The following is a 72,089-nucleotide window of genomic DNA, read 5'->3' as shown; positions in this document are numbered from 1 at the left end:
AACTGATTCATTAGATCATCTATCCGCGACAAAGGATATTTATTCTTGATGGTCAACTTATTTAATTTCTTGTAATCCACACATAACCGTGAATTACCATCCCTTTTCTTTACCAACAAAACCAGACACTTCATCAGAAATACATATGCAAAATCCATCACAACAAGGACCTCTACATTCTTATTACCTTCCTCCACCACCAAATAAGTTAAGATTACAAAGCATAAAGACCTTTCTTTAACCTCCTTAACTATCTTATGCGAAGACACCAATTCAACTCCTTTCGGGGTCGAAAACAACAAGTTCTTCTAGTTGAAATCAATAAGAATATGATTGACATATAATCAATCCATTCCTAAGATTACATCTAACCCTTCCAAGGGTAGACATATCAGGCTAACTTTGAAGATACAACCCTCTACCATCACAGAACATCTAGCACATACATTAGATGTCTTCATTAAACCCGAAGCTGAGATAGATACCAACAAATCCTACCTCAACTCTACCACATGTAAACCCAAATCTTTAACACAAAATTCTGACACAAACGAATGTGTTACTCCAGAATCAAACAACACACATAAACTTCTACCAAATATAACACAACTTCCAATAATCAAATTACCAAAATCAATAGCCTATGTACCTATCATACCATAAACTCGTCCTTTGATGCTAGACAACCTGTTGAGACTGAACCCCGACTACTTGTTAACACTTCGGCAAGTGTACCGAATCGTATCAAATAATAATAAATGGTAAGACAAAGTATCGTTTCCCAAGAGACTCAAGGCCTAAACAGTTATGTGATTTCTTGATTAAATAAGACTTGTAAACGAAATTGTTGTGTTTATATTATGGAAAAGTAAACATGAATGCAAGTGTTGATCAATTGGATTGAGAGATGCAAAAGTGATTGATGTAAAATATGGAATGATTATGTTGTTGGGATTTTCGACCTATCCTATCCACTCTCATGTATTTATGAATTCATCTTTCTTCATTAATGTTAATGTCACTTTCTAATTTACCTTAAACCCGATGTCTCGGTGAAGAAAGCCTAATCCTAATTACTAGTTTACAATGTCTTGTCTCCATAGCAATTAATCATGCATTACATTCACACAGAAGCTTAAAGGCAACCGATCCTCCTATTCCTATGTCTAGGTAATATTGCTTCCGTGAGAATTTCCCCAGTTCTAGATTTCCTCATATGTGTCCATGGTGACAAAATCAATAATCATGCAATTGAATGAGTTAAACAAAGCATGCATAAAGTATAGAGGAAAAACTCTAACAATTAATTAAGTAAAACATATATAATCAAGAATCAATTCAATACATGAGAGTTTCAAAGGATTACATCGTTTCCCCAACAACAATGGAGGTTTAGTTCACCATAGACATGATGAAACTAGATGAAAATAATGAAAGATAGAACCCTAAAATTTGAAGATCGGAGCTTCCGCATCCAAAATCCGCCTCCAAGGGGTGAAAGGAGTGTAATTTCGCCTCTTTCTGTCCAAAGATACCAACCCTAGGTTGACTAAACCCTTATATAGTTTATTAACAAATACAGAAAATTGGCCCAAGCCCAAGTTAACGGCGCTCAGCGGTAAAATGGCGCTGAGCGGTGAGTGCGACACTCAGAATTAGCCCTCAACGATGACGATTAAGTGCGAGATAGTGTACTCAACAAGCAAGCTTGGCACTTAGCGGTGAAATAGCGCTGAGCGGTGACTGCGATACTTCAATTGTGCACTTTTCCTTCCTTTCCTGAGTCCAACTCCTTGCTACTTCAACTTCTTTCATCCAATTCTTCTAAATTCCTGCCAAAACAAGGAAAACCAAGCATAAAACCCATCCAACTCTCTTATTTCCACAACTTAAGCAAAAACATGATTTCAAGCTAGATTCTAAGTCATAAAGGGTGTTTTAGATGTCAACATTAGGTATAAAAATAAAAGTTTTTCAACTGTTATCACAACCCCAAACTTAGAACTTTGCTTGTCCTCAAGCAAACAAGATGTAACTCAGTCTTCACCAATCAATACAATTGTTCAACACATTCAAAAACTCTTTCTTTCAAGACAAGTAATTACTCAAATTAGCTCATCAAATAGAATTCAGTCAAGATGCACACATGCCTTGATTCACAACTACTCATCATGGTGTTCACATAATTACATACTCTCCAACAGATGCTATTCTCATGAATAATCAATTAACTAAGCATAGATGTAATCAAGTGCTCATGGAATCATTCCTCACCAGATAAAGTGTTTCACTCAATCACACAAATGTATATAGAGGTCACTCATTCACTCTACTATCACAATGTCACATGGATCAACTTTGCCTTTCATTTAACCACAAGGATTGACCTTGCTCCTACGTATTCTCATTCAAAATGAGAAATCAGGGTTACGTAGTTCTTTTGAAGCTGTTTGAGAAAGTTTGTTTGGAAATTGTTTGAAAATTTATTTTGAAATGATTTTGGATTTTTGGGAAGTGAACCTGACAAGGGCTAACCTTGCTCCTACGTATCTCCACTTTTGATGGAGAATCAAGGATCACGTAGTTCTCGCAAAAGACTGTTTGCTTACTTGAAAGTGTTGATGTTTTTAGCTTTTGAAGATTTTATATATCTATTTTTGATATTTTCGAAAAAAGGAAGGTAATGAATACTAGGCCGACGCGGACGGTCACACAAGTACTCATACCTTAGAATGGTATTTAAATATTTTTAATTATTATTTTTTTTAAAGAGAAATAACGATATTAAGCACTAGGAAGTTGCGAACGATCACACGAGCACTCATACCGTTATCTACTTATTTAGGAAGGCTTGAGAGTATTGAGTGCTAGGCTGATGCGGACGATCGCACGAGCACTCATACCATTATTTAATTTTTTAGATTTAAGATATTAAGTATTAGGCTGATGCAGACGATCGCACGAGTACTTATATCATTATTTAATTATTTAAATAAGAGAGAAAGGTATTGAACACTAGGACGATGCAGACGATCACACGAGTGTTCAACCTTTAAAACATATTTTGTTACTTATTAAAAGAAAGAGAAAAATGTTTTTAGCACAAGGACGACGCGAGCGGTCACACGTGTGCTTAACCTTTAAAACATATTTTTGTTATTTTTATTTAAGAAAGAAGGGAAGGTTTCTAACACAAGGACGACGGGAGCGGTCACACGTGTGCTTAACCTTTAAAATATATTTTTGTAATTTTTATTTAAAGAAAAAGAAAAGGTTTTTTAGCCCAAGGACGACGCGAGCGGTCACACGTGTGCTTAACCTTTAAAATATATTTTTGTATTGTGCTTAACCTTTAAAACATATTTTTGTAATTTTTTTATTTATATATCTATATTTATTTTATGTATTATTATATATATTTTAAAATAGGTAGATATTTAAAATAAAGTAAAATAACAAATGAAATAAGATAAATAGGAAACAAAAACAAATGAAATAAAATAAAATAAGAAATGGGGGTGCCTAAATGAGAAAATGGGGTTGTCCAAACCATTTTTCCTTTTATAAAGAGATTAGGCCTAAACCCAAGCTAAAAGGGGTGTGGAAGTGAGAACAGGGGCTGCGCGAAGTAGAAAGGAGTTTTTGTTTACTTGGGCTAGGCCCAGCACTGGCCCGAGGATGTATGGGGGGTGCGCGGGTGAGAAGCGGGGGGCTGCGGGAGAAAAGGTTTTTTTGCTTCTTGGGCTTGACCCAGTACTGGCCCGGGGTGGCTTTTCTGACCTAGAATCCCCTAGGGGTTCAACACTTCCCTTCCATTCCTCACCCACTGAGATCCAACACTCTCCCGAGACCCAAGGTCTCTTACTCTCTTCGCAGGCTCACCGCCACCTCTTCCAGAGCCGGCCACCGTCGCCTCAGCCAGAGCACGCCTTGGCCTCGCCGGCGACAACTCACGCCACCACCTTCCACCAGCTTTGAAATCGCCGGCGACAGCAGGTACGTCCTAAACCAACGGCGACCACGGCGTCTCTACTTCCAGCCACCGCGCCACTGAACCAGCCACCGCGTCCCAGCCTCTGATTCCGTCTACTCTTTCCGACGTCTCTACGCCGCGTCTGCTTAACTGGCCGCCGTTCACCACCGCGACCCAATCACCACGCCACCACCTCTTCCGATCTTGGCATCGACGGCAACCCCAATCGCCACCGGAACCGTTTCCAACCGCGACGACATCAGCCTGGGATGCCGCCACCGATGGGCTCTCCTAGTCTCCTTTATCTATTTTCTGTTTCCGTGTTTGATTGCTTTAATTGGGTTTGGCTCTTGGGATGGTTGAAGTGAATATGGTTGGACCCAATATTGAGGTTTGGCCGTGTGGTATCAGGTGTTGGAGATGAAAATGAAGAAGAAAGGGATGAAAATGATGGTGTTGGCCGTGAGGTGGTATAAGGATGAAGATGGGGGTGATGAGCAGAGAGGGGTCAGTGCCGTGAAGGGATAAAGATGATGGGCTCGTCGTGAGGTGTAAGGATTAACTGTTTCAGGTGAAGGTCTCTCTTGGAGATGGTTGCGGAGATGGTTACGGATGAGTAGTAACGAGGGAGCTAGTGCCCCTAGGCTGTGGTCATGAGGTGTTTGATGAATGAAGAGTAAGATGATGGGTGTTCCTAGTAACCCTGGGCATGGTTTGGGTTGTTGGAAATGGATGGAGGAGGGAAACAAGCCAGAAGTAACAGAAATATGTATCCCTCTATAATTACATATTTAGTCCAGATATGAACAAGCAAACCATGCCAGGCATTATCAAATCAAATGGAAGCAGATATCAACCCAATACAAGCACACAACAGCCATCAATATCCCAAACATTCATAGCATATGAGCAGTTTAAGAGTGAAGACTTACCTTTCGTGTTCTAGCTTTTCCTTGCTTCGTAAGTGCCTACGAACTACGACCAGGAAGATGCTAACGAGAGTGGATAGATGAAGATGCTAACGAGAGTGGATAGTGAGGGTCCTCCCTCTCCTTTGGCTGGCGTCTGTCTTTTTCTGCAGGCGAAAATGGTGAATGCCCTCAGGGAGACTCGATGATGATCGAAGATGAAGGTCCTAGAAGCTGTGTGAAATCCTCCTTTTCTTTTTTTTCTCCAAAAATCTTGGAAATATTCCTCCTAAGCACCTGGTCTCCCTCACCCCAGACACGCCTCACATACACCACCTCCCCCACGTTTTTTATTTTCTTATTATATATTTTTTTATTTCAATTTTATTTTATTTTTTATTTTATTTTTTATTTTATTTTTTATTTTATTTTTAATTTTATTTTTCAATTTTTTCAATTATTTTGATTAATTAACTCTATTAAAACAAAATGAATATAAGAAATAAAATAGAAATTGAATTAAAAGCAAATGATCTAAATACATTAAAATATAATAAAACAAAAAGGTAAAATAAAATAAAAGGAAAATAATAAAAAAACCAACAAAAACACATTTTTACTACCCGGACAAAATTGAGTGTTGACAAACCCAAAACTTGAACCTTTATCAATACCACAAATATTCTTAACTTAACTTAAGGTAAAGATTTTCAAAAAGGGTTTTCATATCATGTCCAAGGCTAGAGGTTCAAAGGATAGAACACCTTGTGCTCTCTTTTAGTGGGTTAAAATCATGCATTGGCTAAAAAGGGATAACAACAAATGACCTTGATCATATGACACATGCAAGCAATTGATTCAATCACAGAAACCTGGGCAAAGTCATTCAAGCTTTCAAAGTAATAGTCATCATTCACAAAAACTCTGGAGTTCAAAACCTCACATATAGGCTCATTTAACATTCCATATATTCCATATACAAATCCTGCTTAGCATCATAATCATAATCACAACATCATGCATCTGTTCACATAGCTTGTGAACAACCACCTGTATATCAGCATATGGTGTACAATCTCAACATCAATCAATATCCAAGCATCATCAAGCAATACTCACCATGCACAAGTCAATCAAACCATCACATTAGATAAAGTTTAAAACTGAGTACATCACAACCTATTCTAAAAACAGAAGCAAAAAAGTCCAATAATACAAAACAAAAGATAAGAAAACTGGGTTGCCTCCCAGCAAGCGCTTCTTTAACGTCACTAGCTTGACCCAAAATCTTCCAACACCCATCAGTAGGTGCATCTTCTGAGTATCCTTCAGTAAATACTCAATAACCTAGCATTCATCAGTAGATGCTAAACCTAAATAAAGCAAAGTTCCAAAGTTTCAAATTACATCACCAAAATAAATAAATTCAAAGAAATTAATGTTCTCAAATCACTGGGGTGCCTCCCAGCAAGTGCTCTTTTAAAGTCATTAGCTTGACCCAATAAAGCTCAAGTTCCCTCTTTAATGTTGGTGTTCTTCTTGCTTTCATCACACCAACTCATCAATTGTTTTCGGTCCACCTTCTTGACTCTCCTTGAATATGGAGCTTCAATCTCTATTACTCCATTCTCTTTGAAATCTTTCACAATCTACAACTTGTTCTTGAATCTTACCGGTGTGCCAAGTTTGAATTGTGCATCCATCAAGTCATCATGAACCATCATTCCTTTGCCATCTTTTTCTTCTTCCCTAACCTGTGATAAGAAACAATGTTTACCTTTGGTGACTGGCTTTGCAGCTTTAGGGCTAGTCACTGTTGCATCCTTACATGCAGCTTTAGGATTAGTCTCCGTCTCTTGAATCTGCTGCTTAGCTTTGAAGACATTAAAGAACACCTTTTCTTCTCAGTCTTGAAGCACTATCAACCCATCATCCACATTGATGATTACTTTTGTCGTTTTCATAAACGACCTTCCAAGAATAATTGGGATCTTCTCATCTTCCTCCATCTCTATCACCACAAAATCCACCAGGAATTTAAGTTTCTCTATACAAACCACAACATCTTCCACAACACCATAGGGTTTCTTGGAAGATCCATTCGCCATGAGAAAAGTCACCTTGGTTGGCTTGACTTCAAGATCACCAATCCTTTCGAGCAAAGATAAGGGCATCAAATTAATGCTTGACCTTAAATCAATTAAGGCCTTCCTTATATTCTCCTTACCAATGACGCAAGGAATAGTAAAACTTCCTGGATCTTTCACTTTTGGAGGAAGTGGTTTCTCCAACATAGCTCTACAATCTCCCTGTTCATCCATAGTTGTCTCCTCTAGATATCTCTTCTTTGCAAGGATTTGCTTCATGTGCTTTGCATAGACAAGAATTTGTTGCAACGTTTCAGTCAACGGTATTTTAATCTCAATTTGTTTGAAGATCTCTTTAAAACGCTCATATTGTCTCTCTTTATCAATTTTCTCACTCCCCTTAGGATAAGGAAGAACTTTTCACTTTTCTCAAAAATTTTCTCTCCCCTCTTCTTTTCTTTTTCTCTAGTCTCACCCTCAACTTTTCTTTTTTCTTTTTCCTCTCTCTTATCTAACTCAACTCTTTCTTTTTTCTCGTCCACCCTCTCATCGTGTATACTCACAATAGCTTTACACTCTTCCTTATGGTTAACCTTAGTATTAGCCCAAAAACTCCTGTCAGGCATATCCTCCAACTTCTTAGCCATTTGGCCAACCTGTATCTCCAAATTTCTAATTGCAGCTTCAATGCTTTTATGGTTGCAGATAGTCACCTAAATAAATTGTTGAAGAGTTTCTTCTAGTTTTGTTGATCTCTCATTTAATGCAGATACTTGTTGCCATAATGATGGTTGTTGTTGTGGTCTATTAACTTATCCTGCTTGTCCAGCTTGTCCATTCTGATCTTGCCCCATGCTTAGGTGAGGTTTCCACCCTTGGTTGAAGTTCCCTTGGCGGTATTGGAATTGATTTTGGAATTGATTCCCCATAAAATTGACATCTTCAAGGGCCTCCACTAGAAAAGCACATTGACCATTGATATGGTCACCACCACACAATTCACAGAGTTGTTTTTGAACCTGTGAAACGTTCTTCAGCTCCTTTGGCAACTGAGCGAGTGTCTTTGTCAAATTCTCCAACTGTTGAGTTATGATTTTATTTTGTGCAAGCAAGGCATCTTGAGATTGCAATTGTAGGACTCCCTTCTGTTGAGGTGGAGCTCCTCTTTCACTATGCATCTCGTTTTCATTAGCATCCATGTTGTCTATCAATTCAAAAGCTTCCTCTAGAGTCTTGCATTCGATATTACCTCCAATTGAGGCATCTAGCATCAATTTGGTTTGTGAACCAAGACCTCCAAGGAAAACAATGACTACTGTTGCTTCGTCAAAGCCATGAGTGGGCGTCTTTCTCAACAAGCTCTTGTATCTATCCCATGCTTGACCTAGCGTTTCCTCCACACCTTGCCTGAAACAAGAAATTTCTTGCTTCCCTTTGTTGATTTTGGATTGTGGGAAACACTTGTTTAGAAAATTTGAAACCACGGCTTCCCATTCAGTAAAGCTATTCTTTGGGAAAGAATTCAACCATAGCTTAGCATTGCCTCCCAATGAGAAATGAAACAAACTAAGCTTTATAGCGTCATCCGGCACACCATTGATCTTTACAGTGTTGCAAATGTAGTTGAATGTGGTTAAATGCTCATATGAACTTTCATGTGACAGTCCATTAAATTGGTTGCTTGTTGATGGATTGGCAAGTGTACCAAATCGGACAAGTAATATAAAATGGTAAGACCAAGTATCGTATCCCAGAGGACATTCGACACTAAACAGTTGTGTGATAACTTGATTAATTAAGACTTAAATAAAACAAGATCATTGGTTTAAGATGCAAAGACAGAAAACTAAATATGAATGCAAATTGATCAATAGTAGAGTAACACAAAGATGAACGAATGTTGTTTAATATGAGATGAATATGTTGTTAGGATTTAATTTCACCAAGTTTACTCTCAGGTATATAAGAATTCTTCTTTTTACATTAATGTTAACGTCACTCACTAAATTACTTAGAACCCGATCCCTCGGCGTAATAAGCCTGCCTTAATTCCTACTTCGTGCAATTCCTAGCGTTCCTAGAAAATTAAGTCTGAAGATCAAGAGCTTAAGACGACCAAGTACTCATACCCTCATCCCTGAGAAATATTACCCTTGGGAGAATTCAACAATAACCTGAATTGTAAGGAACCTCCCAGCACTCATACAATTCATAAATCATGCTACTAAATGAGTTAAATAGAGCAAGCATTGAAACAGATGAATTCCCTAACAATTAATGAAAAAACATATAAATTAAGAATAAATTCAAATACATGAGAGTTCACAAGGTTACATCATGCCCCGACAACAAATAGAGTTTATTTCCCCATAGACATGGAGAAACTATATGAATAATGGAAGAGCATGAGATAGTGAAACCCTAAGAGTAGAAGAGGAAACTATATGAACAAATAGAGTTTAGTTCCCCCAGCCTCTAGTGTTGACCTCCCTTCCAAACTAGGGAGCCAAAGTAGGGATCAGTCCCACCCTACGTTCCATGAGCAGCTTCGTGGTGTCCACTGAGGGGAAGTATCTCTCGTGGGCAGGCGTCCTAAACTGGTGGGAGTAGTACTGCTCCTTTTCCTTTCTCTTGTTTCCTGCAGTCTTCACTATCCTGCCAGATAAGGATGTCATTCCTGCACACAGAGATTAAAAAACAAAGCCAGAAACATCAAACATTAGTTCTAAAAATCTAGTAACTCAATACCCTTGTTCCAAAGACAAGTAGGGAACCATTAGTGTTATCTGCATTGGACCACACAGCCAAAAAACAGAAAAATCAGTGTGTTGTCACAGACGTCCGCCGCCCGGGCAGCCTTAGGAGCCCGGGCGGCGAGCATTGCTGCCAAGCGTGGGTTTGTTTCCCTTTTCACTTTCCAAAGCAGTTTCTACTCGATCCCAGCCAAAATTAGCACAATTTAATTGGCCCAAACAGTGGCAAAACAAGTTTACACAACACCAATCAACAAAATCAATCAATTTCATCAATCTTCATCAAACCCTCTTCAAGAACATGCATCTTCACCAAAATTCATCAATTAAAAGATTAGAACTCATGACTTACTTGAATGGAAGCAAAGAATCACAAAAAATGCTCAAAAAATTGGAGAAAAATGTGCTCCTAGCTGCTACCCCTTCAAAACCCCAAACTTGGATCCTTGGATGGTGAAAAAATGGTGGAACCTTAGGGTTTTAGTGAAATGGGAAAGGGGGAAGTGAAGAGAGCACTTGGGAGAAGTGATTAGAGAAGCTAGTTTGAGGGAAATCAGAGAATGAAGGCTTGGGCAAGACCCTTAGGGTTAAAAAGAATGAAAATGGGCCAAGCCCGCTTAAGCTTCGTGCTTAAAAAATCCATCTGCAAAGTCGCCGCCCGGGCGCCCCCACAAGGCGCCTAGGCGGCGGGCGATACTGTATACCCCTTAATTTTTGAACTATTTTGGGTTTCCCAGCCCTGAGTTGTCAGATTCATCCTAGAATGTTCAAGTTTCTTTTCCCTAGCTCTCACAACAACACTCAAATCAAACAATTGAACTCTCTCCAGCCCTCAAACATTCAGTTCCTTAAAAAAATTAAACACAGGAAAAAAAATATTCACACAATAACCGAATTAAAAACAAAACCCAAAAATAAAAATACAAATACAAATAAAAATAAACTCAAACCAAATAAACAAAAACAAATTAAAAGTTTTCAAGACACTAGGCTGCCTCCCAATAAGCGCTTCTTTAACGTCACTAGCTTGACCCAATAGGCTCATGTCTGGATCAACCAATTCCAACTTTAATCTTGGTGTTCTCCTTTCTGTCTCCACACCAACTTATCTTCAACAGCTTCCTCTTTCTAGGCTTGACTTCAAGACCACCATTCTTTTCAAGTACAGATAAGGGCATCAAGTTGATACTAGACCCTAAATCAATTAGGGCTTTCCTTATTTCATGACTCCCTATAGTACAGGGAATAGTGAAACTTCCCGGATCTTTAACTTTTGGAGGAAGTGCCTTCTGCAAGATCACACTGCAATTGTTCTGTACCTCAATTGTTTCCTCCTCTGGACTTTTTCTCTTTTTGTTGAATTTCTTAAGTAGTTAACATAACCGGGTACCTGTTGCAATGTCTTAGTTACAGGAATTTTAATCTCCGATTCCTTGAAGATTTTCATGGATTGCTCAAACTGTCTTTCCTTCTCCTCCTTAGAATAATTCTTTGGGTAAGGAAGAGGTTTTTCATATAATTCTTTCTTTTTTTTCCTTATCCTCTTCCTCTCTTTTTTTTCTTTTCTTTTCTCTCACTCTCTTCTTTTTCTTTCTCTATGTCTTTCTCTTTTCACTCAAACTTTCTTCTTATTTTCTCTCATCTAAAACCTTACCATTTTCAGTAACAACAGCTGTGCACTCCTCTCTGGAGTTAGCTTTCATGTTACTCCCAAGATCGTCCAGCTTTTGAATTATGTGATCAAGTTGGCTTCCTATCCTTCTAAATGTCGCCTGATTGCTTTTATGATGAGAATCAGGCACCTGCATGAACTGTTGAAGCGTGTCATCCATCTTAGCCCATCTTTCTGAGAGAGAGGGTTGTTGTTGCCATTGTTGTTGTAGTTCTTTATAAAATTGTCCGGTAGCATGCCCAAATTGACTTTGATCCATGCTAGAGTGAGGTTCCCACCAGTGGTTGAAAATACCTTGGTGGAATTGAGTTCCCATATAATTAATTTCTTGTCCAAATTGCATCCTGCAAGCATTAAAAACAAAACTCTAGAAAACATTGTTAGCACAAAAACAAAAATAAAATAAAATAAAATTAAAATAAAATAAAATAAGGCCAAAATTAATTAAGAATCACACAAATAGAGTAGTTTAAACCGTGAGTCCCCGACAATGGCGCCAAAAACTTGTTGATGGATTGGCAAATGTACCAAATCGCACAAGTAATATAAAATGGAAAGACCAAGTATCGTATCCTAGAAGAATCTCGGCACTAAACAGTTGTGTGATAACTCGATTAATTAAGACTTAAATAAAAAGAGATCATTGGTTTCAAATGCAAAGACATAAAATTAAATATGAATGCAAATTGATCAATAGTAGAGTAACACAAAGATGAACAGATGTTGTTTAATATGAGATGAATATGTTGTTAAGGTTTGATTTCACCAAGCTTACTCTCATGTATATAAGAATTCTTCTTTTTACATTAATGTTAACGTCACTCACTAAATTACTTAGAACCCGATCCCTCGGCGCAATAAGCCTGCCTTAATTCCTAGTTCATGCAATTCCTAGCGTTCCTAGAAAATTAAGTCTGAAGATCAAGAGCTTAAGACGACCAAGTACTCATACCCTCATCCTTGAGAAATATTACCCTTGGAAGAATTCAACAAGAACCTGAATTGTAAGGAACCTCCCGACACTCATACAATTCATAAATCATGCTATTAAATGAGTTAAATAAAGCAAGCATTGAAACGGATGAATTCCCTAACAATTAATGAAAAAACATATAAATTAAGAATCAATTCAAATACATGAGAGTTCACAAGGTTACATCATGCCTCGACAACAAATAGAGTTTAGTTCCCCATAGACATGGATAAACTATATGAATAATGGAAAAGCATGAGAGAGTGAAACCCTAAGAGTAGAAGTTCGGATCCTCCTTCTCCTTCTATTTTCTTCCAATCCTTCAAGAAGAGCTTCTGAATTTTTCTTGCTCATAGTCCGAAATGTATCCTGCTACACAAGAACACAAAACCCTAGAAACAATTGTTAGCACAAAAAGATAGAAAAGATAAACTAAAAAGATAACAAGATAAAAAGACAAAAACAAAAAGATAGAAAGATAAAAAGATAAAAAGATAAACAAAAAGATTAAAAATAAAAAGATTAAACAAAAAGATAAAAAGATAAAAAAATCAAGTCAAAGCTAATCAATAATCACATAAATAGAATAATTAAACCACGAGTCCCCGACAATGGCGCCAAAAACTTGTTAACACTCGGCAAGTGTACCGAATCATATCAAGTAATAATAAAATGGTAAGACCAAGTATCGTTTCTCAAAGGACTCACGGTCTAGACAGTTATGTGATTTGTTGATTAAATTAGACTTGTAAACGAAATCTTTGAGGTTTAGATGCAAATACTGAAAAGTAAATATGAATGCATGTTTTGATCAATTAGATTGAAAGATGCAAAAGTGATTGATGTAAAATATGAATGATTATGTTGTTGGGGTTTCCGACTCATCCTATCCACTCTCATCTATTCAACAATTCATCTTTCTTCATTAATGTTAATGTCACTTTCTAATTTACCTTAAACTCGATGTCTCGGTGAAGAAAGCCTACTCCTAATCACTAGTTTACAATGTCTTGTCTCCCTAGCAATTATTCATGCATTACATTCGCACATAATCTTAAAGGCAACCAATCCTCCTATCCTTATGTCTAGGTAATATTGCTCTTGGAAGAATTTCCTCAGTTCTAGTTGTATCTATATGTGTCCATATAAATAACATCAATGATCATGCAATTGAATGAGTTAAACAAAACATGCATAGAGTATAGAAGAAAAACCCTAATAATTAATGAAGCAAAGCATATAAAATATAGATCCAATTCAATACATGAGAGTTTCAAAGGATTACATCGGTTCCCCAACAACAATGGAGGTTTAGTTCAACATAGACATCGTGAAACTAGATGAAAAACAATGAAAAAAATGAAAGATAGAACCCTAGAATTTGAAGAAAGGAGCTTCCACATCCAAAATCCTCCTCCAAGGGGTGAAGAAAGTGTGAGTTCGCCTCTTTCTGTTCAAAGATACTAACCCTAGGTCGACTAAACCCTTATATAGTTTATTAAGAATTACAGAAAATAGGCCCAAGCCCAATTAAATGACGCTCAGCGGCACTTTTTCCGCTCAGCGCTAAGTGCGACTTGTCAGAATCGGCTGCAGCGGAATGGTTAGCGTGGAATAACAAACCAAGAGGGTTTTTAATACGAACTTGTGCATTTTAATTTCTACTCAATTAAACTTACTTAGCAATTAATGATAACAATTAAATAGAGTAAGGTTGAGAGAAATTTGCACAGATGATTTTATCCTGGTTCGGATCTTACCAATCCTACGTCCAGTTGCTTATCTCAAACAAGATAAACAGTTTACTACTCACAAAACAATTACAAATTACAATCACAAAGAAACAATTTGTAAGAGTTTAGAAACCACCTCTCTTGATACCATAAGAGATGAAACTACACCTCCTTTGAGTCTTCACAAAGGATGAACACCTCCTCCGAATACTTCACGAAGGATGATTCTCTTCCGAACACCTCCTTAGACACACCAAGGATGAACCAGCTATTTCCTCTGTCACCGTAGCAGCACTTCACCAGCTCTACAGACACGAGTTTCACAAGCCGAACAAGAACACACAAGTCTCAAGAATTTCTGAGTATTTGAGCACAAGGGAAGAGTTTCTGTGTTGTTACTTGAGAGGAAATGAGAGTCTATTTATAGACTCATCCAAAGGCTCTTCCATTCTTCGAAAATGGGCCATCTAACGCATTTAATCGATTAATACAAAGATTAATCGATTATAATGAGTACAACGGCTAGTTCTTCAAATCTGAAACCCCCAACGGCTAGTGTTAATCGATTATTCTCAAGCATAATCGATTAACTAATCGATTATTATAGGCTTTAATCGATTATTACAGTGCAACGGCTAGTTTTCAAAAGCTTGGAAACTCCAACGGTCAGCTTTAATCGATTAAAATGTATTTTAATCGATTAGCTAATAGATTAAAAAAAGTGTTAATCGATTAGCTAATAGATTAAAAAAAGTTTTAATCTATTAAAACAGCAAGAAGTTGAGTTTTCAGCTTTTACTCGTTTTAATCGATTAAAACAGTGCGATTTTGACTCTGGACATTAATTATATAATGTAAAATTACATGGAATCAAAACCACTAAAAATCTAAGTCCTAAACACTAAACTACAATTATTACAAAAGCTTTCCATAGCAATACAAGTCTTCATAACATCTTGAATCTTGATTTCTTCTTGACTTGATTTGGACATCATCAAAACTTCATCTTCATCATTTTGCTAACATTCTCCCCCTTTTTGATGATGATCAAAAACTCCTTTGATTTAAAGCTTTTAGTAATAATCTTGATAAATCACAACTTATGGAAGAAAAAGTGCATTAGTGAATAAACACAAATAAGCAAATAAGCTTTAAACATTTTCTCCCCCTTTTTGATCATAATTAAAAAGTTGTGTTGATGTTCTCTCCCTAAGATAATACTCCCCCTTAATAAAGGCATGAATGCATATGAGCTAAAAATATTTTAAATTTAAAGATTCATTCAAACATGCACAAAAGGATATATAAAGCAAATATTTTTAGGATAAAGAACTTATAAAACATTGTTTAACCATATATTGAACTATATAAAAAAAAAATGCAATCCTAAGATATTTCTAAAAAATTCCTAGATCTCTTCTAATGTTTACCCCTTTAGATATGCCTCCAACTTCGTAATGGTAATCCTCTAGGTTTTTTCCACATTTTGTTTAGATCTTCATCTTGAGGATTGTCATCATTCTTCGCTTCATTTGTTGTCTTCTACAAATCTTCATCATTGCCTGCATGTAATTCAACTAACTCAAGAGGTTTTGCCTCAAGGTCTACAATTTCATCAAAGACAACATGCACACATAAAAATTTTTCCGATTGAAAACTATATATGCTTTGTATATTAGAAGATATCCAAAAAAAATAGTTTCATCGGCCTTGGAATAAAATTTTCTCAAATTTTGTTTTATAGAAATTTTTAAATATTAAACAATAGGTACCCAACTACTTGTATGGGTCCTTTGGGTTAGATTTAGAAAAAAGAAATTATTTTATAACCCAAACATATCTACCACTTGGAACATCATAATGCTTAATTTTACATTTGTTAGATGTATGACCCTTTTTCATACAATAAAAGCATGATACAACATTTGTGTTCCTATAAGTTGTTCCTTTTTCTACCCATGTTCTACGGGTTCTATTATTATGTTTATTTTTAGGAACATACTTATTTTTAACAACCTTATTTTCATTATTTTTACTACATTCTCCTAAGGTTGTGTGTTCTAGTAGTTTCTTAAAATTTTCACAAGAAGCACATTCATCACTACTAGTAAATTTACCCTTTTCAAAAAATAAAACTTTATTTTTCAAATCTTTATTTTCTTCAAAAATATTTTCAAAATTTAATTTTAAATTTTTATTTTCTTCAGAAATATTTTCAAAATTTAATTTTAAATTTTTGAAATCCTTTTTCAATTTCTTATGAGCTTTATCTAATTTTTCAGATTCTACTATTAAAGCAGCATAAGTTTCATGCAATTCATCTTCACTAATTTGACTATAATTATCAGAATCGCTAGATGTACTTACTTGGCTTCCAGCGTCGTCGTTCACCACTAAACAGATATATGCTTGCTCATCAGAATCACCCATACTTGATGTTGTGCTTGATGAAGAGCTTGAATTATTCTCTTCCATGATCAAAGTATTCGTTTTAGCACACCCAATTTCATCTCCGCCTTCATGAGTTATTCTTAAGGTTTCCCACATTTCTTTAGCGCTTTTACAGACAGAAATCCTGTAAAACTCATTAATAGTTAAAGCAGATGAAATAATGTTACGAGCTCTTACATCATTACCAAATTTTTTCTTATCTTCAGCAGTCCATTGGTCACGGGGCTTTGGTTCCTGCATATTGTTAGTTGGAACAAAAGGACCAAATGCAACAGCATCCCAAATATCTATATCAATAGATTCCATAAAAATTTGCATTCTGACCTTCCAAAATGCATAATTTCACCTGTGAATAGTGGGGGTCTATTGATTGATGCACCCTCTGCAAAGGTTTGATGTGATCCTGCCATTTGAATGACTATCAAAGCAAGCTCTGATACCAATTGTCAGAATCAGCTGCAGCAGAATGGTTAGCGTGGAATAACAAACCAAGAGGGTTTTTAATACGAACTTGTGCCTTTTAATTTCTACTCAATTAAACTTACTTAGCAATTAATGATAACAATTAAATAGAGTAAGGTTGAGAGAAATTTGCACAGATGATTTTATCCTGGTTCAGATCTTACCAATCCTACGTCCAGTCGCTTATCTCAAACAAGATAAACAGTTTACTACTCACAAAACAATTACAAATTACAATCACAAAGAAACAATTTGTAAGAGTTTAGAAACCACCTCTCTTGATACCACAAGAGATGAAACTACACCTCCTTTGAGTCTTCACAAAGGATGAACACCTCCTCCGAATACTTCACGAAGGATGAACACCTCCTCCGAATACTTCACGAAGGATGATTCTCTTCCGAACACCTCCTTAGACACACCAAGGATGAACCAGCTATTTCCTCTGTCACCGTAGCAGCACTTCACCAGCTCTACAGACACGAGTTTCACAAGCCGAACAAGAACACACAAGTCTCAAGAATTTCTGAGTATTTGAGCACAAGGGAAGAGTTTCTGTGTTGTTACTTGAGAGGAAATGAGAGTCTATTTATAGACTCATCCAAAGGCTCTTCCATTCTTCGAAAATGGGCCATCTAACGCATTTAATCGATTAATACAAAGATTAATCGATTATAATGAGTACAACGGCTAGTTCTTCAAATTTGAAACCCCCAACGGCTAGTGTTAATCGATTATTCTCAGGCAAAATCGATTAACTAATCGATTATTATAGGCTTTAATCGATTATTACAGTGCAACGGCTAGTTTTCAAAAGCTTGGAAACTCCAACGGTCAGCTTTAATCGATTAAAATGAATTTTAATCGATTAGCTAATAGATTAAAAAAAGTGTTAATCGATTAGCTAATAGATTAAAAAAAGTTTTAATCTATTAAAACAGCAAGAAGTTGAGTTTTCAGCTTTTACTCGTTTTAATCGATTAATACTTGTTTTAATCGATTAAAACAGTGCGATTTTGACTCTGGACATTAATTATATAATGTAAAATTACATGGAATCAAAACCACTAAAAATCTAAGTCCTAGACACTAAACTACAATTATTACAAAAGCTTTCCATAGCAATACAAGTCTTCATAACATCTTGAATCTTGATATCTTCTTGACTTGATTTGGACATCATCAAAACTTCATCTTCATCATTTTGCTAACACGACTCTTCAAGATGACACTTAGTTGCAGTTTTAGCCCTCAACGGTGACTGTGGTGTTTCAGAACGCCGCTGAGCGGTAAAAGTTGCGCTGAGCGGTGAATGCGTCTCTTCTTTTGTGCACTTTTACTTCCTTTCCTGAGTCTAGCTCCTTACTACTTCAAATTCTTTCATCTAATTCATCTTAATTCCTGCCAAAACAAGGAGAAGCAAGCATAAAACCTATCCAACTCTCTTATTTCCAAAACTTAAGTAAAAACATGATTCCAAGCTAGTTTCTAAGTCATAAAGGTTGTTTTTAATATGAAAATTAAGTATAAAAATAACGATTTTTCAACCGTTATCATGGGCCGCCGCTCGGGCGGCCTAGGAGGGCGCCCAAGCGGTGGACATCGATTTTCCGAGGCTCAAGCCTCTAGATAGGGCGCCCAAGCTTCGTGCGGTTCCTCATTTTAGTGCTTTTCTAGGTCTTTCTAAGCTCTAACTCCTTAGCACTTCATCTTTGTTTTCCGCATTCTCTCAATACCTATGAAAACAAGGGAAATTAGTCATAAAATCATCAAATTCAACCTCAACTCTCTTATTCACACAACTTAATGAAAAAGCATGAGTCCAAGCAAGTTTCTAAGTGAAAAAGGATGTATTTAATATCAAAATTAATCCATAAATAACGGTATTTTCAACCGTTAACATTGCTCTTCACCAATTGTATCAACGTCGATTTCACCTCCATGTTTGCAACATTGACCTTCGGCCTAGCAATGCTATTAAAGTGATGAGAGCCAACAACAGTGGTGTAATCCGCCAGAGTACATCTATCATTATTTTCTCCAGCCATCTCTTTAGTACTCTGGTTAGATCTTTGTGGTGAGGGTTGTAGAAGTGTCTCCGGAGAAGGAAATAATTCTCTAGATGTTCGGATTCTCCTTCTCCGTCTACTCTCGTCCAATTCTTCAAGAAGAGGTTCCGTTATTTTCTTGCTCCTAGTACGAATTGTATCCTACATACACGAGAAAACAAAACCCTAGAAACAATTGTTAGCACAAAAAGATAAAAAAGATAAAAAAATAAAACGATAAAAAGATAAAATAAAAAGATAGGAATCAAGTCAAAGCTAATCAATAATCACACAAATAGAATAGTTAAACCTCGAGTCCCCAACAACGGCGCCAAAAACTAGTTAACACTTCAGCAAGTGTATTGGATCGTATCAAGTAATAATAAATGGTAAGACCAAGTATCGTTTCCCAAGAGACTCAAGGCTTAAACAGTTATGTGATTTCTTGATTAAATAAGACTTGTAAACGAAATTGTTGTGTTTATATTACGGAAAAGTAAACATGAATGCAAGTGTTGATCAATTGGATTGAAAGATGCAAAAGTGATTGATGTAAAATATGGAATGATTATGTTGTTGGGGTTTCTGACTTATCCTATCCACTCTCATGTATTTATGGATTCATCTTTCTTCATTAATGTTAATGTTACTTTCTAATTTACCTTAAACCCGATGTCTCGGTGAAGAAAGCCTAATCCTAATTACTAGTTTACAATGTTCTGTCTCCCTAGCAATTAATCATGCATTACATTCGCACAAAAGCTTAAAGGCAATCGAACCCCCTATTCCTATGTCTAGGTAATATTGTTTTCGGGAGAATTTCCCTAGTTCTAGATTTCTTCATATCTGTCCATAGTGACAAAATCAATAATCATGCAATTGAATGAGTTAAACAAAGCATGCATAAAGTATAGAGGAAAATCCCTAACAATTAATGAAGTAAAGCATATATAATCAAGAATCAACTCAATACATGAGAGTTTCAAAAGATTACATCGTTTCCCCAACAACAATGGAGGTTTAGTTCACCATAGACATAGTGAAACTAGATGAAAATAATGAAAAGAATGAAAGATAGAACCCTAAAAGTTGAAGATCGGAGCTTCCGCATCCAAAATCCGCCTCCAAGGGGTGAAAGGAGTGTAATTTCGCCTCTTTCTATCCAAAGATACCAACCCTAGGTCGACTAAACCCTTTTATAGTTTATTTAAAAATACAGAAAATTGGTCCAAGCCCAAGTTAACGACGCTCAGCGGTAAAATGGCACTGAGCGGTGAGTGCGGCACTCAGAATTAGCCCTCAGCAATGACTCTTAAGCGCAAGACAATGTACTTAACGAAACAGTTCTGAACCAAAGTATGGAAATGGAATGGTATTAGTAGACGACAATAAGACGTCAATATAGGTATTATTCATTATCAAACCATCCTTTGGTAACTGTGTTGCTATTAAGGCTTCCAACTACCCTCTTTCCCTGACCAATTGGACGTCGAACCCCACACCAATTTGACGTCAAACCCTTTGTTGGTAACTACACTATAATGAAAACTCTCAACTGCCCCCTTTCCCTAACCAATTGGACGTCGAACCCCACACCAATTCGAAGTCAAACCCTTTGTTGGTAAATGCACTATTAAAACTCCCAACTACACCCTTTCATTGATAAATGGACGTCAAACTACAGCCTAGTCCAACGTTAAACTAGTATTGTGATTCATTTTTTAAATTTCTTGAAGATGATTTTCACATAACGAAATCATTTGATTTGAAATCTCATGGTAAAAAAACATCTTCAAGAAAATATAAAGAATGAATCATACAAATATGATCAAGATGGACACTCTATTAGATCAAATTTTAATTGTTAAAATGTTTTACCATTAAACATATTATGAACCATAGTTTGAGTTTCCTGAAAACTTCCCTTTTAGTAAGATTTCATCCCATTTCTATCCTCCAAAACACATTTAGCTCTCTTCGGATTTCAAAGTGAACCTTCATATAGATGAGTGCTAAAGATGAATGAGCACTTTGAAATCCAAGAGAGAAAATCGCAATTTGAAGAAGAGAAATGCTTTAAAATCTGAAGGAAAGAGAAACTTACAGGAAAAAATAAAAATGGATCCTAATATATTTAATAGGGAAACAATTTTGAACTAAAGTAAGTTATGTTTATGGTATTTGTAGACGAGTAATAGATGTCGAACCCTTCGCTAGTAACAACAATGTAATAAATGTTGCCAACTACCCCCTTCCACTTAGGCATTAGATGTCGAACCCCAACCAAATTCGACATCAAACCCTTCGTTAGTAACAAGAATGTAATAAAATTTCCCAACTACCCCCTTCCACTAAGCCATTTGACGTTGAACCCCAGCTTAGTTCGACGTTGAACCCTAGCTTAGTTCGACGTCAAACTCTTGTTGGTAACAACACTGTAATAAATGTTCCCATTTGTTACTCTTTCCTAGAGAAACATTGACGTCAAAGCCTAGACGTCAAACTATACGTTGGTAACAACATTGTAATTAATTCTCCCAACTGCCCTTTTCCATTGACCTGTTTGACGTCAAACCCTAGTCTAGTTTGACGTCAAATTTATATTGGAGATTGAAGTGGAGTATAAACACTCATAACGTTCAGTACAATCTTCGAGGTATACATGACCTCTCTCTTTTTCTTACTTCGACGCTATATCTCTTCTGATGTAAGAATGACCTTTTAGCTTTTGTCTGCCCACTTAGACGTCGAATTCTTAGGTAGGCCAACGTCTAATTGGTCATTTAAAAGCAAAAGAAATTAAAAATTTGACAGGCATGTTTAAATATTTACTACCATATGACGTTGAAGTGCCCTAAGTTTGATGTCATATTCATATAAGACATCGTATTTACTAAGGTGCCGACTTCTTCTATGTTGTAAAAATTTGTAAAAACTTAACCAAGTGTCACTGTTTCTCCACGTTTTCATTTGGCTTGAAGTTTCTTTTTCGAAGATGAGTGCGAACAACAACGAAGGTTAGTTTTTACTCAATTATGTCTTGCGAAAGTGTTTTCATGATCATTTGTGTTGTTTTTCGTATGTTTTCACCTATTGGTTTTCAGTTTTCTTAAGGCTTTTACATGGTTAGCGAGTTTAACCTTTATGCATTCAATTTTGCATTATTTGTTTCGTTCACAAACTTTAAGAACACTCGAGGTCAGTTTTATGTTATTTACCTTCAATATATTTGTTTTTATGTCGTGTTTAGAGTTTTGTTTGTGCTTGTGTATTCATTTATGGATTCGTGAGTTAGATTTATTTTTTGATGTGGTTTCTTGCTTTTTATTGTTTATAAACTTATTAAAAGTAGTATGGATTGAAGCTAGATGATTGAACATCGTATTAGTGAAGACTATGAAAGGAGAGTTTTTGAGTTCTTAGAATATGTTAAAGAACACGTAAAACTATTGAACGAAACATATTTTTTTCCTTGTATTCGTTGTCTTAATCAAATATTACAAGAGTTGGACAATATCTGTGATCATTTGTTCATATATGGAATAATGAGATTTTATACAATTTGGACTTGGCATGGAGAAGTATTATACCACCCAACAACGTCAAGAGGTACAAATTATATGGACGAATGAATGAGTGATCATTTAGAAAAAATGGTACGTGATGTTGGAGAAGAAAATTTTGGAAGAGTGCATTTATAACAAAGTCTTAATAACGATTCAAAACAATAGTTGTATCCAGTATGCATCAACTTTACACGATTGTCGACAACTTTGAAATTGTTTTGTTTAAAAACAAGGAATGAATGGCTACAAAAGTTTCACAGAATTATTGTTGGAGTTGATGAAAGAGATGCTTCTAGAAAATAACATATAACATATCCGTAATTACGACACGAAGAAAATTCTATATTCAATGAGTTTGGAATACCAAAAAATACATGCATGTTCCAATGATTGTGTATTGTATAGATATTAGTATGCTTCAGTGAAGGTGTATCCAACGTGTGGTTCATCATGGTTTAAGAAGAAAGTTGATAAAAAAAAACAATCAAAGACAATTATGCAATTATGGTGTTCAAATTATTCTTCTTGTTATTAGAAATAAACAATGACTACAAAGATAAAATAAAGCATTTTAAAATCACAAAATATAGATTATAGATCATACAATTTTAAACTATTAAGAAAATAGAGAAAAAATTATTGAAAATAAATCCCTGAAAACAAGAATAAAAGAAATAGATTGAGACGTAAACCTATACAAATAGAAAAGAAATACAACAATATACATGAATAAATATGTGGGAAAAAAATGAAGCGGCAAATTCATTAGAAAACACAACAAGAAGAGAAAAAAAAATAGAGCTTACAAAAGCTTTTACTCTTCCAGCGTTTGTTACAATAAATATATTATTATTGTCTTATGAAGCTGCTTTTAATTATTTTTAGGACATTAAGAAACAATAAATATGGATTAATTATTGCTATAAAAGTCCTTAATGATTATAGACATATATAAAGGAATTTTGCTTTGTCTAAGTTTATTTCCCAAATATATCTTTTAAATGATTTTTTTAAATTAAAGTAATTATTTTATCAATTTTACTATTGATTTAAATTTAATTGTTTTCTTTAATTTGACTATTTTTTTAAACTTAACATTTTCTAAATTATAAAATTATCTATAAAATAAATAAAAACCATTTATAATAAAATTATAAAGTTTATTTATATTTAATTTCATAATTATAATAATAAAAATAATAATATTTTATTATTTTTATTATCATGAAAATAATAACACACATATGCCTAATTTTTTAAACTTAACCATTTATTTAATTATAAAACTATATATAAAATAAATAAAAAATAATTATAATAAAATTGTAAAAATTATTTATATTTAATTACATAATAATAATAATAATTTTATAATTTTTTATTATTATATTAAAAATAAAAAAGGGCACACACCTGCATTTAAGACATATGTTTTCACTAATCTATATCTATATATTAAAGAAATTCTCTTCTTTAATGTTCATGTTTCCCAATTTTATTGGATAAATATATATCTTTTAAATTTAAATAATTATTCTTTTATTTTACTTTTTAAGTAACTGTTTTTTTTAATTAAACTATTTTTTTAATTAAACTATTTTTTATTTGACCGTTTTTTAACCATTTTTTAATTATAACAATACCTACAAAATAAATAAAAATTATTCATAATAAAATTACAAAAATTATTTATATTTACAATAAAATTATAAAAATTATTTATATTTACAATAAAATTTTAAATATTAATTATATTTTCAATAAAATTTTTAAAAATTATTCATATTTACAATAAAATTATAAAATTTATTTTTATTATCATAAAAATAAGACACATAACATGTGTTTTCACTGGTATTCTATAAAAGCTTTACTTTGCGTACATATGATTATTTGCTTCTTTAGTTAGGTAATTATTTTGAGAATTTTAAAACATGTAATTTTGTTATATTTGTTATTTGAACAATGTTATCATCGAAATCATATATTTAACATCAAATATATAAAAAATAATATTTTATTTAAATAAATTTATAAATTAAAGTTAATATAAATGTCAGAAGATAAAAAAGATTATAGAAATCAAAATAAAAACAATTTATTTTACAATAACTAAAAACATTGATGGAAAAAAACACACCTTTTTAATCTAATGTATCCAAGTCAAAATTCTAAACTTTAACATATATATTTATTATATAATACATGAAGTTAATAAAAAGTCATAAATCCTATTAATTTCATTTCTGTTTCTTTCTCCTTTCTTTTTTTCTCTCTCTCATATTTCTTTGGATACTTGCTCTAAATAACATACAAATTCATGGAAAATAACACACAAATACATCGAAAACAAACAGCAATCCATCTTTTAAATTTAAAAACATAAAAAAAAAAAAAAAAAGAATGGTTCCAAACCCAAACCCATATTATATTTTCCTATCACTGCTTGTTCAGCGTGTTCTCTCTAGAAAAACCAACTGAAAAAAAGACCAAACTCAACTAGAGTGAATTGTGAGGTCCAAAATGTCGAATTTGCCCCAATCGTTGTCTATGGGTGCGGCCTTTGGTGGCGGCGGTCCGCCATCTTCGTCCGGTGGGACTGGAGCACAGGGCTCCGGTGGGGGCAAAGATCGGAAGATGGCATCTGCTGAGCAACTGGTATTGGAACTCAGCAACCCTGAACTCCGAGAAAATGCGCTTCTGGAACTGTCCAAGGTTAACCCTTATAAACAATCCTTTTTATTTGCGCTTTCAAGTTTCTGCTTCAATTTTTTGTAGTTTGGATTGCTGTACCGAGGAATTAAAGTTTGGAGTTTTTGTTTTCGATTTTCTGAGTATGTACTTAGGGTTTTTTTTTATTTAATTATTTTTTATTTGTCAGTTTGTTAATATGAATTGAAACTTGTTTCTCTCTCTTTATTTTTGTGTATTAATTAACCATTTATACATTGTGCTGCTGATGAGTTAGGGTAACTGTCCTGTGTTTATTAAAGCTTTGTTTCCCTTGTTTTTTTCTCTCTCTTATCACTTTGATTTTTGTTTGAAGAAGAAAAGGTGGAAAGAAATGAGGTCAGTTTGTATGTGTTTAAATAGTGGGATGAACCATGTAGTGGTAATCTGTCTTGGATCACTTGTCATATGAAAAAATATAGCTAGGAGTTAGCAGCATCACATTAATACAAGCGGGTTAATATATGACCTAATAGACAAAAGAACCATGACAGGACCAAAAAAATTGGTGGTGGTGATTACTTGTTTCATGGCTTTGGTATGGGTATTATTAATTCCCTTTGTTAGATTTAGTGACATGAATGAATTGGGGGTAGTTGAATGTTAGTAGAGATGTTTGAAATTTTACATTGACTAGAGCCATACCAGCAAATTACACTGGTAGACAAATCTCTATATTAAAGTCAGTTTTGTGAGTATGACTTAGCTTAAAATCAAATTCTAAAATGGCATCAGAATCTAGCTATTGTTTGGACTTATCCATGGTTATCAATAGTCACCACTATGATTATCAAAGGTTATTGGACTTATGGATAGTTATAAACTGCCACTGCTTGTTAGATGTTGTTTGGAAGCAGTGAGGTGAGGCAAGACTCTCACTTAACATTTTCAAGTTGTGGTTAAACCCGCCACAATAGCCATGTATAGAGGCAATCGCCATCACACTTCTGTAGTGTTTTGAAGCTCAAGGGAAATTTTCATCACCAAACACTTTAGAACTTCCTTCATACTTTTGTCTAAACCTACACTCTTTTTGTGTTTTGTCAGGTATTTTTCACTTCCACATGGACAGGACTGGCTAATAGAGAACCTATTGGGTCAGGTCCTTTGGGTTTATGTGTGTCCATTTCTCATTTGTTATTTATTGGGCCTCAACCTCAAGTTGTTTCCAATTCAAGTTAAACACTCCTGTGTCATATTTACATGGTTGGATTTAAAGTTGTTAATGGTGAATTGTTATTTATATTTTAATATAATAAAGTAAATAAACCATAATCTATGATTTAAGAAATTAAAAAAATATTAAAAAAATGTTAACTAGATGATAATAAAAACTAAATGAAACATGACGTGTGATGCAATCAGGTAGATAAGAGTTGAATATGTTTTTTATCCCTTATAAATTATTGAATTTTCTTTGTGGTCCCTGGTAAATTAGTTTAACACTTTCATTCCCAATAATCATTTTGTTTTACATTTTTGTCTCTGAAGTGTTATATAAAGTATTTTATTTTCAAAACATTATCTAACAAGCTTTTGGGACCCAAAAGAAAGTAAAAGACTGATTAGGGACAAAAAATTAAAGAAAATATTTTAAATATCAGAAACAAAATCCAATAATTTATTCTGTTAAAAAATGATAAATTTTTAAGTAATATATATATATAAAAAGTGATATAAATGTAATTAAACAATACATATGTGGCCTACTATACAAACTACATATATGTTAAAAAATATTAATTATTAATATTAATATATAGAAAATATTAGAATAATGGTTATCCTGATATCCCACTTTGGCGGTCTGCTGCTCCACTCTATCATCCCTAGTGAAGCATTTGTTAGATTTGTTGGAAATTCCACATCAACTGGAGATAGATATAGTTAAATTATAGTATATAAGTGGTAGTATAGGTAAATCGTAGAGGTGTTGGATATTGTATGCTTAAATATTTTGAGCCTTTTTCCGAAAGGAATTACATGTTTTGAATGATTGGAGAATGCTCAAAATATTGGGCTCTACTTATTGCTAAAGTAGAGCAGAAAGCTGAAAAACAGTTTTCTTCCACTGTTGAATTGATTTGGTGGAAATGAACTCTCACCTTCTAAATGGTCATGGAAACCTTGGCTAAGGAACCAAAGTTCAACTGAAGCAGACTAAGATAGGTAGTTTTTTCCATTAAATTTTTCAAAAGTTATGGAAGGAGATTCAGAGCAAGAGGAAATAGTCCCTGAAGACATGTTAAACAAGGTAGAGATAAGGACGCTGTCCAATAGTGCATCATAGAAGAACAAAAGAAAACCTAGGATAAGTAAGAGAAACTTCGTTAGACACTAGGAGACTCGCCAAATGCTTCCGGAATGAAGAACAGAGGGCGGAAACGGGCTTAGAGAGCTTTGGCGAGTCAAACTGTGTTGGTCTGGGAAGATTCTGACCACTGGAAGGTGGCGCATGAGACACATGCACGACCTAGGGCAGCATAGCAATTGGATGGTATGTGGTGGTGCTTCGATCGAAATTTGGTTGCACACCTATTGAGGTTGGGTCATGCTCTTCAAGACACACAGGGTGCAAGTTTCAGAGGACCAAACTCCGGTAGCTGATGGTGGCGGACGGCTCAAACAATGATTGATGGACAATTCATTTGTTGGACAGAGACAAGTAAAGAGGGATCCACCCACGCTTATACCAACATAAGAATAATACAAAGGCATTATAATGAATTTTAAAGAGTGAATTTCACTAAGGATCTCATATTTTTAACAACTATTGATACATCACATACAATTTATGAGAGGGATGAAAAAGGAATCTGAAAAGCTATATCTAGGAACTAAGTGCAGCGCAAAGCACACAAACACCTTTACAATAAATTCTATTTAAGACTATTTATTCTAACAATGTTCTATTTCAGTCCCATATGATTTTCAATTTTGAATCCATGTCTACTCTTTAGAACAAGTAAACCATTGTGTTCAATTTTTTTCTTCAAGATTTTAACTAGCAATCCTCTATGCTTTACTCATATATGTAAGTTCTGATAAAGAATATAAGAAGTTTTATATATTATGTGTGTGTAACTAATCTAAGACGTGATTTATAGCATAATATTATGATATCATTTGATTAGCAAACCCTGCCTAGTAGGAAAGGCTTGGTGGTTGTTCTTATTGTGTGTAATTAGATCAGTAAAATGATTTAGTGGCATACCATTTATATTGAGAAATTTTGGGTATTTGTGATACACTCATATAGAGGTATCTGATCAAGGTTTTTCTGTCTTGGTTTTGCATTTCAGAAGAGGGAGCTATTTCAAGATCTGGCTCCTTTGTTATGGAATTCTTTTGGTACTATTGCTGCACTTTTGCAGGTATGCTATCCCAAGTAACATTTCTTTCCTGTATAGTTAACCATACTTTGCTCCAATTTTTCTTGTGAATTTTTACTTAGTTTGTAAAAGTTTGAGTTTTTTTACATTGCTCTTTCTCCTTGTGCTTTTATTTCCTTTCTATCCATTCTGATCTGTTATATCTTTGGATAAGTTGATGTTGCTTACAACTTCCTTAGCAAAAACCAAATTTTTTATTATAAAACACTGATTGGGTGGTGATCGGTGATAAAAGTAAACGGTGATGGTGTAAGATAACTCAACTTGTTTACGACCATTAACTTATAAATTGGTCTTAATAGCTAGGTTGATCGTTCTTTTGGTAATTAGTAAGTTTTTATTCTTAGCATACTCTGCAAACTGATCTTTTTCAGCCTTAAGAAGGGAGAAGTTTCCTTGTTTGGTTTGGTTCTCCTCCAACTTTATGATAGAAAAGAGGCTAAATCTAAAATATTTCTCCCCTTTCTTCATTTCCGTTTAACCAAACTAAACATACTATTAGTTATTGCTCATTTAATTCGGATGTTGTATTTTATAGTCTCTGCAGCTATGAGCATCGTAGGTTTAATTTTTCTCCAGATTTAATTTGATTTCATATTTTGTATGCATTTGTCTTTGAAAAAAATTATTTCTCATTTTATCCCTTAGACTTGGATTTTTATTCATTGTTTTTTAGTAGCAAGTTTCTTCACAATTTTCCTCTACTTACAAGGATTTGATATTTTTGTTTCAGGAAATAGTTTCAATTTACCCAGTTCTTTCACCACCAAATCTTACTCCTGCACAATCAAATCGAGTGTGTAATGCTCTTGCTCTTCTTCAGGTCAGATGACTTTGTCCTATCAAGATGTTTTCTGTGCTTTATTGTGACATTCATTTTGTTTTAGTCTTCATTATTTGACTATCATATTCTAGAACACCAAAGTGTGCATGATTAACAATACAACAATATGGAATCCTTTCATCCATATGGCTGGAAAAAGCTTGGTTATTGTTGGAATATGTAAAGGAGGTGTAACCTATATATAAAGCATAGACCCTTTTAACCACATTTGGTTCTAAACACTGAATTCGGTTACTTCAATGAAGTGTGAACCATTGCCCTAACAGTGGAATTATATTTGCATGCTACATGATTCTGACCGATTAATCAGCCTTGGTCACTTGAGAATTAAACTGTAAAATAATTCTAGAGGGCTTGATTGATCCCTCTCACAATCTTCTATTTATAAGAATAAATTGATACAAAAGTACATGATAAATAGGGTAACCCTAGACACAATATAATCATGATAAATAGGGTAATCCTAGACACAATATAATCATGATAAATAGGGTAACCCTTAACACAATATAATGATGATAAAATAGGATAAATATTCTAACACTCCTCCTCAAGCTGGAGCATACAAATTGTATGTACCAAGCTTGGAACAAATAAACTCAATCCGAGGACCCCTTAATGACTTGGTCAATACATCTGCGAGTTGATCGTTTGATCCAATAAACTCAGTACATATTTCTTTAGTCAACAACTTTTCACGAACAAAATGACAATCAATTTCTATATGTTTAGTCTTCTCGTGAAACACTGGATTTGATGCAATGTGGAGAGCAGCTTGATTGTCGCAATACATCTTCATAGTATGGATGTCACAAAATTTAACCTCTTGAAGGAATTGTTTCACCCATATAAGTTCACATGTTAGTGATGTCATTGCCCTATACTCGGCTTCCGCGGTTGATATAGCTACTACATTCTGTTTCTTACTTTTCCATGAAATAATGTCTCTTCCCAGAAAAACACAATATCCTGTAGTAGACCGTCTATCAATAGGTGAACCTGCCCAATCTGCATCACAATACACAGAGACCTGAATGCTTCCTTTATCTTCATATAACAATCCTTGCCCGGGAGCCTTGTTTACATACCTTAGAATGCGAATGAGAGCATTCCAATGGTCAACACATGGAGCCTGCATGAACTGACTAACCACTCCAACTGCAAAGTATAGATCTGGTCTTGTAATAGTGAGATAAATCAGTTTTCCAACCAGCCTCCTATACCTCTCTGGATCGGAGAATAATTCACCTTCTTCTGTCCTTAATTTCTGGTTTGGGTTCATGGGACTGTCTACCAGTCTACAATCAATCATGCCTGTTTCTTGTAATATATCAAGAGCATACTTCCTCTGGGAGATTACAACTCCATCTCTTGATTGCGCTACTTCAATGCCTAAGAAGTATTTGAGACTTCCAAGATCCTTGGTTTGAAAATGTCTACACAAGTACTCTTTTAGTTGAGATATTCCAACAACATCATTTCCTGTAATGACAATATCATCAACATATACTATTAAGTAAACACATTTCCCGAGAGAAGAATGACAGTAAAAAACTGAATGGTCTGCTTCACTGCGTTTTAGCCCAAATTTTTGAACAATGGAGCTAAACTTTCCAAACCAAGCACGTGGGGATTGCTTGAGGCCATATAGAGATCGATGCAATTTGCATACCATACCAGACTCCCCCTGAGCAACAAACCCAGGAGGTTGCTCCATATAAACTTCTTCCTCAAGATCACCATGTAGGAAGACATTCTTGATATTCAATTGATGAAGTGGCCAATGACGAATGGCTGCCATGGCAAAGAAGAGGCGAATAGTAGTTATCTTGGCTACAGGAGAGAAAGTGTCACAATAATCAAGACCATAAACCTGAGTGTAACCTTTTGCAACAAGCCGAGCTTTGAGCAGATCAATTTCATCATCAGGGCCGACTTTAACTGCATACACCCATCGACAACCAACCGCCTTTTTGCCTGGGGGAAGAGGCACCAGCTCCCAAGTATTACTGTGGTCAAGAGCCTGCATTTATGCAATCATAGCTTGTCGCCATTCAGGATGATCAAGTGCTTCTTTCACATTCTTGGGTATAACAACAGAGGACACTGAGGATAAAAGAGAAAAATAGGAGGGAGACAATCGATGATAGCTTAGAAAATTATAAATGGGATGAGGGTTTCGAGTGGAACGAGTACCTTTTCTGAGGGCAATAGGCCATGCTGAATCATTTTCACCAGGAGGCGTGGGAGGTGGTGACGAGGGAGAAGAATCTAAAGTAGGAGATTCACCATTGTCTTAGGGAGGTGGACTATCCATTAGGGCCCTGTGTGGGATGATCTCAGTATGTGTAGAAACGGGTGTAGAAGGATTGTGATCAAGACTTGGAATGACAGAGACAATGGAGCTATTTGACTCAACCATTGGAATAGGAAGGACCTGCTGGAGGATAGAAACATCCTGAACAGATGGAGAGAAGTAAGGAGTCTGTTCAAAGAATGTGACATTGGCCGACATGTAATACTTCTGAGTTTCAGGAGAGTAACACCGATATCCTTTTTGAAGTCGAGAATAGCCTAAGAAGATACATTTGAGAGCGCGAGCGAAAAGTTTGTCTAGACCTGGAGACATGTCATGAACAAAACATACACAACCAAACACTCGGGGAGATGTATGAAAGAGAGGAACATTAGGAAACAAAATGGAGAAAGGGACTTTATTATCAAGAGAGGAGGAGGGCATCCTATTAATAAGATAACATGCAGTTAAGATGGCATCCTCCAGTGATGGACAGGAATATGGGCACCAAGCAAAAGGGTACGAGCAGTTTCAACCAAGTGTCTATTTTTGCGTTCTGCTATACCATTTTGCTGCGGTGTATGAGGACAAGTAGACTGATGTAAGATACCATGGGAACTTAAGATGGCAGAAAAGGAGGATGAGAAATACTCTTTTGCATTATCACTTCTTAATATTTTGATTACTTGACCAAATTGATTCTTGATTTCATTCAAAAAAGATGTAAAGATAGCTAACAATTTAGAACGATTTTTCATAAGATAAACCCAAGTACATCTTGAATATTCATCAACAAAGGTAACAAAATATCTAAAACCAAATGAGGAGATACGACTAGGTCCTCATATATCAGAATGGATGATGAAAAACTAGAATTACATATTGATTGAGACCTTTTAGGAAGGGAAGATCTAACATGTTTTCCTAATTGACATGACTCACATTCTAAGGTTTGGAGACCACTAAGTTGATGACACATCGTTTTTAATTTGGACAAATGAGGATGGCCAAGTTGATCATGTAGCACTTTAGGATTAGGAGCAGCAACACAGGACACCCTTGGACGAGATCCAAAATGGTATAATCCGCCAGCTTCATATCCTTCTCCAATCTGTCTCCCCGAATCACGCTCCTGTATAACAAGATTTATGATCAAAGGTTATTGAACAATTTAACCTTTTGGTCAACTGGCTTAGGGAAATTAAATTAAAAGGACAATTAGGGACAAAAAGGACTGAGTTGAGATTGAGGGAGGGAGACAGAAACATGGCCAACTCCTTTGGAGGAAGTTTTAGATCCATTTGCAAGGGTTATGAAATGAGGTTTTTCTCGAAAGGAAATAGATGAGAACAAAGAGGTATTACCAGAAATGTGATCAGAAGCACCTGAGTCAATTACCCATGAATTTTGACCTTCGATACGGTTAGACTTTAACCTTAAATACTCTTGATATTCATCCTAAAAAAACATAGAAGTGGAAGTTTCCGTCTTCGAAGTGGAAGTTTCAGTCTTCGAAATATTGGCGGTTTTGGAAGGGAAACCATGTAAGGAGTAGCAATTCTCTTGAGTATGACCCATCCTTTTACAGCATTGAGGACGTCCCCGACCTCCTCGTCCTCCTCCTCTAGTGCCACGTCCTCCTCTTCCTCATGTGGCAATCATGACAGATGGTTCCACTAGTTTATGTGCTTCTTGAGTTTGAGGTACCGGGACATGCAGAAGGTGAGTGGTCAATGTTTCCATAGAGGGGACCTCATGACTAGTTAGAAGTTGATCTCTGAGATGATCAAAATCGGGATGTAGGGCACGAAGGATCAACACCATGTAAAATTTGTCTAGTTTCTTTTTGATATCCTCTAATGGGTTCACTTCCAAAAACATCCTGAGTTCTTCGACAGCAGATTGGGCTTCAGCCATGAAGGACACCATATCATGGTCTGCCATTTTAAGAGATGCAAGCTTGTTCGTAGTGTCATAGAGACGTTGAATATCGTTGGCATAAATGCTTTGGGCTTTCTTCCAAAAGGAGTGACAAGTTTTGAAAGCCCTCAAAGATACAAAAAGTTTGGGTTCCACTGATTGCCATAACAGGGCACACAACTGGAAATCTGCTTGTTTCCACTGATCAACTTTTTCAGTAGGCACATGGCTTCCATCTCGCTCAAGGTGGTCATAATGCCCTTGGCCAAGGAACCACATTTCAACGGCAGCAGACCATGATAGATAATTTTTTCCATTTAGCTTCTCGGAGGTAATTGATGGACTTCCGGAGAAAGAAAGAGTACTGCCAGACGCCATTTCTGAAGAAGACGAATAGTACCAGCGAGGAACAAGAAAACCCTAAGGGTTTAGACGAACGGAATTGTGACAACGATGGACGACGGTGGCCGACGACGGCGGATGGTGGCCGGACGGTGGCCGGCGATGGGCAGCGGCAGACGGTGGCGGGCGACGACGGAATGTGGCGTCGGACAGATATTACGAGACAAAAACCAGAGCAAGATCGACCCGCTCTGATACCAACTTGAGAATTAAACTGTAAAATAATTCTAGAGGGCTTGATTGATCCCTCTCACAATCTTCTATTTATAAGAATAAATTGATACAAAAATACATGATAAATAGGGTAACCCTATACACAATATAATCATGATAAATAGGGTAATCCTAGACACAATATAATCATGATAAATAGGGTAACTCTTAACACAATATAATGATGATAAAATAGGATAAATATCCTAACATGGCAATGTATACACTCCAAAACTATGTATCAAATTTCTAGCATGCATTTTCTATAACAGAATACATTATGCTAGCCAGGTTATGTTTCTTTACAGGACAAATGAAACCAAAACAGTATTGAGTACTGCTTTTTTAAGCTTATTAATTCTGAAAACCAGGTGCTTAGGAAATGAGCATATCATAAATATCATACTTTTCTATTTTATCTTCTTTTCAATTTATATCCTTTCAAAATATGTTATGAAGAAAATAAACAAAACACTGATGCTGCTGAGTGCTTTTCCCTTGTAATTTTTTTTCAGTGTGTAGCATCTCACCCTGATACAAGGATGCTATTCCTCAATGGTATCGTCACTTTCCTTATTCATGTGAAGGACTTTAAACTTCTGTGTGATTCTATTGATCACCTTTGTGTTACACATTTTTCAGTATTTTTTCGAATTTGGATTCTCTGTTGAACTTTTGGTGCTGTCCCTACTGTGCCTCCAAAATCCACTAATGTACACTGATTTTAATGTTTTAAAAATATATTAAAAACTCCTTTAATATACCACACGAGTGTATTTTGAAGGCTCAGCAGAGGGACACCACCAAAAAACGAGTAGAGAATCTGGACTCTATTTTTTCTATATGCTCTAGTGCTTTAGAATATGCTGTCAGCTTTTTTCGAATTGGTTGATGCCATCTGAATAGTATAATCAATTGAGAAGGTCTGGAAACTATAATGTTCAGCTGAGCATTTTAGGGACATAATACAAGTCAAGTTCATGAACTCATTCATAGATGACTATGGGACTATGATTTAAGGGTTAGGAGTTGATTGAATTGTCAATATTTTTATTTTGGGTTTACGATATTTGTCAAAATTAGCCTTTTAATTTGATTTCTGCTTATATACTGCATAAACGGAGCCGGACATCCTCTTCTTTTGTAAATTTAATTCATTCTTCTTGAATTTGTTCACTGTAATATAATGCATATGTTGGAATTCCTGTTTGCTGATTGCTTTGGTTTAGTCTATGTTTTGTTTTTAAATGATTTGTAGGATGGGTTGGAGGATATCTTATCCTCAATGATTTTTAAGATGGTCTGCTGAAATTCTTCCATCCAATATATAGCTTTTATAATTGAAAGTGAATCTTGTCAGTCTTTCTCATCTTAGGACTTCTTTTGTTGCTTAAAAATCAAGTTCCTTTCTCTCACTATCTCTAGGTCATTCCTGACTTCCCAGTTTAGCTGCATAACTTTTACCTTGTGTTAGATTTCTTACTTCCAATATCTACACACTTGTTGAAATAAAAGAGAGTCATTGTTTGAATCCCTAATGTGTATTGAGCACATGCGGATATCCATTTATAAATAGGAAAATACAAAGAGATGGGTTTAAGCCTGTTACATCTAACAGTTCTAAACTTGTTTGGCTAGAAGCATTTAGTTTTATATTATCTTTTTTGTATTGAATAATTATGAGAACTTTTGACTTCATAATTTCCATCACAATTTTTGCTTGTTCAAGGATAGTACATGAAGTGCTTGATGTTTCATACAATGAATTGTTGCACTTGCTTTTTTCTCCACTGCAGCTCATATACCTTTATATCTGTACCCCTTCCTTAATACAACAAGCAAGTCAAGACCATTTGAGTACTTGAGGCTTACCAGTCTTGGTGTCATCGGTGCATTGGTGAAGGTATTTCTTCCTTGCCCATTCTGTTGGGTGAAAAATCCACTAGAAAAAAATTATAAGAGAATATACATGATTGATGATTATATGGCAATATTTATAAAGAAATTATCACCACATTCTTAACACAAATAATAGCTGCGAATCCAATTTGTTAGTATGGGTTATTCACCACTATCAAGGACAAAGTATTGTCCCACTGTTATGTTACATTATCACTGTGTTTCATTTTTTTATTTATTATAATTCATATCTAATATGTTATGATTTTGTCAATTGTGACAATTTTTATCCACCAGGTTGATGATACAGAAGTTATAAGTTTCCTTCTTTCAACAGAAATAATTCCTCTGTGCTTGCGCACCATGGAAATGGGTAGTGAGCTATCCAAAACAGTTGAGTTTACTGATTCTTTGTTTTTAGTCTTTGGTAAACGTATGCCATCACATTATTTGTCTGCTAAATTGGATTTAGTTTCTGTTTCTTTCATATTTCTGAGCACTTTTTTCTGGTCTCTGTTTCATTAACATGTGTATATGCACTTTTTTCCAGTGAGCACTTTTTTCTGGTCTCTGTTTCACGGGGCTTTGAAATTTTTATGGCATGTTTAGTTTTATAAGATGTAATTTTTAGGACTGGCATTCGTAATAGATGAGTTTGAATGCTATTCTTGATCCTAAAGCCAGATATTTGACATAGATTCACGATTTTGTTTTGAATGCTAAAGATGTAAACTCTTGATCTCCTTCGTTCTGTAGACAATAAGCCAGTGGGACATTTTAAATTTCCACTCCCTCTTGATCTTCAAGATATACATAAATAATAGTAAAATGGATCATGCTTGTCTAATGAAACCTCTACCACCCCAGGTAGCAACATTTATTGTTCAAAAAATTCTTTTGGACGATGTCGGCCTGGACTATATTTGTACTACAGCCGAGCGCTTTTTTGCGGTAGGTAGAGTTTTGGGGAACATGGTGGCAGCTCTTGCTGAGCAACCCTCATCTCGTCTACTGAAGCATATCATTCGGTGCTATCTTCGTCTGTCAGATAATCCAAGGTTAGTTAGTAATTTGCAACTACTTGTTCGTTCTTCACCCCTTCAAACTAAATTTCCTCTTCAGCTGATTTTCTTTTCAAGTTTAACTATAATTAAACTTTGCTCTGGTTAAAACAGGGCTTGCGATGCATTAAGAAGCTGTCTACCAGACATGTTAAGAGATGCCACTTTCAGCAGTTGCCTTCGTGTAAGTACTTCTAGTTCCGGTGATATACAAATTGGATTTAATGAAATGAGTGAATGGCTGGATTACAGAAATCAAAAGTTGAAGGATTCTAGTGAATTGACTACATGCTTTGCTTGCTTACATTATCTGGTCTCGGTTTTGTTTCTTCAGGAAGACCCCACAACTAGAAGGTGGCTACAACAATTGCTTCACAATGTTGGAGTGAATAGAGTTCCTGCACTACAAGCTGGAGGTGGTTTCGATCATATGATTGTTACCTGAGATAAGTTACAGATCATGCCTGGTTGCTGCTATCACCCCTTTTGGGGTTCGGCTATATCCATATTTCATGAAACTTAGTTGGTCAGAGGAAAAGGCTGTAATTATTGATGCATGGAAATCAAGCTAAAAGACACTTTTCTTTTTAGTTATAGGTGGTTCTTCATACCCATTGTGCAGTTAATCTTAAATCAAGACATTGAGGTGGGTTTTACTCCTTAATGAGCTTTTAGTAGTTACATTATGGTATCAATCATCAAATATTTCAATCAAGTTAAAGGGGGTCTTTAAAGGTGTCTTCTCATAAACGCAATCCTTGTTTATGGTTTTCTCATTTCCACAGCCAATAACGGGAAGACTGCACATTAAATCACATTTCTGGTGGATAGGTTTTATTCAAGTCGTTTGTAGTTGATTGAAGATCGTATCTGTATCATTGAGGCACTATAATTAAGGTCGTCTTTTAGGCAAATTATGAATTATTGCAATTCAGGCAAGTTCTTTTATAGTTTATTTAATGCCTAGCGCTATCAACTAGGAGGATGGTGTGTAATATCTCAATTTTGTCAATTTTGGGTTGACACGAGTGAAAATTTAAAATTTTTAGAATTATAATATTATTGTGAAAATCCAAATTTTACAAGTTTTTACAATTTAAGAAAAATAAACCAAAATTTCAATTTAATTACAAAATAAAATCTCAAGTAAAATAGTTTATTAAAACAATCATAAGTTTTTCAACTCTTTTAATTCACTTGTCGCATTATACAGTGTTTGAACTAATTGTATGATTTTCTGTTCTGATATAAAAATGATTATTGTAGATGAAAATTATAACATATAAGAGTGAGCTAGCAAAAAACAATATAAGATACACATTTATTCATACTATTCAAATATTAATTCTAAATCTATAAAGTCAATTATATTCACATCACATAAAAATGTGTTCCACAAAAACATGTGGTTTATCCTTGTATCTTACTATACTATATGTAACTTTCACATACGGGTTTGTTCGAGTCGTTTCGTTTTCGTGGCTAAAAGACATGTTTTCTTACTCTATAAGAACTTAGAAGTAAAAACATCGATATATCGTGCATTGGGTACTATACTTAGCAACAAGCCGGAGACTAGATAAAACATCATTTTCCTCATATAAAGAAGGTGCAACACTTAAATGTCACTCTCTTTTCACATACAAGGTCAAAGAAAGTTTATTTCTCGTATCACACGGTCAAAGGCCTACATCTTAGGATTTACTAGGTACGATGAAATCATCCACAATAACTTGTCTTAACTTCACACACGTACAACCAACGACACATGATACAATTATGTTTAAACATCACACAACCAACCATACAACTCGACAATGAAATAAAACAACACGACTAACAACACCTACGACTCAATAATCATCACAAACAACTCGATCAAACATTACACAACATGATATCATACAAAAATAAGACGACAACAAACTCAAACAATATAACATCATACCAAACAGCACGAAAACATATCCAACAACATGACAAGAAAGAAAAACAAAGAAAACAAAATCAAGAAATTAAGAATGTAAGCTCCCTTTACCTGGGTTCCCTACTAAGACTTTTTTTTCTAGAATAAACAATGTCCTTCAACAACATCCTTGAACTCTCAGAGATCTTCACTCAATCAAACTCTCACTCTCATTCTTAAAGTTTTTATCTCTTTTTTTTTCCTAATGGCTAGAGTTTCTATATAAATAGGGAGTGTCTAATATAGTAACCACTATGTATGAAATTAATTTTCCGATTGAATATACATAAAACACTCTATTTATAATAGAAGAAATATGAGTTAAGCCCAAAATAAAGTAATAACAAACCAACTAAAGATAAAAGATAAAGATAAAATAAAAATATGATGTTTAAGATATCTAATAATAATCTATCTAACAAAAGGCACACCTAACCCAATTAGGTTTATTTTCAAAATATTTATAAAAATCCATTATTTTTATAATAAAAAAATAAAATAATCTTTAAATTAATTAATTCTAATAAATTTTTAGATAATATATTTTATCTTAATATTTTTATTCTAATTGATTACGATAAATTTCTAAATAATACATTCTATTTTATTATTATTATCTAACAATAATACCTAATTATATATAATAATATCTCAAGATATCTTTTAATTATTACATGTATATAGTATATAACAATATCAAAGAATATATTTTAAAATGTCTAATCAATATCTAATAATGATTTTTTCTATTGAATAATTTTTTCCAAAATTTTTATTTTTTTAGAAAATATTTTAAAATAAAATAAATCATTTAAATAAAAATAACAAATTATAATATCTTTTATTTAAAATAGTCAATCACATTTGTATATTTTTCCTAATCATTAAAATTTCTAAAAAAAAATATCTTTTTCTTATGTTTTCTATGATAAACCTAAGAGAAATATTTAAAATTATAGTTAAATACACGTAATAACACATTCACATTATACATAAAACAATAATCAAACACATGACCAATAGTATTATTTATTTTTATAATAATTATCTTTTTTTATTTTTAAATGATGACTTTCATAATTACTTTATTTTTTAATATCTAATTTTCCTGTTCGTACATGGTAGCAAATCTAGGTGACCCAATAATGAATTTAGAATGAGTTGGTATATTATTTGAGAATTTAAACTTCAAATTTGTTCGGATTTAGAGTTGAGTTTAATTTTATGAATAGAGGATCAAGTAACTATTGAGATTGCAATTGAGGTTCCCTTGGAAAGAACATTAGAAATATTCTCAATCACACGAGGAAAGTTTTTATTTACTTATTTTGTGGGAATATCTGTGTTAACTGGTAGTATTCTCTCCCTCATGCCATGGCTCTTTTTTGTAACTTATCCAAATTCCTGCTTTCACTTTTTAGGACCTAACGTTTCCACTATTCAATGGAGGAATCAGATTTACATGTGCACACGGAAGTTAAATAAAATCAGATTAATTTTTTGGTTTTGGCACATAAATTATGGTTTTAAATTCCCTTTGTTTTATTTGACCAATACTATTTAGTGTTTAGTAAAACTTATAATAAATGAAGGCATATTAATACTAGTGTCCTTTAAAGCTAATGTTGGCTTTTAGTGTGTAATTGGCTGAATCATTATCTGAGGCACCTGTTCATTCAATTGTTAACTTCATTTCTAGAAAAATAAATCTTAGACCAATAAAAACAAAACATCTATAAAGTGGAAGATATTCTTTATTCGTGATCACCATCACCAAAGAATATTTTTTGGAGCACAAATTTGAATTGTCTTTCTCTTTTTAAGGATGAGAATCAAGAAAGGGCCATGATTTAGATCGAGGAGTAAATTCATGTATGACTTTGGAGATGGTTTATTTAACAAAAAATAATGTGTGAAAGAGACTTCGTTTATTTGATTTGCTTAATATCCGTTAATAGAATATTTGGCATATCTTAACACCTCCACTCAAGTTGGTGTATGGATATCACACATTCCCAACTTGAACAAAGACTCATTAAACAATCTTTTTGACACTCCTTTGGTGAGAATATCAACCAACTGTAATTCTGATCTTACAAAAGGAACGAAAATTATTCTAGCTTCAAGCTTCTCTTTGATGAAATGTGTATCAATCTCCACATGTTTTGTTTTATCATGTTGCACAGGATTGTGAGCAATTGTTATAGCCGAAGTATTGTCACAGTACAAACTCATAGCTTCATTATTTTTAAAGCCCAAATCTGATAGCACATTTTTAATCCACAAAAGTTCACATATACCTAGTGTCATGCCTTTGAATTCTGCTTCAGCACTAGATCTTGCTACTACAGGTTGTTTTTTACTCCTTCAAGTTACAAGATTTCCTCCTACAAAAGTAAAGTATCTAGAGGTAGATTTTCTATCATCTTTTGAACCTGCCCAATCTGCATCAGTGTACCCTTTTACCTTTAAGTTTCCATGATTTGAGAATAAAATTCATTTTCCAGGACTGGACTTCAAATATCTCAAAATCCTCTCAACAACATCCATATGAAGCTTTCGTGGGTCATGCATAAATTGACTAACAACATTCACTGCATAGGTGATATCTGGACGTGTATGGCACAAATAAATTAATTTTCCTACTAGTCTTTGGTATCTCCCTCTGTCTATGCTTGTTGAATTTGAGCATTGAAAGAGTTTATGATTTTGTTCATTTGATGTATCAGCTGGTTTACTCCCAAGTAGCCCAGTTTACTATAGTACGTCAATAGTATATTTTCTTTGGGATAGGAAAATACCATGTTTTGATCTAGCTACTTCAATACCCAAAAAATATTTGAGATTTCCAAGTTGTTTCATTTCAAATTCAGATGCAAGGTATTGTTGTAAACTACAAATCTCATCTTGATCATTTCCTGTAACAATCATGTCATCTACATATATAATCAAAGCTGTAATTTTTCCTTTTCCTCTCTTCAAAAATAAGGTGTGATCAGAGTTACTTGCTCTATAGCCAAAAGCCTTCATAGACTTGGTAAACCTTCCAAACCATGCTCTTGGAGATTGTTTTAATCCCTATAGAGCCTTCTTTAATTTGCAAACCTTCATTCTAATTGAATCTGTCATGCCTGGTGGAGAATCCATATAAATTTCTTCTGAAATTTCTCTATGGAGGAAAGCATTTTTCACATCAAATTGTAGAAGAGGCCAATATTGGTTTGCTGCTAGCGACAGAAGTATTCTCACAGTGTTGAGCTTGGCTACCGGTGTGAACGTCTCTTGGTAATTTACACCATAAGACTAAGTGTAACCTTTAGCAAAAAAGTCGTGCTTTATACCGCTTAATAGTTCAATCAGCTTTATGCTTAATTGTAAATACCCATTTGCAGCCCACAGTTTTCTTCCCTCTTGGTAAGGACACAAGATCCCAAGTGTTGTTTTTTTCTAAAGTTGTCATCTCCTCAACCATTGCTTTGGTCCATCTATGATCTGCCAAAGCTTCCTATATATTACTAGGAATAGAAATTGAAGATAATTGAGATACAAATGATGCATATGACCAGGATAACCTGTGAGATGACACATATTTACTAATGAGATATTTAACTTTGGCTTGGAGGTCTGGTTCATATTTAGCTGGAGGTTGACCACGGTTAGAACGAGGTGGAAGATTATATTGAATAGTAGTAGACTCAGTGTTTGGTGTGCTAGTGGTCTCATGCAGACAAAAATCAATTTCATGATTAATTTCATCTAAATTAGTATTATCAGAGATAGGATCAGAAGGTAAATCTGAAGAGTCAAGTCAAACCTGTGGAGAAGATTGAGCCAATTGGTTATGATCAGAAGGCATTGTATTATCCGAAAAAGAAGTGTCCATATTTAGGATTGGGTCTCTTCCTGCAGAATGATCCTCACACGATAATTTATCTTCACAATATAATTTTATATCGGAGATATCAAATATACTAACATCATGATTATGCACTTCACTTTCATGGCCTCCCTGAAGTGGAGAATCAACATAAAAAAATTTATGCTCATTAAATGTCACATTCATAGAGATATAAATTTTTTTTTATGGTGGATGGTAAGCACGATAACCTTTTTGAGTTGATCCATACCCAACAAAAACACATTGGATAGCTCGTTCTTCAAGCTTTGTACGTTGATGTGAGTGTAAGTAAACATATATAACACATCCAAAAACATGAGGGGGTAAATAAACTATGGAAGGAAGGATACAATGATCAGACAACACATCAAAAGGCCTTCGAAAGTTAAGCACACTAGAAGGGGTTCGATTAATTAAATAAACGGTAGAGCTCACAACCTCACCCCATAAATGAGATAGGACATTACCATCTATCAAAAGTGATCTTGTCACCTCTAATATATGTCTATTTTTCCTCTCAGCAACTCTATTTTGTTGTGGTGAATAAGGACATGTAGTTTGATGCAAGATGCCTTTAGAGTTCATGAACTCTATTAATTCAGTCTTAAACTATTCCCCTCCATTGTCTGATCGAATGACTTTAATGTGTTAAATTGTGTAACGATCATATGATGGAAGGAACGAAACACATCACACACATCACTTTTATGTTTAAGCAAATACACACAGGTTACCCTAGTACAATCATCAACAAAACTGATAAACCATTTTTTTCCATTATGTGTAGATTGTGGGGCAGGACCCCAAACATCTGTGTGGATTAATGAAAAAGGAAAATCAGTCTTTTTATTGCTTAAAGGAAACACAATACGATGAATTTTTGCCATTACACAAGTTTTACAAAGAAAATCAGAAATATTGCATTTATGAAATAATGTGTCCTAATCATTTATGCCATAACCAAATCTCTTTTTTGTTTTTATCGTGTGTGTTCATTCGCAAGACAAGTCAACGCTCCTTTGGGTTTGTTGTGAGACATTTTCAAGATAATACAATCCCTCCCTTTCTCTCTCAGTGCCAATCTTCTCCTTGGAATGAATGTTCTGAAAAAGATAATGGGTTGTGTAAAATGAGGCAACACAAAAATGTGATTTGGTTAACTTGCTGACAGAGAGAAGATTACAGTTCAATGTAGGAACAAATAAAACATCCGGAATTGATAAGGAGGGTGAGAGAGATATAGTACTTACACCTTCAATAGGAGATGAGACCCCATTGGCATTAATAATAACAGTTTAAGAACTATTAGGGGAAAAATTAGTAAATTTATGAGGATCACAAGTCATATGATCAGTAGCACCTAAATCAATTATCCAATCACTATCGCTAGTAATAGTAGAAAAATTAATAGCAGAGTTAGATATACCTGACTTGGTCACAAATCCGGAAGCAGTAGAAATATGGCTCCTTGAAGCAGCTTCTACCTTGGTATTGGGAGTAGTTTTGCCTTTTTGATGTCAATCTGGATAGCCATGGATTTTAAAACATGTATCCATGACATGATTATCCCTATTGTAGTGGGTACACTTGCAGATTCCTTTCTTAGGAAACTTTTTAACAACAAAGGAAGTCCCCATAGTAGACTCACTATCAAGCATAACCGCTTGACGATTTGCCTCGGCACAAACCGTTGCATAAACAGATTGAACATTTGGAAGGGGAGTGGTAGCAAGGATACGACCACGAACAACATCCAAATGTGTATCCAGGCTAGCCAAAAAAACATAAACTTGTTGAGAATTAATCATGTTGTGATATTTCTCAACATCTTTAGGACATTCCATGGTACAATTCGTGATAGTATCATACTCTAGCCATAATCTTTGCAATTTACCAAAATATGTAATAACAGATCTTCCATTTTGCTGAGTAGAGATTACCACACAATATAATTGATATGATCGGGATGCATCCTGGTTGATTGAGTATGTTTGTTGCACAGTGTCCCAAATGTCATTTGTCGTAGCTAAGCGAATAAAGAGGGATATGATTTCTTTCGTCATGGAGTCTAGAAGCCAAGACTTGACTAGGCAGTTTTCATCTTCTCATGCTTCGTATTCATCGGATTTCTTGTTTTCTTGTGCAACCTTTGTTCAAGAGATGTGCCTCTGATCTTGTTCTGTGCGTTCAACGACCACTCAACATAGTTGGTGCCGTCAAGCCGTTCAGGGGTGAGCGATTCATGCATATAGATAGTAGTGGAAGTCCCAAAATCATGTTTCTCCGATTGATTTTTATCGAAAAAAGCCATATTGTAGAAGATATCAGTGTTTGGCTCTTGATACCATATAGAGATGTTTAAAGAATAATTCTGATGTTTTATTTCAAATAGTAGAATACCATATATATATATATATATATATATAAGGATCCTATAATTCTTCATCTATTAAAAGAATGACAGGTGCAAAAATATGCACAAATTATAATAATATCTAAATTATAACTAACACTATATTTGATTTGCCTAATATTTGTTAATAGAATATTTGACATATGTTAGGATGTAAAGATTAATTTTCATTCACTTGATTTATTTTTAGGAATACTTGAATAAATACGTATGAATATGTAATAAAATACTACCAATAAATACAGAACGTCTTATGTGTTAGTGAAAAATCATGTAAAATTATCGTTCTATTACATATCATTGTATTCATTCTTACAATTATGGCTGTAAAAATCATATCAATAATAATATATAGTTGCATGATAGTGTGAAATTATTTTATAGTGTCATGATTAAACATTAAAATTTGTTTAAATAAAAAACATAGCTTTTATAAAAAAATTCAGTTTTAATTTTTATATTTAATAAAAATGATGTAGTTATATCTATGAATAGGAACTAAAAACACATTATTTTAGTAACTTTGAAGGACATACATACATATCTCTCTATATATCTATATGTGTGTGTTTATATATGTTTAGAATTAAAATAAATAAATATTTTAACGAACTCCACTTAAGTTCTAAAAACTTATCATCCGTGAATAACAGTTTCCATAGAAGACAACATCGATTTATCTTGTACAACACATGTCAGCCATACCACGAAACATCATGAATTTTTGTTCCATTGGATTCATAGTAAATTTATCTTAAAATTATTTCCATTAACTACAACAAAGACACTGTATATAGTAATGTCTTGAATGTTCTTGGAAGCTGAAGTATCATAAACGTATAGAAATTCAAATTTGGGTTTAATTTTTATGAAAAAGCAGAAATTAAATACATTATAAGATAAAAGATACATAAACTCAATCATAAATTGAGTCTTCGTGTTGAATCCCTTTCTACAAAACAATAAACATAGTTCTTCCAAGTTTTATTGGTAACTTTATATATTCACCCAAGTTATATATTATCTATTTACATATCGTTTTATTTTAACTATACTTATACAGTCATCCAATTTTTTTTAGTTTAAATAAAAAAAATTCAAATTTAAAATTAAGCTATACTGTTTAAACCAACTGGGTTTAAGTTTTACATATTCAACACTACCTATTATAAAAAAATATGTTTATTCATTACATAAATATGTTTAACTTTCTTGGGTGTTAAAATCAAGGTACAAGTAATTTTATATTTCATAAATATAGAAAAATTAAATTAGCATAAGAATTAAACAGATCAAACTTAAGTTTATTTTAGAAGTTAAAACTTTCTGTTTTTCTCAATTAAATGCTGTATGCTTTCATATGTAATTATTGTATTTGAAAAAAAATATATAATCAATAGAACATACTTCACATCCGAATAAAATAAAAGATACCTTAGTTAAAATTATGAGTTAAATTTTATAATATATATATATATATATATATATGGGGTTTGCTAACGCGCGTACACATGTTTTTCAGTTGGTACATTTTACCAATGTGTACCGGATTTTAGTAGACAAAAATATCCTTATATACCATGGATTCTAAGTTTTAAGGTTAAAGGTATTTTAATAATTTTCATTCTCAAAACTAAAAAAAAAAAAAGAAACCCCCCAAACCTTTACTACCGTTAACCAATCTTACAAAAAACTAATTTTATAATGAGTTTTCATCTTATAATTTTTGTCTTATATAATTTTATCCAATTTTCACAAGCATAAAGGAATTGGTAATTGACCTGGAAAAAATCAGAAATACTTGTTAAACAATTTCTTACAAAAAATGATTTTATAATGAGTTTTTATTTTATAATTTTTGTCTTATCTAATTTTATCTAATTTTCACAAGCATAATGACATCAAAGGAATTGGTAATTGGCTTGGAAAAAATCAGAAACACTCGTTGTTAAACAATTTCTTACAAAAAAAGACTTTATAATGAGTTTTCATTTTATATTTTTTGTCGTATATAATTTTATCTAATTTTCACAAGCATAATGACATTCGAAAGAATTGGTAATTGGCCTGAAGGGTTTTTTTAGAGATGATGATTCAACATATGCAGATGATGAAATTAGAGAGATTAGTGAAGATGGTGAAATTGAAGAAATCTTGAATGAACCTTTGCTTGAAGGTGAATATGTCAATGACTCAACTCTTTACAAAGGCAAATTGTTTAAAGGCAAGTGTTTCTGATTTTTTCAATTGGGACCACAGTAGGGATGACAGAGAAAAGGTTGGAGTGAGAGAGATGAAAGAGAAAGGATTGAGAGAGGTGAGTAAGGGTTTGGGGGGTTTCTTTTTTTTTTTTTTAAGTTTTGAGAATGAAAATTATTAAAATACCCTTAACCTTAAAGCTTAGAATCCATGATATATAAGGCTATTTTTGTCTACTAAAATCCAGTACACATTGCTAAAATGTACCAACTGAAAAACAGGCATACGCGCGTTAGCAAACCCATATATATATATATATATATATATATATATATATTATCATAAATGGAATTAGTGAGTTCCTATATTATGATCATTAGTACAAAAATCATTTAACTAAATCAGCTTAAATAAGTCAACATAAATTATGTATATATGTTTTAGAACCTCAATTTTAGATTTCCCTTTAAATTCAATTATCATAAAGTATGACATATTGTTTAAGTAGATGATAAGGTAGGACCTTAATGTGAGGTTTTGCATATAGAGATGTTCAAGAATAGTGAAATTACTATTGCTAAGTTTCAAAGCAAAGAAAGAATATCTTACATTTTTGTCTCATTACCACATCATCTTACTAATGCACATACTTCAAAACTAAAATGAAATAAGAAACATATAACATGAAATAAAAAACAAAGTATTATATATATATATATATATATATATATATATATATATATATATTGAACAATTGAAAACGATAATTTCAAAATGAACATTCTATCTGTAAGAACTGTGAAATTCAGAGAAAGTGGGGAAAACATGTGTATGCATCTGAGTGGACCGATCAGTTTTGACGGTAGTATATAAATGAATTTTTCAAAATTTTGTGTCATTCTCTGCATGTGCTTCTTTTCTCCAAATTTTTGAGTATTTCCTTTTCTCCTCCTTCTCTCTAGAAATTCTCTCTAGAAATTCTCACTTTCTATTCATCTGATCATCAAGCAGGCCGTGCTTGAGCTTTCATAGTGTCAAGAGCTTCTCTTTTCACCGATCGGTTTTCCATGTATCGCAACTCAAAAATTATGTGTCGGATCCTTCTCACATGCTGGAAGTAGAAAATGTTCAAGTTAGAGAAGATCGTTCGGTCGAGATGCATCCAATTAATATTGTCGAGAGCCTAACTAAGATACTTAGAGGAAAATCCATCAGTTTAGTTAAGGTGGTCTGAGACAGGAGGACAGCTGACTTTACCTGGGAATTGGAAAAGGTTACGAGGGAATTGTATCCTCACCTATTCTCTAGTAAGTTCAATTTTCGGGGACGAAAATTCTTTTGTTGTTAGGGAGAATCTAAGAACTGTGAAATTTAGAGAAAGTGGGGAAGACAGGTGTATGCATCTGAGTGGATCGATCAGTTTTGACTGTAGTAAATGAACTTTTCAAAATTTTGTGTCATTCTCTGCATGCACTTCTTCTCTCCAAATTTCTGAGTATTTTCTTTTCTCCTCCTTCTCTCTAGAAATTCTCTCTAGAAATTCTCACTTTCTCTTCATCTGATCATTAGTCAGGTTGTGCCTGAGCTTTCCTAGTGTCAAGAGCTTCTCTTTTCACCGATCAAGTTACTAATTTTGATTTGGTAACTTCAATTTCTTCGTCCTTTGAGGTTCCTGTATTTTCTGTTACATGTAAGCACTGTTCAGCTTGCATGTGTTCATCAACTACTCCTCTGAACTTGTTTTTCTGTCTTTGATTCTCTGGTTGGTTCCTTTTCACCGATCAGAAATTTGTAGGCTACCTTAAAAGTTACTTGCGGGTTAGGCAAGACTGTGGAAGTGTAGAATTTTTCTGGATTATTCGAGGTAAGGGAAGCTAGTAATTTAATTATGTTTTTCTGTGTTTGGAATTTCTATTTGGATATTTGCATGTATGAATAAGTGGATGTTTGACGAATTGTTTTGAAATTCTGTGTATGGTTGGAACCTGTGAACGGTTGAAATCTTCTGTATAGTGATCGGTTTGTGTGGATTTTTTTATTTATTTTGGGTCAGTGAACTTGGTCAAGGAAGGAAGTATAATACAAGTTTGGGAAAAATATAAGTTGGTAAGAATGTTTTGTTTTGGATAAGGATAGGTGTTGATCATAACTCTCAGTATTCTGTAGAATTATGTCGATCGCCAAGAGTCATTAGTTGACCATGCAGCCTTAATTGTGTGTTCGGTCTTAACGAAGTTTATTTCTGTAGAACTTCAGTTAATGACGGATCGGTTTGGGATTAGTGCGCGGTCTTACTTGAGTGTTAGGTTTTAACTATGTTTGACTTCTTATGGTTCTTACTGGTTTATGACTGGTCGGTGATAACGGTTGAATTTACCGTTATTTGATACTTAATTTTGATACTAAAAACACCCTTTTTGACTTAGAAACTAGCTTGGAATCATTGTTTTGATGAATAAGAGAGTTAAAGGGGAATTTGATGGCTTTATGCTAGATTTTAGTGTTTTCAATAGGAATTGAGTTTATTTGGAAGAAGATTTGAAAGTAGTAAGGAGTTGAAACTCAGGAAAAGATGGAAAAGCATCAAAGAAGGGAGATCGCAATAGCGTTGAGCGCCACTTTAGGGGCCCTCGGTGCCAAAGTACACTGTCTCACGCTTGGCTGCCCTTTTCTGGAGCGCTTAGTGCAGGATGCTTCTGGCTCGCGCCTGGTCACCCTTTTTAGGGGCGCTGAGCGCAACTATGACGAGACGCACCACGCTTGCTTGCCTTCTGAGTTGAACCTGAGCGCAACTTCTGACCCGTACACCGCTGAGCGTCATAAGTGGGGCGCTGAGCGCTAGTCTTGTGGGCTTGGACCCGTTTTCTGTTATTTTTATGTTTTATTTAAGGACTTGCACGTCCTAGGGTTTGTATCTTTGGACGGAATAGGCTCAGAAACACACTTTTCACTCCCTTAAAGGCAGATTTGGATGCGGAAGGTTCTATCTTCATTTTCTAGGGTTCTATCTTTCATTCTTTTTCCATTGTTCATCTAGTTTCACCATGTCAATGGTGAACTAAACTCTATTTGTTGTTGGGGATGATGTAACCTTTGTAAACTCTCATGTATTGAATTGATGCTTGATATTATATGTTTCTTTCATTCATTGTTAGGATAATTCTTCTTTGTGTAATGCTTGCTTCGTTTAACTCATTCTTTAGCATGATGTATGATTTGCATGAGTACCAGAAGGTAGATTACAATTCATGATTTGGAGAATTATTCCCAGAAGCAGTATTGCTCAGGAATGGTGGTATGAGTTATGGTTGTCTTAAGCTTCTGTTATTCATAATTAATTATTAGGAATGCTAGGAATCGTATGAACTAATAGTTAAGGATAGGCTTTATTTGCTGAGGAATCGGGTTTTAAGTGTTTTAGAGAGTGACATTGACATTAATGAAGAAGTAGAATTCGCATATACATGAGAGTACACAAGGTGAAATCTAACCCCAACAACGTATTCATTCCATAATATCAAACCCGAACTTTGCACTTTTGTCCAATTGATCAAATTGCATGCATATTTACTTTTTAGTATTTGCATTCTAAACTTAAAAGAGTTTGTTTTCAAGTCCTATTTAATCAAGAAATCACATAACTGTTTAGGCTGTGAGTCCTTTGGGATACGATACTTGGTCTTACCATTTTATATTACTTGATACGATTCGGTACACTTGCCGGAGTCTTAACAGTCGGTCATACTGTTGTACCGTTCGGTCTCTTAGTACTGATAAGTTTGATGATTAGCCTTCGTTATAAATTCTCAGTGTTCGACCTAAGCGTTAGGTGTTCGATCTAAGCTAAGAGTGTTCGGTTTTAGGTGGGTACTAGTCTTGGTTATTTCTCAGTGTTCGACCTAGTCTTGTATTAGTGTTTGGTCTTTCCTTGGTGGTTGGTCCTTAATAGTGTTCGGTTATTTCCTCAGTCTTACCTAATATGGACCGTTCGGTCCTGTTCTGTGGATAGTGAAAGACCGCTCGGTCTTACACTAAGTGTTCGGTTTAAGTTCTTAGTATTCGGTCTAAGCTTAGTACTTGGTTTGGTGGTAGTATTCGGTCTCTCTTCTAGTGGACGATATTTAATAGTGTTCGATCACTTCTTCAGTCTTATCTATTATGGACCGTTTGGTCCTATCCTTTGGGAAGTGAGAAACCATTCGGTCTCCAACATACACAAAGTGTTCGGTCTTATTCATATGTGTTTGGTTATTTCTATTTGGTTTATATTTAGTCCCATGTGTTAGGATAATTAATTGTCAAATTGCTTACTTTGATGAATTATGTATGCATGATCCTAATGGTGTTAAAGTGAAAGTATGATTGATAGAGGTATTACCATTATCCTCAACGAGAGGTTACATGGTTGAATGATTGTTTTTGTGGTTTACTGTATAAATGGCCGGAGTTTTGCTGGGATTTATCTTGACATTCTAAATGATCATCCAAGCTCAAGTATAGTGGGATGAGTCATGTGGTGAGAATAGGAGGAGGTATGAGTCCAAAGTGCCTGTATGGAAAGAGGGCGTTTGTAGGACTAACCTAGTGTGATGACTGATGGAGTTTCCAGTTACTTCATCACACCAGTGCAAAAATCCTTAGAACTCGATATTTTATACAATTCGGATGGTCAAAGTCAAGTGTTCGGTCATTGCATGTTTGTGTTGTTGGTGATTTCATAACTTTGAGTGTTTAATGGTTATAAGCTTATGTATTTGCTTTATTTGTATGATTAATTAAATTACACTAGCTTACCCTTCTTTTGTTATCCTTTCTGTTCGAAAATTCTTCTTTGCAATGATCACCTTGTGGGTGTGAGCAGAGGGAGACGGATGTTTGTTGGAGCAGGTGTCGGAGGGGGAGGACCCTGCTGTTTAGATTAGGACCGTTCGGTACTAGAGCTGAGCATGGTTCGGTATTAACCGTTCGGTTATAGTTCTAGTTTTGTAATGACCGTTTGGTTATGTACAGTTTTGTAGTGGTATAGAAATGTTGTAAAGTTTGAACTTTTATGGTTATTTTGTGATAACGGTAAGGTTAACTCTATTTTATGGTAACTGTTTTACTATATTATTATATGATAACTCCTTTATATAGTTTTATGCTATATTTTTGGGATGTTACACTATGCAACTTATTATCCCACAAAAGCACCAAAATAGAAGGGTATATGATAACTTTCCTTTTTTTAAAGAGAAAATGACAAAAGTTAGTAATGAAACCTATAACTAAATTAATAAAATGAAAAAAGTCATAAATACTTTAAATTAAATTATTTGTGTATCTATTTAAAGTTGATCAAGTAACATTATTAGAGTAAATTACCATATATTTGAAGTATTATTTATTTTAGAGTTTTGACCGTCATGATTTTGTTGTTCTTAAAAAACATCTTGTCATGATTTTGTTGTTCTTAGAAAACATCTCAAATGATAAAAAGAGAAAGAAAAATTTAAACTGTTTTAGATCTCGACTTGTAAGCAGTGTGATATTATTAAATATAATAAGAATAATTTTGATTTAATCTATAAAATAAATTTATTTTATAGTTAGCTATTATACATATAATAAATTTATTAAAAATAATAATCTTAAAGTCAAATAAGTAGTAATTTATAATTATTAAACGTTAATAAGTAGTAATTTAAATAAGTTTGTATTTTTCTCTCTCTTATCACTATTACAAGTATTTCTAAAAACATATTACTTAAAAATCTTACTTCAAAGCTGAATTACTAAATCAGTTTTTTATGAAATATTTTAGTAAGATTTAATTAAGTTTTAAATTTTCATAAATTTAGATATTTTTATTTAAGTCTTTAATTATAAAAATATCTATTGAGTATAGACAAATTTTATATTTTTAAATTGAGTCCTTATATTTTATTTTATATTTTGCTATTATTTAAATAATGTAGCTGTTATCTTAATTCATTATCTTTATTATTAATTTTTATGTATTAATAAATGAGATTTTATAATTATAAAACAATACCACGTCATCTAATTTATTAGTTACAATTATCTACATTAATACGAGAATAAACATGGAAAGGAAAAATAAGAAAGGATTAGAAGAAAGCATCTCATATGTAGTTAATTATTTCTTTTAAAAAGAATACATGTTTTAAATTTTGAATGACAAATTGATTGCCATTTAGTAAAACCATTTTGAAAAGAAGTGTGGAAAGCATCAAACAAACCCTAATTTTCAACGCTTATAAAGATAATTTACTTAGACAAAACAGCAAAGGGGTCTCAAATTTTCAAACATGACTTGGTCATGGTTATGAAAATTTAGAACCAAGACCCACATGAGATCAAACAAGGATGAATTATTTGGCCTTAGGAGAAAAAAAAAAGCAAATAAGAGCTCTTCTTTATTTGTTCCAAATTCCATTTTTTCTTAGTTAAATTTCAAAGGGGGACAGGAACATGAATGGTCCCCTCCATCATCTTTTAATAAGAGAAAGAAAAAATTTAATAAATTTCTTAATAATCTTATATTTTGGAGACTTAAGCAGTTTAAATATTTTTTCTTTTATTATTTTCAAACGCTTTTTAAAAACAAAATTACAAAATTTCATGTTTTAAAATAGACAATATTTAAATATACACTAATTGACTCTAATAATAATACTCAATATGTTTAGAATTGGAGTAATAGTATTATGATATATTTTTACATTAGTTTAACAAAAAGTATAAAAATAAAATAATCATAAAAATGTAAATTTTTATATTTTTTTAATAAAGAAAAAAATAAAATGCAAGGATGGATGGTGTCAAATGTAAAAAAGTTACGTGATTTTTATGTTATGGATTTTCAATAAAGTTATGGATTTTTATATTTATGTTACTTAACTTTCTATCTTTACCAAATATAATACTTCGAATTATCCTTAAATTCTTCAATGATATATGAGATTTTATATAACATCATTCAGCACAGCTCTTTCTTTCAATTTTTTTTAATGAAGAAATCTGACAACACCATATTAAAACCTTCTTACTGTTACTTGTATCTGAGATAATACTAATTAGGAAAGAGACCTGATCTTGGATTGAGAATCTTGGATTGAGAAGTTAAACTATGTACAAATGCAATGGAAGGGGAAAAAAAGAACCATGAGAGAAGAATAATAAGGTTTCTCACAAGGACCATTGTTTCTAATGTAGCACATTACAGAATTCACATTATTCTATTGTGAAAGCTAAAGCATTCCACCTAAAAGGCTTTCTGATAAATCCAAGATTCCTCACTCTGCATCTTCAGTTGCTTGTAGAAGTTCCCAATGAAGGCCTCAGCTTTTGCAAACAGCTCTTGCCCATTTACTCCTCCAATCTCCTCTTCTGCTTCATCTTCTTCATCCATCACTTCTTCATCACCTTCTATCAAGAAAAGGCTACCCATTGGAGGACACTTTTGCATCATCTCCACTTTCCTGCCACAAACAACCCTTTCAGATGCTGTTTTTTCATCATCTTCTGAGAAAGGAGTGGAATTGGAACCTTCTCTTTTCTCAGAACTTGCTTCTGATGCCATCACAGAAGCAGCTTGCTTTTTATCTTCCAAAGGCCTGGGAAAAACTGAAAGGAGTCCAGCTTCAGCACAAAGTGCCATGATGAGGAAGTTTATGATGAAATACAAGTAGGTTGGCCTGAGTGAGGAAGGTAAATAGGGTGTGATGACAAGAAGAAGAACTAGAACACACAGCACTAGAACTTGAGATTTCTTGAACTTGTTCATCATGGCTTTGGGAAATGAGAGAAAAAGTTATCAATGATGAGAAAGAAGAAGATGAAGTAGAGGTAGATTGAAATTGGAACTAGTAGGAATAAGTGTGGGGTTCTGAATGAGCATATATAGAGGACATGAAAGTGATGAGTGAGGTAAATGAGAGGAAGAGAGAGAAGGAGAAAGCATGGAAACTATGTATTAGTCAACAAAAAAGTACTCATAAAATTTTGGATGCTGAAAATTCTAAGAAAATTCTCACACAGAGAAATATCGTTGTCGGTTTAGAAAAAGTTAACAGCAATATAAAGAAGGTGAATTACTCAAACAGTTTGTGAAAGTGCAGGATCTGTTCAAAAGATGCAGTGTGTGGATAACACAAAGCCACAAATTAGTTAACACTTGGTCAGTCACAGTCATGAATGAAGTAAAGAAAAATAAAAAGAACTCAATATCCAATCTGTTTACTTTTTAGTGAGACAACTACTACTTGCCAAATAGAAGTGCTTCTAAATCACATGGTAAGTGTTAGTTTTAACTAAAATTTTAAGACTTTATAAGTTCACTGAATTTTTTCACTGATGTGTTACTGTTAACTTATTCATTTGGTAAACAATATCAGCATATCTTAGACTCAGCTTTAATAAACAACTATTAAAGTTCGCTTATATTCTGATCCAATAGATATACTAAAAAATAAATTAATAAAATTTATTAAATATTTTCATTATAGAGTAGTGCAAACTTAAGTCTATTTGAACCATATCTTCAAAATATCGACATTTTAGTGTTATGGTTACTATTTATTATTTTGTTATTATTAATTATAATATTATTATATATTTGAATTATAATCATTTTTATTTATTACAGTCATAAAGATTATAAACAATTTTACTGATTTGTCACAAGTAGAATCTTGCTACTGTTTGCAAATTCATGTTCAAGATTAAAGTAACAACAACTTTAAAATGTAAAAGTTTATATTCGTATGCAAACTAAAGTTAATATTATATAGAGTGAACGCTAATCATTTTATAAATTCAAGTAAATTGTTTAAAATGTAAACAGCAATGTTTGAATAATTGAAAGAAGAATATCTATCTAAATCTGATCTGTGACAATGTCAGATAAAACCAATGGAATGGCAGATAAGAATTTTTAAAGTGGGAATGACTTTTTCCCTTTGGTTGCGATGGCATAGGTTGTGATTAAGTCATCGATGTGCATGACCACATCAGAAAGAGATTATTAAGATTGAGAATTTGCCTTTGGCTCTAAAGTGTGACAAGGTGACGTTAGAGCCACTCTGATGAATGAGGTAAGTAGGGTCAAGAGAGAATGCAAGATTGCAAGACACAAATAAATATCAAACACATGATTTTGGACACAAACTCAGTTCTTCTTCATATCATTTTTACTTAAAAACTGTTTTTTATTATTTTAAGAAACTATGGAACATGCTCCAGTGATAAAAACAGCATCTGACGTGTGAATGAATCGAAACAAAATGTTTTAATCTGTGTTCTTTCGTTTACAGAACATCTGCTTTAACTACCAAGTTTAAGTTGTTAAATGAAGTGGAAAGAAAAACTTTGAAGAATGGATTTTTAGATTAGGATGTTCATTGTTTTGAAAGATAGTGAGAATCTTTGTAGCATTTGTAAAAAACCAAAGTTTGAATTAGTGGGATAGTGGTCCCAAGAATAAGAATTGGGTTCTGGGTTGATGGGTGGAGTGTGAAACACGGTTCATTCACCCACATGAACCCTAATTAAGACCTAACTTGTAATTTTAGAAACTTCTTCTATGGCTAAATAGGGAAGTTAAAGGTCAATTTGGATGTTTATAACTCTCACTTTCTTTTTGTTCTTCGCTTCAAAGAGTGGTTTTCAATTAAATTCAATGAAAAAAAAGTTTGTTTCATATAACATTAGGAATTTAAAGTGTGAAACCATCTTTGATATGAAAACTAATTTCAAAATCATCTTTCCAAAGATACACTAGTGCAGTTAGGGAAAACAACAACAGTTATTTTCACAAATAGGCAGCAGTTCTTGAACTGAGACATATCCAGACGAGGTCGGTTCAGAACCGAGGCATAAAATGGTAGGATTTTGCCTCGATTCAAAGTTAACTGAAACAGTAGATTTTTTATTTTTTTAATTTTTTTCGTACGACTTTATGTCTCGGTTCCCTCTGAATCGAGGCAGTATGTCCCCCTCTACTGCTTCGGTTGGCAGCTTAACCAAGGCAGTACAGTTCTTTTTTGTTTTTTTTTCTTCATCCGCCAGCCTTTCTACCTCGGTTGTGACCTTAATTGATGCCATAGTGGTGTTTTATGCTTCGGTTATGGTCTCAACCGAGGCATATTCCCCTATTTTTTTTAAATCAGGTCTGTTTCTGCTACATTCCCAATTGCAAAAACAGACCTGCATATAATTTTACAGCCAAAACAATCCAGAATAATCCAGAAGCGTATATTTTGAATGAAAATTATATTAAAACATAAATACATTCAATGTAATCATAAATCAACTTCTTAGAAGCATAAATCAATCCAATGTAATCATAAATCAACTTTAAAGCATAAATCAATGCAATGTACAAAGTTAAACTAATAATAATGTACAAAAGTATAAAACAACTTAGAAACATAAACTTAGAACTTACCATATCATAATATCTACTACATACTATTATATCCTAATATATCCTACATACTATTATATAATTGAATTACATATTTAGCCAGTGTTTTCCTCACGAGCTTAAGTGACTTCTCTAGAATTGGAGCAGTCATATTGAATCTCTGCATTAAACACAATGATTTCAATTAGTGTATATGAAATCTAAACTATAGAGAAAATAAAATTCAATCCTAAATATTCCGTTTGTCATCCACTGGTGTAATGTGCACGAATAATGGTCATCATCCAAAACATGACGTAGTAACCACATTCATATGACCTCGTTTGTCTATTACACTACAATATATAATCATAATTATAAAATGTTAAGTAACATCATTGGAATGGAACAAAATGTAACAAAGTATGGACTAAAATACCAAACCTTAAGGGCAATCCATGCAAGCTTTTTAGTTGTAGTAGTAGATCTCCCAGATAACATCATATGTGTTGCAAGAGAACTATTAAAAAAAATTGTTTTAGCATACATTTATATAACAAAGAAAGTTGAAACATTGAGGTTCTTACCAATCTACTACATGTCTAAGAGGGCTGGGAGGAGACTTGTGCAATGAACAAAACCAAACAACAGTGTTCTCCGGTATGGAGATCACAAGTAGCTGCCAATGACGCCTGAAATTGGTAATAACTTAATTGTCATATATCAAAATTAACAAACTTCACTTACCCAAGTATATAAGGGAAAAAATATATCTCCTTCCCCATTGCAAAGCAGGTAGTGATGTATGTTTGGATATCATCAAATTTATTTCTTTCATGAGTCATAAAGGGGTCAATGACTTCTTGTTATTGACATCAAACATATACCTAAAATGAAGAAATAATCTGATATAAGTAACTTGATAAAAATGAATTACATAAAAAAGTTCTCATAAACTTACATCATCCATAGCTGAATGAGTGTAATATTAATTTCTTCTCTCCCCGATGCAAGCTCTGTAACAACATCTTATTGATGCAAGAACAATGGGATCTGAGCTTCTCTTCCAAATGTAGTAGAATCCCACTGTACAATCATTGGTGCATCTGAAATGATGTTAGCAAGCTCGCCTATCGCACCAAAAGGGTTGTCCTCAGATAAATGAGTCTTCTTCAATGTAGGACTTCCCTCTTGACGTGTCTGCTGTTACATGAAAAAATGGTTATGTTATGACGCCAATTAGAAGTAAATATTAAAATTGAGAAGTGTATAGTATGAGTGTTTACCAGGGGATCAGAGACATCACCAACCAAATGTCTAGGCCAGGCGACGTAGGACTTAAATGCCTCTTGCATAGTGAAAAACTCATCTGTAGGCACAGGAAGAACGACATCTAGTACGACAACTTCATCCACTGTGACCTTGACCTCATCTTCTACTAGTTGTACACCATGCATTATAGTAGTTGTCTCATAGACTGTGCCACGAGCCACTAGCATGGTCCCGATATTGGAGAGAATATATAATTGACATGGACGAGTGTCGTCCATGTCGTCCCCTGGGATACCGGCAGCTGCACAACTTCCTTTACCGCTTCTACCTGTAAAGTCCATTAAAATTATCCATTTTAATAAATAGTAATATTTTTAGTAGTAATAAATTTTTTTATGAATGGAAAATATAACTAATAAGCTTATATACAAAATAAAATGTGATAAGTTAAACAAAAATTTACAATAACTCAAATGATAAACACCTTGTAACACTTGAGACATGGGTTCAAACCTAGTAAAATACATTTCTCCAAAAATATATTTTTTTATAAAATAAATAAATTAATTAAAAATAATAATAATTAAATAAATAAATAAAGGGAATTGGAAATAAGAAGTGGACAAGAGACTTTCGGTGTTGATTGAATGAAGAAGAAGACAAAATAACTTTAGGTGAATAAAATTCTTTTATAAAAAAAAAATCCAAATAGGACCAAAATTTTGGCCTATAAATACCAAGCAAGGGGGAGGGGGATTTTGTAGCAAGAAGTAGAGAGAAACCATAAGAAAGAAAGATTAGGAAGAATTTAGATTAGGAAGGATTTTAGTGTGGAGATTCTGGAAGTTTTCCAGGAACACCCTCTGATCAAGAAACCAAGTCTGGAACAGATGTAGGGGGAGCTAACCTTTCTAAGCTTTTATATTATGATTTAGTATTGTTCTATTACTATTCATGTCATGAAATTCTGTGTGAATATTGTTAATGAAAAACATATATGCTTGTTGTATATCTAGCTATATTGAATTTTTGTGTTAATATTATATGCTATTGTTTTGAATCTGCAAATAAGAAATTTTTTAAAAACTAGTTGAGGAACACTTTGGATAAGGAAAGACTTGGTACTTGTGACACACCTCTCTTTCCTGGAAGTCTACTCGAGAGGTTTTTAACTTAAATCTTATTGAACAGATTAAGTATTGTTAAACTATTATGCAATATACTCAATTGATATAAAATATGTGATGGATTCATTTTTCTGGAAGGATATGTCTAACCGGCTATGCCAGATTCAACTTCTTAGTTCCCCAGAACGTTTATATTAAGGTTATATTTTTTATGGTAGGATAGAGGAATCTTAAAAACCAGAGTTGGTACATCCCTGATCAGAGAGCAGCCCTGGTCAAATCTAGTAAGTTGTGACTAGTCATATGTACTGACGTTTATGGTGAGTTTGATTCGTCAAATATTTGATTCTTCTCCGGTAACCATTTATAGTGATATTTTATTATAGTGATTCTTCTCCGGTAACCATCTTTGGAGAAGATAAGTTGTCCACTCTTGTCTTATCTTTTAAATTGCATCCTCTGGTATAGGAGATGTACTCTTGAAGCGCTGCAAAATGAAGAAAAATTTATTATGTTTGATCGCCACCCAAGAATGCTCAAAATCGTCGTCCAAGAACACGTGCAAAAGTGCACCAAAACGTAATGAAAACACATTTTAATAGATTCAAATGGAAGATAATTGATCAAAGAGTAATGTAATCAGAGTAAAATTAATTTTAAGCGGTGCAAAAGAGAGAAAGCAACCCTCAAAAGCATAGGTCGTGGAGAGAAAACGTGAGGAAGACGATGAACCGTGAGTGTGCGTAACTGCTTTCTCGCGTTCGTGGGTTGGTAATAGTAGAGCTTTAGACTCGATCCCCCTCCCTAGCCTACATGTAAGGGGTTTAAAATATTAATTTTGGCTGACACATTTGGCGTTCGGGTTGGGAAGAGTCGACGTCTAAGACCTATTTAGAAGTCGGGGCTGACTGACAGACATCTAAGGGCAATGGAACAATCACTTTTGCAGACCATTTGACGTCTGGGGAAGGTGGCCACGTCTAAATAGGACTTTAAATGTAAGGGTGACGGGATCGAACGTCTAAATGAAGTCAAAAAGTGACTCTTGGGATTCTGAGTTGACCAATTCGGCGTTCAATGTTGGGGACCAACGTCTAAATAGGCTATAGACGTCGACCTCATACACCCGAACTTCTAAAGTCAATAAAAAATTATTTTTTTTCGTATATTTTTGGCATCCATTTGAGGGGGACCGACATGTATGCGTATTTAGACGTCGGACTCCATAACTGACGTTTAAATAGTTATCTTGCTTACAAAAATGTCACAAGTCAGTTTTTAAGTTGAATATTCGGTGGTCGGACGTCTAAAGAATAACGTTAAAGGAATAACATTAAATGTTTTTTTCTGCATTAGTAGAATAATCTCATGTTTAATTGATTGGTTTTATGATTTACTAATTTAGAGTCTTCTAGTGTATCTTTCTAAAAAAACTAAGTTAAACTCTAGTATTAGAATATGTTGAAATTATTGGAGTTAATGAATAAAATAAAATACATACTTATATTTAAATTATTACTTTTCTAAAACTTATAACATTTTAGTATTCACTAGTAATTTTTGATTTAAGCTTTTATCTTTTATTAATCATAACTTACTAACCTTTGCTTCTTTACCTTAAAAATAAGCTATTTTAATAAATAATCCTCACCTTTCTTGTGTTTTTAATAAAATGATAACTATTTTTCATATTTTATTTAAAAAATCGTATTGACTAGCATTTAAATAAAAATTATAAAAATTTAAAATTCAAAGTAAAAAATATTAGAAATAAGTTTTTTTACATGTGTGAATGTAAATTTATTAAAAATAAATAGTTTGTATCTTTTATTAAAAGCTTGAAAGAAAAACAACTTTTTAGAATAAGTCTTCATTTTAATAAAAGTATAAAAAAATGTTTATTTCAAATTTTTATAAAAAATGTTTTAAAATATATAAAAAAAGTTATTGTTGTTTAGTATTTAGTACAATTTCACGACAGATAGATACAATTTTTCCTAAAATTATAAATCACTGTATTAGTGTCTTAATATATATATATATATATATATATATATATATATATATATTATATTTTTTTTTGGTGCATAAGGAATAGATTCCAGTGGGAATGGATATGGATTGCAGAGTTGATAAAGTAGTTTCAAAGATGACAAAAAGCAATGTAAACTAAAATGTTATTCTTTTAATTATTTTGGGTTTCACTTTTAACCATAAGTGCATATAACGATAATTTTATTGTCCTAATCAAACCTAAAAACAATTTAAAAGGTTTTCAAGGTTACTTTTACTTTTTCTTTTCTTCAATTCTTCATGTTGGAATTCTTCAATTGGACTCGTCACTTTTCAGATTGTGGACCCAAATTGGAATTGTTGGACGTTTCTTAGTGCACCTTCATAATTTCTTCCTGCACCTTTATGTATCAAAATTTTAATTTTACCTTTTGGATTGTATAATTTAAAATGTAAAATCAAAAATACATTTCAAATTATACAATTTAGAATAAGAAATAAAAAAATATGTTCTGGATTATAAAATACTGAGAGAAAAAGATAGAGATAAAATGGTCTTTGAATTTAGTGTATGAAGATAGAGGAAGACATATGGAGGTGTAGGAAGAAGTGCCGAGTTAGCCATTTTTGCTGCAACTCATGAGGTCTAACTCAAAAGTTGTATTCTTTCTACAACCTATGATTTATTCGTGCACCTCCTTAAAATGTTAAAAAAGTTTAAAGTGTTTATGGATGATATTTTTAGATGGTAAAATTTGAAAACATATTTCAGATTATATAATAATATTATATATATATATATTTTTTTTTTCTATTTCTATTTAAAAATATATTTCAGTTTTAAAGATTATACATTCTAAGATGAGATTATTTGGTTTGGTACAGGTGGATCCCTTAATGTTTGGGGAACTTTTACAGATTTCATAGATAACTTAACTCTGAATTATTCTGTCTAAGATGAAAGTGAGGTGTATTTGTGAAGTTCAAAAAGTTAACACCATAAAACATTTTGGCTATAATTTATATAAAGAAATAATATGACATAATCACCAAAGATTTATTACAATTATTTTTCAATTTTATCTAGATAAAGCCACTCTCAAGTATTTATATAAAGGGTGTTTTACCCTACTACACCCCCAAATTTTTTTAAAATACCCATTACGCCTAGCAGTTAAAACCTTAATAAATTTTAAAAAATCTTTGCTGCATTCCTTCCAAAGTTTTTTTTTTCATTTATTGTATGTTTGTAGATGTAAAATTAGATTGCAGAATTAAAATTTGTATGATTAGAAGTGTGAAGAAATAAGTAAGAAAGGTGTTTTGGACAAGAGAAAGTTTGATCTAGAAGTTCTGTAAAATTGTAAAGACCTATTATAGAGCAGAGTGATGTGTTAAAATAATGAGATAAATTATTTTACTTTAAAATAATGTTATAAGATATATAGAATTTTATAAACACTTTTCATTATTCTAAGAACACTTCATCTCTCTATAACTCTATTCCTCAGAGTTCTCTGACTTCTCTCTACAAATTCTTTCTGCTGAGTTATCTGTTCGACGATCAGGAAGTGCCTAAGTGATCCTGGCGTTGAGAACGTTGATCTTGACCGATCAATTCTGTGATTTCCTCTGGTAAGCTGTTTGCCCTTTTCCTTCTCTTGTTTTTGATTTTGAATCATGCAACGTAGAATTGTTGCATGTGTCTCGCGGTTTCCTTCTTTAAATTTCAGCTCAAATTAGGTTCTAAGTATGGTTCTCTTTCACCAATTGGTGAGTTGTAGGTTTCTATTGAGTTCCCTTACAGTGCAAGGTACTGTTGGTGTGTCGGTGAGCTGAATTGTTTGTTTCTGAGGTAAGGGGAGGTAGAAACTTTATCTCAATTGATTATATGATATGCGTGTATGATAAATTCTGAGTTTAGTATGCTGTTTTGTGTGTCACTGGTTGTATCATGAGCAAATTAAATGGATGTACTGTAATGTGGATTGTATGAAAACTGTAATGTGTTGTTGATGAGTTTTTTGTATGAATATGGTATTGTAATTGTGCTTGTGGGAGGTAATTAATGAGAGTAATCTATTGTAGTGGTGATGAGGTATGAAGTGAAGTGGTTGGAGCTTGTTTAGGGTCAATTTAGAGGAAGTGAGGTAGTGAATTTGAGTATTAGAGGTCAAGTGCTGGTAGAGGTTGTTGAGTTAATTTAGATAGGTCATATGTCAAAATGGTCAAAAACAGGTTCAAAGTGGTAGAATTGGTTTTGAGTCTCTAAGTTGATGAATTGGAGGTTTTAGAGTAGAGTTTGGTGCATAAATACTTTAGATTGGTGCTAGGAATGTGTAGAATCATTTACCCAAGTCTAATTAAGTATATACATCGTATTAGGATTGTTAGAAGTTGGCAAAGTTGAGTGAAATTGGTAAAGAGAGGTTGAGTTGCATAATTCTGTAGACTTGCTGTGCGAATGGATTCGCATAGCGAGTCACCTTGGCGAGGTGCTCTCTGCCAAGGCACTCGCATAGCGAATGAGTGCGTTGTGCGAGTGAAGTGAGAGGGTTGCTCTCTGTTTGTCAATCCGCATAGCGATTCTAATCGCTATGCGACTGGTTGGGGTCTGGAACCATTATTCATTTTATTCGAACAACGAGTGGGTCTCACTCTACGAGTGTTTGCGAAGTCAAGTGTCTGTCTGAGGTTCTCGCATAGCGAGTTGGGACGCTATGCGAGGGGTTGGGGTCTGATGCATTTCACAGTTTATTTGCATAGCGAGTTTAGTCGCTATGAGAGATGTCAAGAGTAGTTGGTCTTTGTTTAAGGTTTTCACAAGGCGAGTTAGGTCGCTGTGCGAGAAGCTTATAGCCTCGCTATTCGAAGGTGTGCGCTGTGCGAGAGGTTCATTTCTAGTACAAGTTCTTGTGTGATCTTATGTTGTTTTATATGAATCAATGTTGGTTGTATGAAGTAAAGTGAAGTTGTAACATGTAATATCTGTGGCTATTGTTGTATGTTGTATTTCAAAGTATGTTTAATGGACGTAATTCTATGATCCTCAAGGAGAGGAGAAATGGTGGTGTCCTATGTTGTGATTCAAAGTGGAATCTCTAGTTGAGATTCAAGTAAGTTTAGAATGATCTGCATGGTAGCTCAGTCTTGGGGGTTTTCCTGACGCTCCAATGGTCTTTCATTCTCAAGTAGAGAGGATTGATCCATGTTGTGAGGAGTAGCAGGAGGTCCTAGTATTTGGTGCTTCTAGTATGGCCCAAGGTGAGTGATAACAGACTAACCTCGTGAGTGTAGTAGGGTGAAACCCATTGGTAACGGCTTTGCAAAGCTGTAGAAGCCACCATGAGTGCATAACCCGCCACAGCGCGGCAATCATTCTAAGTCCGGACAGTCAAAGTCAGTGTGGTGTTATGTGTGAAGGATTTAAGTGATGTGAATGAATAATATTCTTGTATGAAGTTAATTAATTTGATGTATGATTGATTCTGTTTTAAACTAGCTTACCCTGTCGTATGCTTGTGTTTTGTATGATTCTGCTATTTTTTCTTCTACGATGACCATCCTTTGGATGTGAGCAACGGAAGAAGAGGTTTCCCTGGAGCAAGCTTTGGATGGAGGTGATGCTGCTGAGTAGTTGCCTTAGTTCAGTAGAACCTCGTGTATAGTTTTGAGTAGACTTTAGTTTAGTCTGTGTATAATGTTTTAAATTTATAGTTGTTTTTAGATGACTGTAAAAATATCACTTTATGCTTTAAATAGATAATTATACTACTATGTTACTTCTCTTTAATATAATTTACACTATATATTTTGGAATGCGGATTTGGAAATTCAAAACTGCCTTTCATCAAATTTGGAAAATTGATTTTTTCTTTATCAAATGTCGAAATTCGATGAAGGTAAATTTTTCAAATGAAGTCACAATCGCATTTCTTAATCTAATTTGTTTTTTTAATTTTAATTTTGTTCATTTTAATGATCTATATTTATTTTAAATAAAATTTATAATTATTTAAATTATATATGACTAGAATCTGTTTTATTGTTAATAAAATTTTAGTATTTGATATATATATATATATATATATATATATGTATATATATATATGTATATGGATATGTATATATATATATATATATATATATATATATATATATATATATATATATATATATTAATTAATTAATTAATTATATTTTGATTAAAATAAATTGTTTTGAATTATTTAATTTTTATGTGTTTTATAGTTTTTAACCTTTTATAATTTTAAGATATTTTGTTATTTTTTTAATGAAAATATTAAGATTTTATAATTACATAAATATTTGAATTAATTAAATTTATTTTGAATTAATTTTTCTTTTATAATTATTTAATATTTATTTATATTTTTTTAGAATTTAAAGTTTTTTATTTGTAATAATATACTAATGAATTAATTAATTTGATTCAATTTTTTGTTTTGAATTATTTAATGTTTTATTTGTTTTATAGTTTTTTAAGTTTTTATAATTTTAAGATATTTTGTTATTTTTGAATGAAATATTAGGATTTTATAATTATATAATATTTTAATTAATTAAATTTATTTTGAATTAAAAAAAAATTGTTTTTAAATACTTAATATTTATTTACAATGTTTTTACTTTTTTTGGATTTAAATTTTTTTATTAATATATTGTTTAATTTTATAATTACATAATTATATTAATGAATTAATTAATTTGATTTGAATTAAAATAATTATTTTAAATGATTTAATATTTTTTTAATTAATGTTTTAGTTTTCAATTGTGGATTTTTTTTTTAATTTTAAGTTATTATGATTTTTTAATAATATAATCATACTTTATAATTGTATAATTATTTTAATTGATTACTTTTTGTGTAATTTTGTTGAACACCAACATAACAATACTTCCACGTCGTCCTTAGAACACTTTTCAACGAACGATCTCTCAAATCTCTCTCAAAGACTACCAGAAACGAGAGAATGAAAGGGGTGCATGAAAGGAAAGTACATAAACTTTTATGCTAATTCAATGAATTCGGTCAACCACTTAATTTAGTAAATTGATAAATACAAGATAAAATATCTGAAAATACAAGGTGAAATATATTTATTATTTGTGAACTGGATGGGTTACTAGTGTATTATTTACATATTCACAGTTTTAAGTACTTTTTTGAAAAAATAAGAATCATAAATATCATATTGATGAATTGAATTATTTCCATAATTTTAATCAAATTAATTGTTTAATCAAATTATCAATAGAAATGTATGACTTTTCTTCACACAATTTTTCTTTGGCACAATATATTGTGAAATGATCAACCTAAAAGTCATAGAATGCAAATTTATTAAATTAAATGTATTATTATTAATGTTTATAAAATGATTTCTTTTAATATTGTTAAAAATATAACATTATTAAATATATATTCATGTTTCCATATAAACACAAATCATATTTAACAAAAGAAATTATATTCTTCAACGAACAAATAATAAGAATGTATATGAAAAAGCAAACAAGTTTGGGCGTTTCTTGATCTTTGGGATAGCCTGTAATTCTTTATAAGATGTGGGAGACAACTCATAAATCATTTCAATCTCACAAATACATTTAATTTGTTATGGTAGTAAGATATACTATTTGTATAAAATAATTATATTAATAAATCATTCTATTGGTTAAAACATTAGTGCTTTATTCCACCGTAACAATGGTTTGCCGTGCTTATTTATTAGCCATCAACTATTTCTTAGATATCATTTAACTCTATTTTTTTACTTAATTTTTATTTCTCATTAATTAGAACTAAGTAGGAACAGCAATATATGAACAAGATATGGTTTATGAATACCTCTGCAAATTTGAAGGCAACTACATCACACCTTTCTTTTTTCGGTCACTCAATTTTTCCTAAGGACTAATGCAATGAAGGAAAACAACAATGATTATTTTTTATAATACGCTTCGGTTTTCGAACTGAGACCTAGATTGGCGAGGTAAAAAGGTGGAAGACTTTTGGCCTCGATTCCAACTGAGGTAATATCCAATGGATACTGCTTCGATTCTTCTACACCCGAAGTAGTATGGAAGGAAAGAGGGGCGGGGGGGGGGGGGGGGGGGGGGGGGGGGGGGGGTGGAGGGGTTATTACCTCGGTTCAACCAAGGTAATAATGTGGGCCTATGGCATTGGTTCGAGCTAGAATCGGTGCCAAAGCCGTTTATTTTTTTTTTTAAAATCACATGCACCCTATGGCCTCGATTTTGACCACAACTAAGGTCTATTCTCCTGGAATGTTTTTTAATAGCAGGTCTGTTATTGTGATATCCACTATCACAAAAATAGACATGCATATAAAACACAATATATACAACACAGAATCAATATGTAAAACACATAATGTTTAAAGCATAATGTAAAAAGTCTAATAACTATAAATCAACATGTGCTAATGTATTTTAAAAATCCTAATAACTATGAACTATGTATAATCTAATTAAATGTTTTGCAAGTGCCTTCCTTAGGAATGTAAGTGGTTTCTCAGGAAGTGGAGTAGGAGTCTTGAATCTCTCCACAAGACACATGATATTAATTAGTGGATATGAATTCCAAATGATGGAAAAAAACAAAATTCACTAAATCTAAATATTACCGTTTCCCAGCCTCTTGTAATATGGGCACGAATAGTGTGTGCCATCCAATACATTACGTAGTATATGCACTCATATGACCCATTTTGTCTGTGACACTACAATATATCATCATTGTTGTAAATAGTTAGTGAAAATCATTAAAACAAAACAACTATAAGAAAGTATGGCTTTAGCATATCTCAAACCTTAAGAGTCAACCAAACAAGCTTTCTACCGTTAGCAATTGATCTCCCAACCAACATCATAGGTGCAATGAAACTATCAAAAACAGGCTTTAACATTCATTTATATAACAAAGAAAGTCCAAACATTGAGGTTCTTACCAATGAACTACTTGTCTGAGATGTTTGGGAGGAGACTTGTGCAATGAGCAAAACCACACAACATAACTCTCTGATATGGAAACAATAAGTAGTTGCCAATGGTGTCTGAAATTGATAATAACTTAATTGTTATATATTAAAATCACAGATGGAATTTTGAAGTTAACAAACTTTACTTACTCAGATATATAAGGAATAAAATATATGTCCTCCCCCCTTGCAAAGTTGCTGGTGAGGTATGTTGTGATGTCATCAAAATTCTTTGCTTCGTGAATTACTTGGGGATCAATGAACCCATAGACATCATTTTACCCCATGTTATTACTTACACCAAACATATACCTGAAATAAAAAAATTACCTTTGATATAAGTATACTTGATATATAAATCAATTTTATATAAATAATTGCTCATAAACTTACATCATCCATAGTTGAATTAATATAATGTTCAACTCTTATCTTCCCGATACAAGCTCCTTGACGTCTTGACTATGCAAATATATTGGGACCTTAGAGCCTCTCCAAAATACATTAGGATCATATTCAACCTTCATATGCTCATTTGCAATGATGTCACAAAATGGTTGCAATGCACCAAGAGGATCGTCCTTAGATAAATGAATCTTCTCTTATCCATGCGTCTGTTGTTAAATCGAAAAATATGATAAGTTTTGACGTCAATAACATGTAAACTTTAAAATTGAGAAGTGTGAAGTAGGAGTCCATACCGAGAGGTCATAAACATAACCAACTAAGTGTTTAGGTCAAGCGTAAAATACTGGAATGTTTGTGCCATAGTGAAAATCTCATATGTAGGCAGAGGAATTAAGACATTTGGTATGATAATGTTGTCTATTAAGAACTTCACCTCATCCTTTGATAACTCCATACCAAGAACAATAGTCGCTGCCTGAAACATTATTCCACAAGCTACCACCATCGTTTTAGTACCATCTAAAACGTATAACAGACATGGACTAATATCGTCCATGTCATCCCCTAAGACGGTTGGTGTTGAACAACTTCCTTTCCTGCTTCTCCCTGTCAGAGTAAAAGTTAGATTATACAAATAATAAATTATTCAACAAAATATTTATTAATTTTACCTGTGGGAGGCACCACATGTTCCTGTACAAGAGATGGTTGCAGGCACATCCCATAACTGTCAAATTGTTGTTAAAACTGCTACATAACTCTTTCAGTCACTTCTATAGTGACTTCATCATACAATTTCGCCCTAAATTCTGCCTTAAGCTTTGTCCTAAGCTTTTTTTAGATCTCTTTTGTCAGCCTTTGTTCATACCTTTGGTTGTGTGTGTATGAAGTCTGATGCGAGGAACTCCCAAAATAATCTTTAATGCCTATTCCAGTACCAGCAGCATGCACTCTTGTCTAGAGTGCTCAGGTCGTCCAATTGTAGTGGTAAGAATATCTTGGCGACTCCCTGGAGTGAATTGAACTTGGGAGCTATACTCAACCAAGGTGTCTTGTAACATAACAAAACACCATTATTCTTTAAAAAGTTCAATGTAACATGTATAATGAAACTATTATTATTTTAGAAATAGTGATAACTTACAATACTTTCAGATATTTCTCATACAATCTCAGAAGAGTAGGCGCCCGATGATCTTAAACGAACTAACTTCCACTTCTCATGCTGAGAAGGTGGAGAAGGAGGTTGTGAGCTACCACCCTCAGATGAGGGTCTACATTCTATCTTTTGCTTGAGGTATTTCTCCTCAAGCTTCATATACTTACCACGAGATAATAGGTGGGTTTTTTTTTTTATTATTTTGAGCACTTATTCCTTATGCTTTGGTTCTTGTTTCCTGTCACATATAATGAATTAATTCATATGATGATATAAATTTGTTTAATGAGGAATTAAATAATATCAACTATACTAACCTATCATGCCTCTAATGTCCGACTCTCTACAAAGAGGCGCAAAGTCTCCTCATTAATGGTCTTATATTTTGCACATGGAGACTCATTTTTCTTGGCTCCAAATACATATCTCGAGGTCAGCTTAGTCTTAAAACCTCAGAATTTTTCAACAATAGATGATAAACACTTACTTCTAAGTGTTGCGACATTTGGGATATCAAATGTCATTTGCAATAAACATAATAAAGTTGTATCAGTATAAAATTATAAATATAACCAAACTATAAATCAAATGATATTAACTTACCAATAAATCATTTCATATAATGTTCCGATCAACCTCGAACACATGGTCAAAAGATGGAGTAAGAATATTAATCCTATCATGCTCCAATACTCCAAGGTATGATCTGAAGACATCTACATTTGACCCAGATGCCACACTAGTGATCACATTAACATCCACAGGTGTCCTTTAACCACTATTTCTTCTGACCATCGGTTGTCTCAAGCTGGTGG

At 33.3% G+C, this 72,089-nt stretch overlaps 2 protein-coding genes across 2 annotated transcripts; one reads left to right on the top strand and one right to left on the bottom strand.

Annotated features, from left to right (window-relative positions):
- Window positions 1–25,042: 25,042 nt before the first annotated feature.
- On the top strand, window positions 25,043–38,098 carry LOC108322847 (uncharacterized). Its single transcript, XM_017555115.2, has 9 exons — window positions 25,043–25,341; window positions 28,659–28,730; window positions 29,482–29,571; window positions 34,939–34,981; window positions 36,220–36,326; window positions 36,620–36,715; window positions 37,190–37,380; window positions 37,498–37,567; window positions 37,718–38,098. Exons 1-9 carry the CDS (start codon window positions 25,150–25,152, stop codon window positions 37,826–37,828), a joined length of 972 nt encoding a protein of 323 aa, XP_017410604.1. The 5' UTR covers window positions 25,043–25,149; the 3' UTR covers window positions 37,829–38,098.
- A 16,859-nt stretch (window positions 38,099–54,957) lies between these two features.
- On the bottom strand, window positions 54,958–55,795 carry LOC108322845 (uncharacterized). Its single transcript, XM_017555113.2, has one exon. It carries the CDS (start codon window positions 55,649–55,651, stop codon window positions 55,127–55,129), a length of 525 nt encoding a protein of 174 aa, XP_017410602.1. The 5' UTR covers window positions 55,652–55,795; the 3' UTR covers window positions 54,958–55,126.
- Between the last annotated feature and the right edge of the window lie 16,294 nt (window positions 55,796–72,089).

Source organism: Vigna angularis, chromosome 6 (genome assembly GCF_016808095.1).
Source record: "Vigna angularis cultivar LongXiaoDou No.4 chromosome 6, ASM1680809v1, whole genome shotgun sequence".
Taxonomy (NCBI): domain Eukaryota; kingdom Viridiplantae; phylum Streptophyta; class Magnoliopsida; order Fabales; family Fabaceae; genus Vigna; species Vigna angularis.
Note: the sequence above shows the minus strand (reverse complement) of the source record. Positions and strands in the feature narration are given on the sequence as shown.

Bases quoted from the DNA above. Each gene is read 5' to 3' on its own strand.
- LOC108322847 (XM_017555115.2), top strand. From the start codon at position 25,150: ATGTCGAATTTGCCCCAATCGTTGTCTATGGGTGCGGCCTTTGGTGGC. The intron at 29,572-34,938 runs GTCAGATGACTT...ATTTTTTTTCAG, and splicing joins ATGCTCTTGCTCTTCTTCAG to TGTGTAGCATCTCACCCTGA. The intron at 37,381-37,497 runs GTTAGTTAGTAA...TGGTTAAAACAG, and splicing joins CGTCTGTCAGATAATCCAAG to GGCTTGCGATGCATTAAGAA.
- LOC108322845 (XM_017555113.2), bottom strand. From the start codon at position 55,651: ATGATGAACAAGTTCAAGAAATCTCAAGTTCTAGTGCTGTGTGTTCTA.